At 39.0% G+C, this 72,089-nt stretch overlaps 2 protein-coding genes across 2 annotated transcripts; both read right to left on the reverse strand.

Annotated features, from left to right (window-relative positions):
- Nucleotides 1-284: 284 nt before the first annotated feature.
- MCM6 (minichromosome maintenance complex component 6) lies at nt 285-14,025 on the reverse strand (the record flags this gene model as incomplete). Its single annotated transcript, XM_082311829.1, has 17 exons — nt 285-405; nt 1,041-1,180; nt 2,113-2,280; nt 2,552-2,687; nt 3,840-4,001; nt 5,114-5,242; nt 6,317-6,472; nt 7,076-7,183; nt 7,327-7,468; nt 8,472-8,613; nt 9,502-9,652; nt 10,518-10,663; nt 10,750-10,915; nt 11,609-11,858; nt 12,362-12,472; nt 13,036-13,182; nt 13,916-14,025. The coding sequence occupies 17 exons, from the start codon at nt 14,023-14,025 to the stop codon at nt 292-294; spliced, it is 2,478 nt and encodes an 825-aa protein (XP_082167955.1). The 3' UTR covers nt 285-291.
- Nucleotides 14,026-18,018: 3,993 nt separating this feature from the next.
- DARS1 (aspartyl-tRNA synthetase 1) lies at nt 18,019-57,924 on the reverse strand. Its single transcript, XM_082312816.1, has 16 exons — nt 57,788-57,924; nt 56,408-56,465; nt 50,225-50,317; nt 45,254-45,356; nt 36,514-36,616; nt 35,174-35,254; nt 34,638-34,697; nt 28,091-28,202; nt 25,961-26,095; nt 24,639-24,786; nt 23,518-23,664; nt 22,925-22,967; nt 22,207-22,287; nt 21,448-21,559; nt 20,423-20,494; nt 18,019-18,630 (listed from the first exon to the last, which is right to left on the reverse strand). Exons 1-16 carry the CDS (start codon nt 57,857-57,859, stop codon nt 18,539-18,541), a joined length of 1,512 nt encoding a protein of 503 aa, XP_082168942.1. The 5' UTR covers nt 57,860-57,924; the 3' UTR covers nt 18,019-18,538.
- Nucleotides 57,925-72,089: the final 14,165 nt, after the last annotated feature.

A 72,089-nucleotide genomic window follows, 5' to 3' on the forward strand; every position in this document is an offset into this window, starting at 1 on the left:
CATAGCTTGATGCTGAAAAGAGCTATTGAATAATTCTCCTCTGCATCTGGATGATGGCATTGAAACCCAGAATTAATAATGAAACTAATATGTAAGTGTGTCATTTCTTTAAAAGCTTTCCAGGTATGCTCAGTGTAAATGAGCAGTCATATATTACTAACCACACATTGGCGCATTCCACAGTAAAGCATTCATAGGAATTTAAGATGTTAGCTATACAGCCACTCTTGCAAGAAAAGAATGCATTCTCCAACACGTAACTAGTCAGCCCTGCAATCCAGGTCTCAGTCCTTAATCTTCCAGCAGATAGTTTGGGTTGACAACCAGGTATGGGTCTTCATCAAAAGTCTCCTCTTCTCTGGATCCTCTCAGTCCTGACTGGGACAATTCTATCAGAATGTGGTCCTGCAACAGACAAAAATTTGTATTCAACCAAGAACAGAAAGGTTTGTTTGTACTTTTTCAAAGGCATCTCCTTTTTATACTGATAGCGCCTCTTATTGATGAATTATTTAACCCTTTTAATTGTGAACTCCCTCTTTAACGGGTTCCTAATCTTAACAATTATGTTCAGTGGAAATCTCTTATATCTTGTATGCTTTCTAGGAACACTTCAACCTAGTGGTTTTGTACCTTTAAAAGTGAGAAGTATTTTATATTGTCATACTTTCTCCTCCAAACTGCCCTAGTGCCCCTGTGACTTAAAGCTATCCATTGAATAAAGCGTTGTTTGTATTTCTGTATCCTAATGTATAACTAACACTACAGAAATGCAGAAAAATATCACTTACGCTTCTATAGGGACATAATATGGCACTTCAAACTTTTACTTATACACATCTCTAATTTATTTCAGTGTTGTCTCTATAATTATTTTTAACAGGTATTAAACAAAGAAGGCATTTATGCTGCATCAGTCAATAACACGGAAGGACAAAACATTTTTCTCAAATTAGGAATGTGTTCTATTAAAAATGAATCGTTGCACCATGTAAGTTAAAACCCTTTTTCACTATCCACACATCTCTCTCTATACGTACATAATGCGTAAGTCGGTGAATGACTCTCTCTATGATCTTCTTTTTATTTATTAGTTCTTCTTCAGATTCTATTTCAGATTCAATTTCCTTTAGATACCAATTAATAAGTTCGCTCTTCTTTAATGATGAATCGTCCTCTTCTGCAAAGAAAATAATTTGCATAAACACAGCAGCAGTAAGATACCATTCAAACCGTAAGAGAAAAGGATTTACATGTTAACATTGACAATGCTGAAGAGAGAAATATGCTTTTTAAGATGTTTAAGAAACATGAGACTTTCTTCTGCTTCTTAAATCATCATGTTTTGTACAGGAAGCTGCTGTATCATGGTTTAATTGGAGATACTTAGATTGAGAATTGAAGCTTTCATTTCTATGCATCCAAGCAGCTTACAGATTAAATGAGCAGCCTAGCAAACACATCAGCCTTCAGCTTCAAGGAAAAGCAGTCATAATGACTCGTACAACTTTCCTCTAAGTAAGGGCAAAAGAAAATCACTGTCACACAAAGCCAAAGAAGTCATCCTTCTACACGTACTCAGCATTTCGAACAGATATTGTAGTCTCCACACCCTTCTAAAAACTTCGTTGCATTGGTATATGCTATGAGACAACTGCTGCATTTTATTACAGGAGTAGCCTCATTGCAACTGAAATATTTCATCTCCCCAAGAAACGATGCAGCCGTTGTTTGGCATATACTGGTTAAGTACATACTTTAGGCTGTGGTTGCTGGCGTACATTAAAGCTCTTGCTACAGTTTTCATTGCTATTGACTCTTCTAGCTAGGTTAAACCAGCATATGCTAGAAATCCTTTTCTGGATCTGTTGTTGACATGCGTCTCAACTTACTGGGTTTTGATAAATGACAAAGACACCACAGCTAGAAAGTCCAAGAAGTCATATTTGTATCATCAGATGTAGTATAGCCACATGTGTACAGGTTCACACCTGACCTAACGAGTTTGGTGTCTCAGCAGGAGTGAAAATCCCTAATGCAAGAGCATGAGACATAGTAACAGTTGCTCCCTGAACTCAGGGTCTGCCATCTCTTTAATAAACAAATTCTTACCTTCCTCTGCTTTCCTGAGGTGCAGCACCAGGAGATTAGAAATTCGTCGATACTCAGAGAAGCCCAGTCTAAGAGAAGCTTTGGGTGCAGCATCCTTGTTCATGTCCTCAGAATGGCCGTTGATCCCATTCACAAGACCATTGACCCCAGCTGGAGCTTCTGCCTCACCTGTTTGGACACATGCCCAGGTTTAAATCTGTAACATCTTTTAACTCTTTAATACTCTAAGCCACTGAAAAGTGTTGCATTGACCCACCAGGTGAGCGGACCCGCAAGGAGGCTGAAGAAGTAAGAGAGTTAAGAACAGGAGTCAAGATTCCTAGACCTTATTAGATGAAAAATGGGTGAGAAACTGAAGAGAAGCATATACTCAAACAAGGTAAGCTGTAAAGGCTGCAAGCTCTTTCCCCTTTGAAAAAATTCTCTACAAGTAATTTACCATTGACTCCATCTTGGTCCTCTTGATCCTCCATTTGCTGTTCATCATCTTGGTCTAAATTGATGTCGGGAGTCTCAACTCTAATGATGGACTTATTTAAAAGCCTGAAAGCTTCCTTCACATGTTTCGGGTGAACCTAGGGAAGATTTGAAAAAACACATATTAAATAGGCATGGTGGGTCTTCCAGTGTTAAAAGCTTTTTTTCCCCAATAGCTCCAGAAACTCACCTCTGACTCTGACAAAGGGTCTTTCTTTCTACCCATCTCACCTGACTAATCCTAAGCAGTAAAGACTTTGCAAGTCAAATTATATCCCACTACAAGTACTCTGAGTTCACACAAGGTTACAGAGGGAATAAGCAGCGTCATGAAGCTTTCAGGCTTTAGCGATCATGTGGAGTTGATAAAACTTTTACTTAAGACAATAACATTTTGAAGAAAGATCAATGGAGCAAGAAACATGAAAGAAATGGGTCTGAACAGAAACAATATGAAAAAAAAATGTAATTAATGAGACTGTCCTCTAGAACTGAAAAGGAAAAACTGGAAAAATCATCTCTGGCTGAGCCATAAGCTAAAAGCTATCTGTTTCTTTATAAGCTGAATTTAATTAAAAATAATGCAATGGGTGTCCTTACACAAGCAGTGAGCAAGTTTGTATCACTGCATGTGTCACATAACCCCTAATCAACATTTCAAAAGGCTTGCTGAGTTTTAAAGCAGGGACTAGATGGATAGTAGTCATGCTACAGTTAATAGCCATAACACAATATACATTTCAACACTGGTTGATAACAGGAGCTCAGATCACAAATACAGGTACTTTTAGGGAGGTTCAGATACTGTGATGAACTTTAGCTTTTTAGATTGCAGAGAGATTTTTTTTTTTAGATTGCAGTGAGAGATTACAAACTACTCAAGATTAGGAGAGACACTACCAACAGCCTGGCTGATACTAATAGATGATTGTCCCTCCTATTTGTCATGATTTGACAGGTAACAGGCTGAGAGTGCTGATACAACTGTAATGCAAAAACACGTATATTCTCAGTCTGGACCAGCTGATCTGGTCCGTACCTTAAAAACAGTAAGACATACCTTAAAAACAGTATTTCTGGCATAAAAATTCAGACTGAGTATGACCACATCACAAGTGAAAACATGATCCAAGCTCTCTTCCTCACCCACAGGATTTAAATATGTACAATACCATAGTCAAATAGCAAAGCCAGAACTCCCACAACATTTCTATAAACATTTATACAGTCTTTCATCAAAAACCTGTTACCTCATCACAGCAGTGCATACGGGCCATAGCTTCAGACAGCCGAATCATGCTTTCCAACTGTCGCACTGTGATTCTCCAGGACGACTTTGTCACTCCAGAGCCATCACGCTGCCGTAGTCGTTTATACTGCTCCACTATAAAGTCCTCAGACTCCTTAGATATCTTTGTGACACAAGACAGTATGACAGTTTGCCATGTTAAAAGTATTAAAGTTTATTCTTCTTGCATTAGACTGGTGGTTCCCAGACTTTTCTGTACTACCTACTGCTTTTCTCTGAAATACTCTATGCTATACACACACACTATATATAAATATAATGACAATCATATTATGTTAAAATTATATTGTAATAATGATTACAACAACAATGATATTACAAGAAGTACATTGACGCATTAATTATTTTACAGCAGTTCTTTGATCATTTCTATTTTTCTGTTCCACTGACTTGCTTCTGGGCATAATTCATGTCTGTCTCTACTAGATTGTTCTATGTTTATTTACCTTTCATTCTGCATGCAAACATGCACACAAGCATACACTTGATATACTAACACTGAGGACAGCTTTGCGTACACGCTTTTTAGCCTGAGTCTATCTGCACATACACAGATCCAGCCAGAAAACAAACTCCCCACCACATGGAAATGAAACAGGAGTTTTCAAAACTCTGTAAGGGAGGGTGTCCTCTCTTTCCATTTGAGAAGAACTACATTAGACGAATTTCTGAAAAACTTAACATGCAGCCCATCCAAGCTGCTATTTGGACAGACCACCAAAATTTGTACTTAGAGCAGTTTCCCATGTTCTGTATTTTATTACAAAGAAAGCAAAGAAATATCAAGGAACAATACCCTTTTAAAATAAAGACAGACAAACTGTTTGATTAAGCAATAAGTCAGTAAAATACAAAAATCTCTGCAGCAGCTGTGTTAAATAACGCATGCCCTTGAGGTATGAGAATGCTGTGAAATGACCCCTCCATTGTTCTAGACAGAGGTTAAGAACTGCCACCAAAGCAGTTCAGACTACTGATTATAACAGTCTCAGCTGCGCTGGCTGTGTTTCTGGAGCTAAAAAAAAAAAAAAAAAAAGGAGTACATGGCTCCAAACTATGCTATGTTTCTAGATAATAACTGACTTTATGTCTCCTTTCTTGAAAGAACAATGCCCTAAGTGTCTTTGCATTTGCCAGAAAAAAAGGCATGCTACAGAGTGACTGTTCCTTTGGACCTCTTCATACAGAACAACTTATACAGGAAAGCAGAATTACCTTTGGTTTAAACTGTCTTGCAAACAGCAGATACCTTCTGATATCATCTAATGAATAGACACGATCAACAGATTCTTCTACTCTGGAATGCAAATCCACTATGCGTCTGGCAATGGCGTAATCTGTAACCTGGGATATTATTGCTCTGTCAGATCACATTCACAACATCAGTCAAATATCAAAACAGCAGCTGTATTCTTCCTTCCCATTCCCCTCCCTCATTTGCACCCCTCATGGCAGAGCTAGTCTTTCCAGAAGCCAGACTCTCTGCCAGAAGATCGAGAAGAATGCCCTGGAGGTTTTTAATACAAGGAAACACAGCAGAGAAGGGATAAAAGGCAGTTTTAGGATTTATAACCCCTTGGAACTCTCCTGGGTGACAAGCGAGCCATAGAACAGGCAGAAAGCAGCACTTTGCAGCGTGGGAACTGCTTTCTTCCTTTTCAGCCTACTCTGTCTCTTTCATCAGTCCCTTCTCAATTAGATAATCACTCTGAGCAAAACAGTGGAGAGAACAGTGCTGAACCAACATTAATCTCTGTATCTCATGCGTTCCCAAGGCAAATGCCACATAGACAGGTGGTAGCAGTCTTAGCCTTAGTGACCAGCGATTTGTAAAAATGACTAATGGTGTTAAGTTTGCAGGTCAAATCACTACAAGATGAAAAGGCAGTATCCTTGTATTCAGCAGAGCATGTTCAAATTCGCACTGCCAGCTTTTAACTTCGCAGACAGGGAAGAAAAGCAGAAGAAAGACACTCTGATGAGATCAGCTTCACCTAAAATTGCAGAGGGCCACCAAGATGGTCAGAGGGCAGGAGCACATGATGTATGAGGAGAGGCTGAAAGAGCTGGGTCTGTTCAGCTTGAAAAGAAAGCAAGCACCTCATTGGCAAGTATAGGTGTGATGGAGCCAGGTTGTTCTTAGAAGTACAGATTGACAAAAGGCAACCGACACAAACCGAACCATGAGAAATTCTGATTAGATATAAAAGTTATTATTTTTTAAACACATGAGAGTTGTCAGACATTGCAGTAGGGGCCTAGAGAGGCTGCAAAATCTCTGTCCTTGGAGATACTCAAAACTCACCAAGTCGAGGTCTTGGCAACCTGTTGTCAATGATCTGCTTTGAGCATGAGGTTACACTAGAGACCTCCAGAGGTCTTTTCGACATAAATTATTCTACAGTTCCTTAAAATTACCTCATTACATTCATCCACAAGGATGAAGAAGAGATCAAAGCGAGACATGATGGGAGCTGACAGGTTTATATTCTGTTTCAGTGATTTGGATCTGTCATAGCGCCCGCCAACTGGGTTTGCTGCAGCCAAAATGGAGGTCCTGGCATTCAGGGTAGCCTGACAATGGAAAAAAAAAAGAAAAAAAAAATTTAAAAAACAGAAGAATGATATCTGTGACCACTTGCTAAACCAACTCATTGCAATTCGAATGGGTCAGCATAACATCTTTTAGATGGAGTTTCAGTGGAGGTATTACAAGAACCACTCCTCAAAAGAGCCCAAACTCTTCTAACCAGCCCTTTCTAACCAGGACTCTGCCTCAAGACACAGGTTGCTGAATCAATATTTTAACATTGTCACACTCTGGCCAACAACACTGAAAAAAGCCCTTGAAACTGCTTTTCACAACATTCTGTTTTTAACAGTGCAAATACACACTTTATTTCTACAAACACACACAAATCTATATCCTCTTTTGGGGTTACTTTAAGGTTAGGATTTTCCAATTTCCTGTTTCCTGTCCCCTACTATCTCTTTTGTCCTTTCCGTTACATTTCTGATCTTTTTTGTGTATGTGGCACAAAAACTTTGCAGGCAAGTGATCTCTGTCCTGCCACAGTGACTGGCAGGAAAATCTGACAGATGATGCTAGATCAGTACATGTAACAAACAGTCAGGCGATCGTACAGACTACACAACCAGAGGAATAGCGCGAGCTACCTTTACTCCTGCTTTAGTAATGGATATAGTCTGCTGCTCCATTGCTTCATGAATGGCTACTTGATCCCGCATGTCCATTTTGTCAAATTCATCAATGCAACAAACCCCCTGCAGCAGAAAAATAAAAAATAATAAGTCACCCAAATTCAATCACTTTGGGGAAAAAAGCATCATTAAGACAATTCGGGGCTCTTTGTCATTAATCAAAACCATTCCAGGGATGCAGAAACCTCTCTAGTTCCTGGACTCACATTATCTGCCAGCATCAGTGCTCCAGCTTCAATGACAAATTCATGAGACTCTTCATCTTTTACAACAGCCGCTGTTAGACCAGCAGCACTGGAGGCTTTTCCACTGGTGTATACAGCACGAGGACTAAACTCGTCCACATGCCTACGGAGAGAAATAACAGTGGGGAACAAACTTAAACACTCAGATTAAAACCTGTAGAAACAAGATAACTGTAATGCCGTGCTGCTTTCAACCTCTCAAGCCAGGACTTGTTCCTTCCTTCAGGAAGCAATTAATATTTAGGTAGGCCCTCCCACCTCTAATGACGTTTGAGCAAGCCTTGGAAACTAATCCTTTTCTAACTGCAGTCTGTCACAGGTCTGTTATTCACCCATGGTTACACCAGCAGAAAATATAATCCAGACCTTCTCACACAAGTTTTCTGCTGACTTCGCAAGCTAACACAGCTCCTTATGTGTCAGGTAAATGTCAGCACGAGGGAACAAATGGCTTCATAGCAGGAAGCAGCGAGACTGACCACAGCCAGCCTAAGGCAGCTTTTGTGGTGCCTCTAGGTTTCTGAGTTGCAGCGTATGCTGCAAGGACCTCAGCTTCATGGAGAACGATGCAGAGGTAAATGAACAGCATGATAAAATAAAAGCATATTAAATAGAATTTCCAAGAAGAAAGCATTGTAATATAAGATGTAGCATAAAACATAATTATTTCATAATTATTTTTCAGGGCTAATAGTTGTCTATTTGTCCAAAGTATTGGGACCTACCAATTTAGACTAAGCTAAAAATAGGGGGGGGGGGGGGGGGAAATCATTATTTCATCTGTCTCTGATATTTTAAGATGTACAATAAATTTTGTTTTTTTAATATTCAATGTCTTTTGAAAATATTTGAAAATTCATACTTTCGTAACTACCTAAAGAACAAAAAAAAGGTCTTAATTCATTCTTTGTTATTAGCACAGGGGCTCGTTGAGTTTGCTTCAGCCCTGTTCAAATACTTTAACCACATCCAAACAGTTCCTGGAAAATATTCTTCAATATTTTACTTCCCTTTCCTCTGTTTAACATAGAAAAGGCACAGTACACATTTATAGCTCTAGTCACACTGGACAATATTTAAGTACTGAGTTTTAATTAGATGCTTACTTTAGAAATTGACTCTTGGCTGTACTTGGATCACCAACAACACAAACATTGATGTCCCCACGCAATGAAGTGCCTTCTGAAGTGGTCTTAGGAACTCCTCCAAAAAGCATCAGCAGGACCCCACGTTTCACTTCATCGTTACCTGCCCCAGAAAAGATACTTAACTAAAAATCCAAAGAAAACACCCCATTTTTCCTATTTAAAAAAAAACTTCAGCCCACTAGAATTTTAGAGCATTTGGGCACATCCGCTCAGAATTTACCTATTTGCTAAACATCCACTAAAACTGCATTTATGTGCTTGATACAGTTTCAGGGAAGAATGACAGCACCTGAATTCCTTTATGCTAGAGTACATAAATTCAGCTGACCAAATTCAGCTGATCAAACTTTTCAGACATAGCCAACAGAAGTCCTCAAACCAGCTCTGAGCCAGAAACAACTACAAGCATATACACACGCGTGCATGAACAACAGCATAGAAATATTTGGAACCCTTAAATCTTTTGAAGGAAACCCATATAAATCTGTGCTTATATCCAACTGTCAGCTGGAGGGTTTAGTAGCAGATCACCCAGTAGCAAAACCAAGCATTTTGAGTAGTCTTGCAGGCCTTAATGATTAAACACAGCAAGTACTCAGGGAACAGATTCTCCTTTTCTAGCATAACCAGTGCTGGAGGGGAGAGTTTGCGGTAGTTGGCATAGGACAGCAAAAAGAATTAACATTTTCACAAGTGAAGTCTTCCCTCTCTGAATCATAGAATCACAGAATCGTTAAGGTTGGAAAATACCCTTAAGATCATCAAGTCCAACCGTTAACCCAGCACTGCCAAGTCCACCACTAAACCATGTCCCTAAGCACCACATCTACATGGCTTTTCAATACCTCCAGGGATGGGGACTCCACCACTTCCCTGGGCAGCCTGTGCCAGTGCCTGACTGCCCTTTTGGTGAAGAAGTTTTTCCTAATATCTAACCTAAACTTCCCCGGCACAGCTTGAGGCTGTGAAGCAACAACTGGACTCTTACCATGGATAGTGGGGAAGAGGCTGGTGCACAGATTATGGTAAAGGTTCTTATCCTGGCTCATTTCAAAAACCTTTTCCCATTCTTTCACAGACATTTGGTTTTTAATGCTTTCTGCAGTCTGTTCTTCATCTCGGAGCTCTTTTCCACCAAACTAAACAAAGGAAATAAAAAAAAAAAAAAAAAGTAATGAAAGTAATAACATGAATGTGAGCACTGCAGACAGGAGGTTACAAAAACTTGCTCTGTGACCTTAGGCTAAGGAAGCTCATCACCTTATACCTTTAAAAACCAACAGACAGTTTCCTAGGGGGCAAAAATCAATGGAGTGTAACTTAACAATGGAGTTAGTGAGAAAAACCCAGAAAAGATGCTTGTCCACAGTTTAAAAAGAGAGTAAACCAGTACGGCTTCCTTTGGCTAAAATTTGCCTTTGTAAACATTCTTCACTATCTGGAAGTTACAAGGTCCTTCATTACTCTGGAATGAGGCAGGAAACTTCTACACCCAGAAAATAACAGGTGCTATTTTTCTCTTATGTGACAGTGAAGCTGCTAGCAGAATTATAGACTAAAATATCATATCATGCTAAAACCCAGCCATAGTTGGTATTACTGATTATGTTGTAGTAACATTCCAAGATGTTATGTGATAAACCAGAGGGAACAAGAAGGATCGCTCTTTTCCCTGCGACAAAATGAAGCAATAGGATTTCCTGGAGGAAAAGGAAATGCTGCAGAAATGGATGTTGAATGGAAATAAATGGACCTGTTAGCTCTTTAGAATAAATTGATAACACTGGCAAATAATCACATCTGTGAAAACTGCTATGAACAATAAAGACAAGAAAAAAAACTTGCTATATAAATCCAATCAGAATATAAAGACAGTCAAATACACAGGAAGGTGGTACACGTACATATTTAAAGCTTTACCCATTCCCGCTCCCTAATCTGAGGTAAAACCATACAGAGCAGAAATCATCAATACCTTTACATCTATTTTCTTTCCAGACTCACCCGTGGATTTGTTGGTGCAACATAACAAGCTAGAAAGACTAGCTTATACGACAGCTCTCTGACTCCAAGGGCACGAAGTCCTCGGATGCCTTCGGTTTCATAGCCCTCTGTCCCGCTCACCCGGGAGCCGGTTTCTGCGCGCACCCCTGCCATTAGAGTGGGAGTCAGAACAGCAGTTCCCCGAACGAGCAGGAGGGACATGTCATCGAGGCCATGACTGGCAGCAACAAACCTGGTGTTGAGAGCTGGGACACATCAGGCACGACAATCAGGGACCCTGTGAAGTCACATTTGTCACCTGCCTGAGCAGACTCCACTGCTTCTGCACGCAAGATCACTTCCACACTGCGAGGAATGCTACCACGCGGCAGCTCGGCCTGCGTCTCCTGAATGCGAACCTGGGGATGGAGAGAATATTAAGCGCTTAGCAGATGTTATCAAATTTGAAACTGCTTCAAAAGCAAAGCTGCTCAAAAATATAGTAAATAGCATCTGATTGCTGCCATCCATATCAATCATGAAATTGCTCTTACAGTAAGACAAACAACTTCATAATCAGTATCTAAGGAGTCTCGGAGAAACTTAAGAGGATACACAGGGGCCACAATGACAATTCTGAGGGCTAGGAAAAGCAACTTGAAGAGTCCAGTTAGCATGACTGACACAAAATATTATTGCAGGATGTGAAGTGCTGAGGATTTTGGCAGGATAAATCAATCTGGAAGAGCAAAACACTGCAGACACTAAAGACACATTTTCATACTTGTATAAAACAACTACACGTGATGTACCTGCAACACAAGACTAACAATGGCTCAAATATGTGGGTTTTCAGTGGCTTGCTTAGACAACAAACGTCATGCAACAAAACTGCTTTGATACTGTTCATAATTTCCCATGCTTAAACATAAGCCTTCCATAGACAGAAAGAAACTATTTGGAGGAATTCCAGTGCCTTTTCTTGAGGTCTTTTCTTGATGTTGACAGAACCAAAATTAACCATCTTCAATGTGTAGCAGTACAAACAACACCTTTCAACTACCACAGGAACATCGCAGTTTTGTCATCGTCCCCCAACCTCACCACTATACCTTTTGGAAATCAACGAATCTTGATTTGTTTGTGTCCAGCAGGAATCTCCTTCTGTTGGCACAGACTGGGTTTCTGCAGATGTTTGGCTGCGTGTACTTAAATTGCTGTTCCACATCTTTGATCACTGTCTGGCAGTCGAGGCACAGGAAGGTTCCACTTACAAGCTCGGGATGGACTGGGTGGGTACGTACCACCTGTCCACTGATACGCATCAGTGAGCCAATTTTTGCTGATGTCAGTTCTCGAATTCTGTTTAAAACAGAAATTCCTAAGGATTAAATTCTGAAGTTGGGTTGACATTTTTAGGCTCAGGGTACTACTCAAATACTAAGATGCAACATAGTTTCATTCAGTCTGTGACTAAAGAACAGTTGTAACAAACAAAAGAAACAAAGTTACTAGAACATAGTCTCATTTTATGATTTTACATAAACTTTTAGATTCATACTAAAGGTGAAACCAATGTAAAAGTTACTTCACTGGTACTTCAAAAGCAACATACTCTAAATCATTTTTTTAAATTAGAGAAGTTACATTTGTTTGTGGAATATGATGAATGTAAGTATCTGAGTACAATTCACAAATGAAAAACTGTTTCAAAAAACATCCTGCACAAGACCAGGGAACTTCTTCACAATTGTATTGGTCAACTGTACATTTCATGCTATATAGCCAAAACATCTTCAGTATGCTTTGACACTTTTTTCCACAGTAGTAAATGCACAAGTTTCTGGAATGAATAATCATCTTACTTGTGTCTGGTAGGTAGATCTTGGAATGCAACATAAAAGTCCTTGTTTGAAGGAACATTTCCGTGGTCTCTGGCAAAAGTCTTTACTGCTCGGCAGAGGTAAGGGTAAACCCTGAAATACAGAAAATAAGTTCAAATTTTATAGAAGCTATCAAAATGCCTTTTTGCTTTAGACTACATCAGAGGCTTGTATCATACATTTCCAGGTTCTGGCTTTCACTGCCACATTACGTAGGAACACTCAAAAGCTAATCTAAATACGCTAAATATGAGATTACTGCATAATAATGCTATTTGCTTTATTGTCTGAAAATGGACTTTCTTAAGTCTCATTTTATGACACTTTTATCCTTATATTAAGAAGTAGCTCCTCAAAATAAGCCACTGGTTCAATAAAATATTTTCAGAGCAAGAAGTTCTAGAGTTTATTCTGTATTCCCATGCTGATCATCTACTTCTTTACCAGAGTAAATGTAATTGCCCAGTTAACTAATGGTTTCCAGAGAGGAATCCATCAAGAAATAAGTTTTGATCCAGTTGAAAACAAAAATAATCTTAAGTGTGTTTTCAGGATACAGAAAGCAGATAAACCTCTCGCTTTGTACATAACACGTAAGACGTTATGGGCCTGAGACTGCAGCATTGCTCAGCTCTCAGGTAATCTCTATAATTTACCTGTAAAATTCCTCCTGAATAGTGGTAGAGAGCTGCTGATTGAACTGCTCCAAATCCGCAAAGCTTACAATCAACGTGTTCCGCTCTGGCCGAATCAGTTCTTCAGCATCACGCAAGTATTTGACCTCCCCATCGCTGTTCTGGTACCTGAAAGTGATTCAGGAAAACATTTCACAGTTACGTATCGGGCTGCAGTCGAATACTTCTGAATTCAGGAGAGAAAGAGAAGAAAAGGACGGCACGCGTTAAGGGGTGTGCGAGGGAACGACGGCATCCCACAGTCCCTTGCAAACGCCTTGTCCAACAATATTTCTCCTTCCGCCCCCCCGCCGCACCCGTTCTGTGAACAGCAGCGGATCTGCAATTCATACAGCGGGTTTGCCACACAGAAGTTTATTTACGGTTTAACAACGACTCTGCACCAGCAAAACGGGTTTTGCTTCGTGTTCCTCAGGGTGATGTTAAAGGTTTCCTTGTTTGCTGCTGAAGGGCTCCTCGGGAGACCAAACGTGGGGAGTCAGGCGTATTAAGGTGTAACAACCAAGCCGCAAACGGGATTTTCAACCTGGCTGTCACTAAACTTTGTTAAAAGGGGCCACACGCACCCAGCAAAGTCCCGTCGAGAGCCGCCTGGGAAGGATTTTGCCACCCTCCCTCCCTCGGGCCCGGCGAGGCAGGCGCCTCACGGCAGAGCCGTGCCTCAGCGGCGGGCCCAGGCGACGGGAGCGCTTTTCTGACTGAAACCCGAGGGGTCGGGGCGACAGGCCGTGACGGGACCTCACCCTCGCCAAATGGCGGCCCCCTCCGTGAGGCGCTTGCGGCCCGCCGCCTCCTGACGGCCCTGCCCGCCCCGCCGCCAGGCCCGGCCCCTCTCACTCACTCCTCTAAGAAGTCCTGGAACAACTTCTGGCACTTCTCGGCCACCTCATCGCGGAGCTGCTGGTGCTGCTGCGCCGCTCCCGCGTCCCCCGCCGCCGCCGCCAGGTCCATCCCGCCCGCTGCCGCCGCCCCGGCCCCCAACCCGGCCCCGCCGCCGTTCGCGCCACAGCGCGCCCCACGTGCGCCGCCGCTCCGCCGCGCCGGCCAATCGGGAGCCGCCGTCCCGCGGAGCCCCGCCCCCACCGCCCCTCCTCTCCCTTCCCTCACGGACGTTTTCGCGCCAAAGGCGAGGGGGGCCGGGCCCGGGGCGGCGAGGGGGGCCGGGCCCGGGGCGGCGAGGGGGGCCGGGCCCGGGGCGGCGAGGGGGGCCGGGCCCGGGGCGGCGAGGGGGGCCGGGCCCGGGGCGGCGAGGGGGGCCGGGCCCGGGGCGGCGAGGGGGGCCGGGCCCGGGGCGGCGAGGGCTGAGCGAGGGTGAATTCCGGTACCGGCGGGGCTCTGTGAGGGGAGGCGGGACGGCCCGGCCCGGCCTGGCCTGCAGGCAGCCGGGAAGCATCGGGTGGCCTGGGCGCCGGCCGCTGCCGTCAGCACCCCGCTCCCCAGCCTTCTGCTTGGCGTTCTCTAACTGCTGTGGGGTTGCTTTGTGTCAGTAAACTTATAAACGCGGTGGAGGACTTAAACCTGTGATAGAGGAACGCGTCCCATAAGCACGTAGTCCCCATCCCTGGAGGTATTTAAAGGACGTGCAGATGTGGTGCTTAGGGATGTGGTTTAGCGGTGGGCCTGGCAGCATTGGGTTAACAGGCTCGATGACCTTAAAGGTCTTTTCCAACCTAAACGATTGTACGATTCTATGTAGGTGTCTGCTATGGGTGGCTTCAGCATAGTCTTCAGGCGCAGTGAACTTGTGCAGGCCACCAGTTTCCCGGAGCAGCAGCCCAGCTACGATACCTGGGGCTAAAGCTCCACTGGCAGAGCCAGGCGCTGCTGAGGAAGCCTGGAGCCCTGGAAGCCCCTACGGCCTCCGTGGGAGCCATCTCCGGCAGCTTCTGGCTGACAAGACCCCTAGGTAGGCTGTGCCTCTGGCTTCTGAAGGACTAGCCTCGGGTGAAAAGGGTGTAACTTAAACCAGGCGAGGGTCAGGCCTTAGTTTGGGCGCTTGGCTCCTGGTTTGTCACGTTGCGTTTACAGGTAGGATGGCAGAAGGCAGCATTTGCCAAGCGATGCCATCGGTGGCTGACGGCCGTGACTGAATGGCAGCTGGTGGCACACGATGCCAGCCAGCAGAAGCTGTTTCAATATCTATGAAAAATTGCTTAGAATTGCTCGGCCACCTGCAAAGTCGTTAATCTCTGCCTAAACTGTGAATTTTGCCGTAATTAAGGCAGCTAAGGGCTGACTCTTTTTCAGTTCTGAAACCCTTTAAAAAGCGCTAGCAGCGCAAGCTTCCTGCAGCAGTGTTATTTCATGTTACGGTGCGCTTACCATGTAGTGAACAGAGACTTGTCTTAATTGCAAAATGGTAAAGGCTGCCTGGCAATTTGGTGTTTTGGGGGTAATAAGATTCAACTCTGCACAGTTTGCTCACTTTTCACTGCAGAGGTCAGGGCAGAGGTTCTGGCTGGGTTAGTCTTTTTGGAAAGTTGGTATTATTTTAATGCAGATTGTTGTGCTTTGGTACATAATTACAGCTTTTTGAGGGTTGCGTTTTTTTGTTGTTTTTTCTTTTTGAAGATGGCTAAGGGCTAAAGAGGTGGCAAAGTAGAAGAAAAACTGCCCAGCTGTTTACGATTTATCCTATGCTTACATGCTCTTCTAAATCCAAAGAAAATGTTGCAGGGAACAAACAGCTGTGCGGTGCTTAACTGGTCGGTTAACCCCCAACAGGTGTGTGCAGCCATGGGGAACCAGTCCTGCACTTTGCTTCCAAAAGAGCAGCCCAAGCCTGCTTTCCTGCTGGGCAGATTCAGAGAGCTCAGTGAACACAGATGGGTTTTCACAGGAAAATGTTTCAGTTAGACTGCAGAGGCAAATTTGTGCTGTTTGTTTTGAGCAGATGACTCCCTGGCTATTCCTCACCAATATCCTTTTTAGTTTCTTAGTTTAAAAAATTGCACGATTGTAATTACCATCTGTATACCATGAAAGAAAAAAAACCCCCAATGTTTTAACTGGTGGAGAAGCAGCAGCAATGTGGACTCCATGTAAAATGCTAAACTTCCTGCAAGTTACTGGAAATAAAGGACTATAAACTTGACTTTTCCAGAACTACCAAACCAGAGTTGCTACCTATCAAAGCAACCAAGTTCTGAAATCACTGTTTGCAGGGTTTCAAACTAAGTTCTATCAATGTGCAGCTCCCACTAACGTATCCTGTTAAGATTACATTCAGGACAAATGCATTTTGTGTTTTGATTTATGACCATAATTATTTTCAGTTAGCTAAGAAAAACTGCATGAAAGGATTTTGCATACAAAGGAACCGGAGTCTCCATCCGAATTCTTGTTCTTGTGCAGCTACTGTGAATAAATCAAACCACAACATGAGCTCGAACAACTCTTAACAGAATTGAGGTAAGCACAGTTGTTACAGGAACGTAGGCACAAAGCTTGCTGCCAAATCTAGAGCAAGAAACCTAGTTCTCAGAATAATTCTCTTTTTTTTGTTGGCATGAAATGTAAGTCAGTAATTTTGCTCCTTATTAGAAGGATGCTCTTCCAATGTGGAATACGTTACCAGTTCCACATGAACAAAAGTAATTAAATTAAATTCATTCCAGTTGGCTTAGCTGAATAAACAAATGTTTAGAAACTTGGTTTCATCAGTAGTAAGTCTGTGATGATAAGCTGTGTTTATAATCCACTTAGCTTTGTAAAGTACAGCTGGGTACACTGTAAGATTTTGAAGTTAATAATTTGGGGAAGATTCCATGGTAAATTAATGACAACAGACTCATAAGCAAAGCTGCAAAGTGTGTTATTCCTTGAATTGCATGACTTCTAAACAAAGTTTAACTTTTACACTTCCAGTACTTTACCTAACTGACCTTTAGTATGATTGTTTTATAATGGAGAACTCTCATCACAAAACATTAAAATTAAGTCTTGTTCAATGGCAGCTGCAAAAGATGATTTGCCCTTTTGTGAAATTCTACACAATTTATATACACAGCCTCACTGACCTTTCTGTAGCATAACCAATATGTGACTTCTCTGACATTTAAAAATCAAGGTAGCAACAATAACAGACTGTCTAAACCATACCTCCTCCTGAAAGCTCTTTATCATGTAAAATGTTAAGGAAAAATTAAGTCAGGAATTACAAATATGGATGAATATTAGAGTAACTCTATTGCAATGTCCAAGTAAGGAATTTAATCCTTTGCTATTTGGCATCCACACTTAAAATGTTTTAAATTTGAGAAAAATCAGATGCAATCCATAAACAGAAGTTTCAAATACATTGGTTCCTCTCCAATGCCGGGCACATCCTTTGGGTTGGGAGGATGAGGAAGAGAAGTAGCTTTGCGCATCACAGCAAACTGAGGTTCAAGTCAGTGATTCATTTGAGAAAAAGGATGTCTAGAAAGAATTTTAGAAGTACTCTGACTTACAGAAACACCCAGTTTCTCTAAATGTACAACAGCTGGGCTGTTCACAACATTTGTAAGTGAAAAAAACCCTGAAATAGGTTGGCTTACATTATTTGCTTTTCTTTCACTGGCAATAAATACATGAAATCCTTGCTGATTTGTTTTTGTTTGTTATCCTAGAGGCTGGGTCAGGCAGGAAAACACATGACCTGCTCTCAAACTCACCGTCCATTTATTGTCCGAGAATATTGTATATCCCCTGTGTATTCCATGAGCGTGTGTAACCTTCTATCCGTTCTCAAACAGTAACATAAAATAAAGAACAGACCTATTGCTCGTACACAACTTTCAAAAAAAAAAAAAGGGTAGAAAGGAAATAAATTTAAACTTCAGGCAGTTATTGCATCATTTAAAAAAACCCCAACCCTTATCAATTCATGATTATCGATCAACAAAGTAAAAACCAGAAAGACAGAGATTGTATCTAATTTACTTTGAGAGATTTATTGCAATCTATTTTCACAATCTCATATGAAGACTTTTTGTTAAGAATGTTCTCACCTGCTTCTCTACCTGCCACTCATGTAAATTAACAACTGGCTGGTTTCCTCCTGATTTTTAAATTGCAAGCATCCAGTTATTTCAGCTTTGAGCCAATTCTGTACTTCAGAATATCCAATCTTGCTGACATAAGTTAAAAATGCAGAATTTTTATTGCATAATTTATTAAAATGTTTAGAAACATGATACAATTTCATGTGACACTAGAATACTAACTCAAAGTATCACATTTTCATTAAAAATGTGCACAGTTGCCAATACAAAGAGTCTTGATCCGTTAAAATATTTTCTTTTAAATAAACAGCTAAGGATAAAAAAAAAATTATTGTGGCACTTTAGTAAATCAGATTTTTTTTTTTTATTGCATATTATAATGCTCAAATCGATACAGGTTCATCAGTAGCAGGGGATATGCTTGCAATCACATCATATCTGCAGGGCAAATCATCTCAAACTTTCAAAAGCCACTCCTGTTAGGGTGTCAGTCGTTTGGGATCCCGTGGGAACATGGAGGTCTGACGAACATTATGCAGCCCTAGGTACAGCATGGTTACTCTCTCCAGCCCTACAGCAAATGATAAAAAAAAAAACCATCAGTATAGTCAGTCTTTTGTTTGAAACTCTTAAGAAGCTGAGGGTACTTTATACCCACAGCAGCCTCAGACAGTAGTGTGACCAAAGACAGATGTACGCATTAGCACGTCCGACTACAGAAAGGAGCTAGATCCAAAAATCAGGGATTTTGCACACAGCGCCTTCTGCCACGATACAGACGTCATTTGGAACGTGTATCAAGACCCAATGGTACCAGAGACTCAACCCTGCTCCGAATCACTTCGGACTTTCAAGAGAGGTGGTGTAGAAAATTGAAATGGGAGGTGGGTAATCGGGAGAGCTGTATCTTGAATACAGTAACAGCAGTATAGTCCAAACCAGTCTTAACAGCTTCAGAGTAAGAGACATTAAGTGCCATAAGCAACTACAGTAAAAACCTCGCAGTTGGGGAAGTTTATCCCAAACCCTCTCCAGTACAAAAATGTAGATTCAGCAATACGTACCCATATAACTATCTGCTGCTATCTTTATGATAATAAATTATTTCACTGGTCATTGTGTTCTTTCTTCCTGAAATCTTAGAGGTTATGTGTGTACTGTCCCCATGTGCTGCAAGTCGAGCAGGCCGGGGAGAAGACCGGCCTGGCTGAACAGAGAGCTTTGGCTGGAACTCAGGAAAAAAAGGAGAGCTGACCGCCTTTGGAAGAAGGGGCAGGTGACTCAGGAGGACTACAAGGATGTTGTGAGGTTATGCAGGGAGAAGATTAGAAAGGCAAAGTGTTCATTCTCACAGCATCTCCTGTTTGGCTGACACTTGGCCTGGCCTCTGGGATGTGCCATGAGGAGCATTTACTCTGCAGAAGAGATGGTAGCTTCAGCTTCCTTTATGTCAGTTCTGACTGGTCTAAATGATTTTGGATCATCTGCAAATGCTGCATCTCCTCTGCTCACAAGTACTGCGTGATCACTGATGCTTACATCTTGTAGGTATTTCAGAACAGCTGTCTCAATAGCGTACTGCAGATCTAATGCATTTACTGAAGGCATAGTTAGGAAGTTGTTCTGAGAACATGCTGGGAATGTACTAAATATACTTTACAAAAGTAAGGCAAATGCAGAAAGACTGAATCAAAGAAATCACTGTGTTTATTGATCAGGACCTACAAAGTGTCCTATTTCAATATGCATGAACAGATTTCATCCTGCTAATGAAAGCAGTGTGCACAACTGTGAATTGTTATCATTAAGATGTCTAAAACCTATCTTTTTTTTCATTTTAATATGTAAAATACTCACACTCAAGACACGAAGCCTCAGTATCTTTGCTGAAACAATTGGTGTCAGCCAAACTGATCAGTGACATTCAGTCAAATCACTAAGACAGAAGCAATCACTGATTTCTCCCCACTGCAGAACAGCTTCATCAAATGCGCTAAGAGACTGGTCGCTTCTGGTTTTAGTAGGCTATGATAAATCCATCCATACATAATACAGTATTTTCTTGCTTCCTTAAATTTTCCTTATTGGTCAAATTTGAAAGTGATACGCCTGGCTAATAAATCAGCATTTTTTCTTGTGATCACCTACTTTTTAAACTTGCCAGACTGTGCCATTAATATTTTGCCTATTTATTTTATGATGATCCTTACATTTTAGCTTCTCTCCTTAAATTCTCCAGGATAGAACAGCCCCACACATTTACCTAACAGGGTTACTATTCTGAATTTTATATTGAACCCTGCTTGAGACTGAGCAGTTTAAATTAAGCCCAGGCTAACACAAAATAAAATACCAATACTTACCTATTCCACCACCTGCGTGTGGAGGTGCACCAAAACGAAAGGAATCGATATAAGCCTTTATTTTCTCCAAATCTAGGGAGGAAAAAGATATGTTTCTCACCTGCTTAATGAACCCCAAGCCAAACATACAAGTGACCAGAGGACTGCAAACACAACAAAAAATTTACCAATTTAACTTACAAACTAACAGCGAGGTTTTACTCATTAAACATATAAATTATCCAGGACTATCTGGAAATTATGACTATAACAGTTTTGTTTTACAATTTTGTTAATAACTTAATCAGGGAAGGAATTCTAGAATTAAGTAAGGGCTAGGCCCAACTGTTCACTGTAACTTATGGAAAATGGTGACTTCTTGAATAACCTGCAGTGAGGAAGTGAAGATTTAGCAACTACTTCTCCATCTTGCTACAGTGGGAGCTACTCCTTTTTTGCTACTGCCTACCTGCCACTTCACTTTGCCATTCACTGAAAGCATAATTTTAATCTGCATTTTACTCTCCCGATCTCCACCTAGTTTACTCTTTTACCCTTCTACTATTAGCCAGCCTTGTCCCTGTTGAGTCTTTTTCTTTTTTTTAAATTTCACCAATGGACGCTTCTTGCTTATTTGCTCTCAGTTCAAGATTTAAAAAGGACAGCCAACCCCACAAGACTCTGCTGGAGTACTCTGTAAGAAGTTTTTGAGATTACAGAGAAGCACGACTGAATGAGACTTGTTTGTCTACCCTTGTTCTATCGAAGGTATTTCCTGCATTATGTTCTCTCTAAAGTCCTCGGAAACAATTCCTTTTCATCAAGGTGTTGCTGGGAAACTAACTAGTTTCTTAATACCACCACTCTAGATTAAAATGGTTCAACAGAATTAGATGGATTAACATTAAGGATGAAACAGTACTGTGATTGTAGCACTACTGCCATATAACAAATTCTGCCCCAAGTTCTCCCTCTAAAGAAGACAAATGCAATCATGATTTATTTATATTCTTTTAAATTGAGCTTCATATTGTTTGACTTGTTACCAATGCCATGATGCTGGGCTCTTTCCGTCAGCAGCTGAGGATCGTGAATTCTCTGAGCTCCGGACAAAATCTCTTCCCCTCTCATGAACATATCGTAAGAGTTAGAGTTTTTCTGGAAAGACAAAGATGAGTTTATTTCCTACCTACAGCTGCTCCATTCTTAGGTGGCAAATCTGCACCTCTTAATAACTTCACTTATGCTATCCAAAGCTGTGCAGTAAGACTGCAATGTATTTGGAGTCTGCCTGGGAATTACAGCCCTTTGTCTCCTCTCATTAAACTGAAGTTGATTTAAAAAACTGAAGTTCATCTGCACACCCTTTGAAAAAACATTACACTTGCATGTAGCCATCCCAGCAAAAGATGCTCTAAAGATAGTGATCCTGGATTCAGGAATAAACTGGGGCATTTCTAACAATGTAAAAAAGCATCTTTTCTGTTAAAGTGTCTGTTGCCCGGGAAGAATGTTTTTGCCTCTTTTCAGTGATGGCAGCAGTGCTCGCTCTGAGCATGGAGATCTCTTCATAAAACTCTCCCAGTTTTAGCTAGATTCCTTCTGGTATATTTTCACCCGTGAAGATTGACTGTAAGCATTTTACAAGTCATGTAACACTGACCTAATCTTGTTATTGGAATTTTAGTTATAACAGCAGATCATATAAATATACTTTATCTATTTTGTCAAGTTATCCCTACATAGAATAATTTAAACTACAACAAAAAAAAAAACCATTGACAACAACAAAGAATTTTACTTACAGGGTTTACTGGGTCTGGCATTGTATAAAAAGGCCTCACAGCAAGGGGATATTTGTCAAGAATATAGAAGTCTGTGTCATACTGAAAGAAGATAATTTAAAACAGTTAGTACAAGAGAAAATGATGTATAGAACAAATTACAAGAGGAAGACACAACCAGTGAATCTTTGAAAAAAAAAAATAGTTATCAATAGAAGTGGTGTATTATTTTTCAGTTTTCCAATACTACTTCTAGTGTAAAATTAGGAATGTTTAGCAGTAACATGTCTTGCTGTAGTAATATGTTTTTTGGTTTTTTTTTCCCCAAAGATCTCACCTTCTCCTATAGATTTAGTTAGAATCTGGTTTGTTTTTTTTTTTAATTATTGTAAGAACTGGTTTTGGAACGTACTATCCTGTTTGGTGTACTCAGTATAACAGATGACAGAAATAAATATAAAAGATTGAAAATGGTTTGAAACAGCTTATTAATGATAAAGACAAAACTGTCAGTACATTAAATAAGCAGCAGCAAAATGGGAATGCAGTCAGACAATTAAAAAATGCTTATGCTAATCACAAACTCTTCACCACTTCTGCATGTTCTGAGACACTGTATTCTCAATCAGTGTGTAAAAAGTTGTTTTACATGAAGTACGCACTTACACCAACCCAATGACTCCATGACACCAAGTTTCAGATTCAATGACAAATTTATTTATTCTAAAATAATTGTTACCTTTTCCTTTACCAGGCGTCCCAGGAGCTTTTCATTAGGTGTGCTGAAAAAGATTATCACTATTAAAATTAAGTGATTTAAACTTGTACTGATTATATACTTCATAAAGCTGAAAAGGTTTCAAGCTACAGATCTGCTGCACCCTGCTGTTTAAAAAATCTAGTACTTGTTTCTGAATGTTTTGTATTGTGCAGACAGAAATTTCAGAAATACAGTATATTTATTTCTGTTCCTAAATATTTTGTGTTGGTCCTAGAAATCCCTTAAATTAACTGATACCTAAAGATACTCTTGCTCTTAATATAACTACTTCCTAGTCATCATATTCTGATTGCTGAAGAATTGTGTACTCTATTTCCTATTGGTATATACCTTGTGCAGCCATTTCTTCTTAGGCACACTAAGTGAGAAACACCATAAGCAGTTGCTGAGGAAATTATTTTGTTCTATCACTATCTTACGACTGAAACTTCTATTGACGCACAGATCGTTTAACTGTAAAATCACACATTTACTACACTGTCGGTGTACTTTACAGACACTTTACTACCACTGTCACAAGATTCTGACTCATTTGTGTACTGCCAAAGTACCTCAGATCTTCTTCATCACCCATCTCAACGCCAGCTTCTCTAAGCATGGCCACGGCTTCACGGTATTCCAGCCTCAGAGTTGGCTCCAAAAACTTAAATGGCTCACAGGGGAACTGTTTGTTCACTGTCTGAATTTCAGTTTGGAATCTATATAGGAGGAAACAAGAACAGAAGCAAAATACAAAACAATCAAGAAATGTATGCTTCTTGCATCTAATAATGATTTTGCAATGGCAATACAATTTTTGCCACAAGAGGTCCCTCTTGCAACGTAAAAAACTTTTAAAGCCACTTCTGGAGAAATTCTGTACAATTCTAATGAAATGTTTCATGTAAGTTAATGCATCTACTTCAATGATATACATGTTAATATTTTACTATTACTTCTGTTTTATTCCTTTTGTAAGGAATAATTGACTAGGTCAAATTGCCACAGTAAAGACATCGAGAAATCATCTCTTTGATTTGTAATATTTACCTGGGTTCTCCTTTGATTTGAGTAATATCCTATTTCAAGTATAAAAGAGAAATTTCCTTCTGGACAGATGAAAAGATCTGCATTTCTGCTGGCAAGATAGTCTAATTTGTGAGCAAATGAAAATGAGTTCCTAAACTTCTGGCCTGGCTTTTTAATGAGTTAGACTGTGAAAAATGGAAAATAATCTTTGCTGCTTTCATGGCAGAGATGCAGGCTGTTACAATAAATTTGATTCAGAAAAACTTTCTTAGAGAGTAAATATTGAGATTAATTTCAAAATAGAACAATCAATCTACCTGTAGTGGCACAAAAAGAAGGACGTTTTAAATTAATGATGGATCACTTCTGCTAGGAAGTCCATTCAACAGTAAACAAGTTTTCTTAGTGCTAGCTAGCGTACTCTAGGAGATGCAACTCAGGCTAAAAATAGACAGTTTACTGGCCTATGGCTTGAGTGAACTTTAAAAGTCAGGCACAAAGAAACAGTTAAGAACAAAGCAAAAATGTTTGAAGTTCTGTTGTAAATCAGATTACTAATGATTATCTGACAAGCTGAGGATAAAATGCTCACCCATATCATAAGACAGTGCAAGAGATCTCAAACAAATGAAGTTGCTCATGAAATGGACAATGCTCTCATTACCTTTCCTGAAGTCCCTTGAATATCTGCACCAAGGTATCTGCAATCTCATCTACCACTTCATGATAGTGATAGTTAAAAGCCATTTCAATATCCAGACCAACAAACTCAGTCAGGTGTCTGTGTGTATTGGAGTCCTCAGCTCTAAATACTGTAAAATCAAACAACAGAAATTCTAACTGACCTGAAATTATCATTCCATTTTGAAAAATAACAGTGACAATCAATCACATCAGTATTTGGATCAGGCAGACAATGCTGTCTTTAAACATGAGAATTCTCACTGAAAAACAAAGAGAACTAGCTGCCTCCGAGCATCATTTATAACAACAGTGACAGCATTATTGTAGCTGTGGTGCTCAAAGGATACAAGACAGACAAGACTTGTAGAGAGGCAGTATCTCTTGTTAGACCAACAGACAGAAGTGGAAAAAACAGACAAGCTTTCAGGCACACAAGAACTTTCAGATTTGAAAACTGCCTTTTTCAGAGGAAATGGACTTGTGCACGTGTGTGTGTTCAGTTTTTTTTTTTTTTTCAGGTATATGGAGTCTAATATAAACATGTCTTCCTAGAAACCATGACTCATTTGTTAGTAACTAACAAGAAATTTAAGATCTTCTGAATGACTTGCATCTTTTTTTTTTTTATTTTATAAGCTGCTATTGACTTGTCTTCCAGCATTTCCAGCTTACATATCTTTAAACTTGTTTTTGAGGTCTTAGAAAAAAAAATGCTGTATTACCACCTAAAGAGGTCATATCCTATCAGCTTTTGAGAGAGCATGAGACTAGAAATTATTAATTTTTTATTATTTACTGACAGCCCAGTTAAAAATATGCATTTTCTAAATAAAGTTGTTCGGTACACATACAAAAGCAAGGGATAAGTATATGTTAATATGCAGTCAGAAGTACATAAAACCTAACTTGCCTATTTTAACTGCTTACTACTGGGCAACTAAAGGCTACTGGGCATGGTTAATAGGAAACTATGGCTTCAGTAATCACAGTGTTGTTCCATGTTTTACTAATTTCTTCATATTATCAATTTCCAATACATTGCTGCTCTTTCTCCTCACAGAACAGTAGGCACTGGAGAGGAGTACTCCACCCTTATTTCAGCATTTTAGTTTTGTTCCAGCAACTTCTCTGTCAGCTTTACTCTCATTAGTCACCCCAACTGAAATTTGTGTTTGGTGAGTGAAACTATATTAAGTGAAACCATTCAAAGCTTTCAGTGTGCGTGTTATCTTATTTGTACCACAGCTGCTAAAAGCCATCACTGCACACTTCACACTTTGGATAAAGCAACACTTTTCTTACCTGGCCCAACGCAAAAAACCTTTTCAAAGTCAGCACATATACACATCTGCTTGTACAGCTGTGGGGACTGAGCCAGGTAGGCACTGCTTTTGAAGTATGATACGGTAAACACATTGGCTCCTCCTTCACTGGCAGCTGAAAAGCAAACGCTTGCAGTAATTATTAAAATAAAAATGTAAAAAAATAAATCAGAAGTAGAATTTCTAGCCTATTGGTCTTACATTTAGAGATCAGAAGGAGATTTTTCTTTGAAACATACGGGAGGAAAAAGATATATTTGCATCCATTAATGCTAAGGGAAGTTTTGCAGCTCAGGACTGTCACACATTGACTTGCAAATGTGCAAATTTAGTTGGGGTAGTTTAACATGTTACCATGCCCAGCTATCCCTCACCTTGGAGTGAGAACAGCAGAGAACACATGCTTGTACCACCATATCTACTTGCAGCCCAACGTTTCTGTGGAAACCAATCTTTATCGGTGACGTAGGCTTCCAGGGCTTAACTGCAGAGGCTGAGATAAAAGCACATATCCTGTTTTGCCAGGACCATCCTCTCTAACTGAAGGCATAAATATCTCTCAGAGCCAAAACTAGATTTACCAGAGGACATCTGCCAAAGGTATAAAGCTTTTTCTCAGTTTGAGGCAGTTTTCATAGAAGGTTACCTTGAGAGAATAGGAACCAAGAACACATGCATGTGAATCCCTTACTGCAAACTGCCTACCAAAATTATCAGCCGAGTCACTTTACCTGCCCATTTCCCAGTGTGTGATACGAGAGTTATAGTTGCCTAAGTTGCTAACAAAAGCATGTCAGATTGAAAGACTAGTTAATAACCTTTGAAAGTTCTAATGTTAAGATAACTCTAGGTAAAGTACTAACTATTATTATTCCTAACCATTCCACTGAGACTAATGTTTCTTTCCTTTCATTACCACTACTCCTACTGAAATGGTTTCAGTGAATATTTACAGTTATTTTTGAATATAGGTAACTTTTAAAATCTCAAACAGCTGTGATATTTAAATTTGAAGTTTAGTAAGGATTGCATCGACTTAACTTAGTTATTTTTACATAATATGATCTCATTCAAACAATAGGATGCTTGCTTGCTTGCTTTCAATGGTACACTGCACAGTAAGAATAGCACACTTCCTCAAAGGTCCTACGTAAATAAACTACTTGGGAGTCTTTAGCACTTCATGCTGTTTCAACTCTCTCTGTAGGAAAGAAGTTATCCAATCTTATAGCTCAATGATACTTTCCGTGTTGCAAGAACAGTTGCTTACATGTATTTTGTTAAAAAGCCCTTTTTTATCTCAATCAAGAGCTATTTTCAAAAATACAAATGCAGAAGTATAAAATTCAGTAGGCAAACTGTATGCATATAATGAATGCACATACAATGAGAATAATACAAATATTCTGCCCTACATTTTCCATGCCATATGTCTTAGCGACATCAACAAAGCCTCAAAGAACACCAATAAGATGGAAGAAAAACATCCATGAGTAAATCAAGTAATTTGACTTTTGAAAACAATACAGCAGATCAACAACAGAACTAGAAGCAAAATCTACATTCCCAGACTTTTAGTCAGGCTGAAGCTGTTACGCCACATTTTCAGAAAAATGATCTACCACCTTCTATTCAGGCATACGCTCATTGCTAAAGAAGTGACATATTGTATATGATGGCATCATCTTTTATACCGCGATATGTTTGTTGTAAGTGCTTTATGATGGAAGCTGCTTTTAATCTAAATTAGAGTAGGGGTTTTTTTGATACTGGGAATGGAACTGGCAGTGCTCAACACTGAGAACACTGACTTGAAGAACAATGCATATGATCAGACATCTGTATTTAAGCAAATTAAAACTTTAAATGCGCTGCAGAGTACATAAATCAGGTATATATAACATTTGTCTTGTCATTCTTTTAACATTCAAAGTCAGGAGAAAAGTAAAGAACAACTTTGACACCTGCTAGAAGTTTGCTATGTTGCATCTAAATTAGAAATAGAACTTTATCTTTTTTAAATAAAAACTTAATAAATTTTTGGCAGATAGGTACACTGAGCAACTGTAAAAGAAGCAGACCTGTAGCTGCTGGATCACATATACAATACCTGAAATGATTTTGGGAGTCTGAATTTCCACAAATCCCTTGCGAATAAGAGTTTCTCGGAAAAGCTGACAAATACCAGACTGAAGGCAGAAGATTGCCTGACTAGTGGAGGTCTATAAGAAGAAGATAAAATAATGAATCCTAAGTTAGTTTTTCCTGACTCTGTTACTTTTTCTGTACAGCTGGAAGGATGAATCTCTTCTCTTAGGAACACCTGATTATTGTATTTCCCTAAACAGAGAAAAGTGCAAATTGGTAATTGTTTATTACACAAAAAGAAACAGCAAAGGAAACAAGAGAAACTCCTCATTTCAATTTATGGCATATTCAGTTATAAAGGAGGCACTACGGTCAATTCTACATTTAAAGAATCACTGATTTATGAGATGTGCTTCTGCGAATAAAGGTTTTCCAGAAATAAATTGAATAAAAACACTAAACCTATTAAAAAGCTTTCAGCACACTGAACTAGAACAGCTGCCGTAATACACAGCACATGATAAAAGCAAAGCCCTCAATAACTTACATAAGGTAGAAAAGTTTGTGTCTAAAAGGCTACGAAATACAATGTTTTTCATGTGAAAACACAGCCACATGTTAACCATGTACAAAACTGCCACAAAAACATCCCAAAACCAAGGTCTAAACTCCCAGCATTTAAAACAGTCCACCTAACACCTGATCATATGAACTGCAGTTCCTCTGTCTTTTCAAAATTTACTCCATAAGTACATTTAGCTGAAAACAAAAGTAGATTTAGCTGAATTGATCATCTTTTTGTTTATGCATGTGATGCAGTTAAGCTACTTATCTGGTTAGCAAATACCTACGCTAGATGTTCCTGTAACACTCTTAGGCTTTAGCACGAAGAAAAAAAAAAAAACCCTTAGTGAACGCTGAAAACACTGCAATACGTCAACACCGAACCCATATCTGATTTTGCGCTTGCAGCGTTTAAGACCTGACAGTTAGCACCCTAGAAGCATATATAAAACCTAACGAATTCTTGCAAACTAAGAGAGCAGTTCTTTATGACAATCTGCGTCATAGCGCTGTTTACTTCTTCTTTCTGAAAGGTACCCAACTTTTCAGTTAGGGTAAGAGCAGCCTTGTGGGCTCTTTCACATGACTCCTACCAAACCACAAAACAAAAAACCCCCAACCAAAACAAATTATATAAGCACCCAAACTTAGACAGTCTGTCAGTAGATACGTTGAAATAAAGCTGCACGTATCACCTCTGCAAGATAAAGATATCGCTTCACTGAAAAACCAAAACAGAAAACAGTAATAATACTGGAGATATGCAGTAATTCGGAGGTATTTGCAATTTTAGCTGACCGATAAAATATCTCAGGAGTTTAAGTGGTTGAGACTAGTAAATAATAGCTAGCAGCTCTCACTGTCTGAGAGCATTAACCACAGCCGCTACTCCCACCACTTTCAAAATGAAGGAAATGAGGTTTTGAGCAACAGTTACAAAAGTACCCTCAAACTGTTTCACCTTTTTTACATGGGTCTCCCAGAATCAGACACATGCTAAGACTTAGCCTGAGTTCTGGGCATAATTTGGCATTGTTACATCAAAGCACTGGGATGATTCAAAGGGATATTTTATTTTATTTTTTCTTTTCTTTTCTTTTTTTTCCCCTTAACCATCTCCTTCTTAGAAGCTGAAAGACGTTTTCCAAGAGATGACAACTTAAACAGTCACATTTGGGTTTACCACTACAGTTTTTGATGAACTAGACAAATTTCTAAAAATGCTAAGAGACAAAATGCGTAACATTTATTTAAAGTGGGATAGTAACAATGCCTCCTCTACCCTTCCAATGAACCAACACCAGTTTCACACCAGAGCAGGTAAGAATGCAGTCCTAAGTCATACAGTCCTAGGAAATAGAAAAATGGTTGCTAAACCCAATCTGAAGGCAATTACTTGGTCTGACACCTAAAGTGTGCACAGAAACACAGCCAGTCCATAGCTAACACAGTTTTCCACTACCAATAGTTCATCAGGTGGTAACTCTTCCTGGCTTTAGTAAGGATGCAGAGCAAACACTGTATTCCTAATCCCATCTGTAATGATAAATTATACTTAAAAAATAGTATTTATGAAAGCAGCCAAATTCACCAATCTGGACACTGAAGCTTTTATTTAACTACAGACCAAGGAAAGAACAAGCAGCAATTCTCCATACCTCAAATTAGATCTGACAAGACCACTCTTCTTTCTACCAAAGGTGGCTGAGTTTCAGTGCCCATTCATTCAAAGGCTGCCAACAAGGATAACTGTTGAGAATTTGTGATACTGCAGGCCCGTTGTGAGAATTAAACAGGCCAACAAGACATTTGAGATAAGCTCCTAAAGAACTGCAACTTGTCAACGTGCAGTGGAGTCAGATGGATGACCTCAAAAGTTTTCTGTGCCACTACAACTTTCCAAATATTTTAAAGATGATTCTGTAACACATGGAGCAAAACTCTTGAGATTTAATTACTTTGCACTGGTACAATGTTTAGGACAAAAACAGAGTGAATTTATCTGAAGAAAATAATTCAAGCTCTTGTCCTGTCTTTAACCGAGATGCTGGTATGTATATTACCATGTTTGGTGCAATGGTAGGTAACACAACTACCATTTGAGCCACCACACTCAGGTACAACACAGCAAACTAAAGACAGAGACAGCTGTCAAAATGAATTGATTTTTACCTTTGCCTTAAAAAAGATTTTGCCATGGCATTCTTTTCCTGTAGTGTTTACTCTAATATGAGCTCTTCCACATACATACTGACAAACTATCTTATCTGAGACTATAGCAGACAGTAAATATTCCTTCAAGACCTAAGCAGAATCAGAAACAAACTTATGCCACTTAAATACTGTTGCAGTTAACAGTGCTAATGTTTTAACTTGGCCTGCAGAGTTGATTTTACAGGAAAACCCATTATTTTTAATAATCACCTTTGTTACAGACAGCAGAAAAAATGTTCAGCTAACAATGCTGAAATATGAGTTTCAGTCATAACCTCACTCTAATTTCACCTGTGTGTTTATTATTTAAATGCCACAAAGGAAAATATTAATAACAGAACAGAGCATATTTTAACACTATAAGCAAGATTATAAAAACAATTATCATGTTTCATTCAGCACAAGCTGCAGTGCTAGAATAATCACGGCCACGTAAGTTGCCAGAGACCAATGAACGTGTTTCAATAGAATTGAGGGCAGTTAGCACCTTCTGTGATCATATCTCAAAGAGGTGCGACTGAGGCACAGACACGTACAAGTTGTGAACTTTTCTTTTTACTCTCATGTCAGCTGTAGAATTTGTTCCACTCTCGCCTCAGTTTTGCTTTTCTGTTTGCCTGCTGTAACTACCTATGAACAATCATTAAATACATAAAGTAGGCTAAATAAAAAGGGAAAATAATGCAATCTATATTCTTTTAAGTAATATACATTATTTAAAATAATGTAAATAATTTTGCAATTCCTCTACTATATATATGAGCAATGAACTTTTTCTAGGAAATAGGATTTACGTTAAGTAACATTTTTTTAACCCCAAAGTGACTGAAGTCAACTTTTATTCAAATGTCAATATTAGTTACAGTACAAGAAGATGATATGAACATGAAGTTTGTTGTCTAAATGACTGGGACTGTGTTATGTCTTCACCATCAAATCACTACACACAACAAATCAAACTATACATCTGCTTGTTCATTACAGCTTGAATTCAGTCAGGGACAACACAGCTTTTGCAATGAGTAAATTGAATTCAACGCAATGAAATCAAGCTTGAAGTAATCAAGTATTTTGAAAAAAAATGCATTAAAATCAGTGTACAGTTGCATTATCATATAACATAGTCTGACATCCATAAACTACTAGAGATACAGTTTAATGTTTATGCTCTACCCTGAGCAGTTTAAACAGGATAATATTGACCGTAAAGACTATGCTTTGGTCTCAATGAACTGTGCATTAGCAGACACAATTATAACATCAGGACTGCAAAATGCATATAATTCAAGTCAAATTTGGACAGATACTGTTAAGATAAAAACCCTGCTGGACATCAAAAATAAGCCAGAGCAAGGACATCAGTCAGGGCCATTGTTAAAACTTGATGAACCTGAATTGATCTTTTTTTTCACAGGAAGACATACTAAGAAGCAAAACCCCCAAATCACTGTTTCACCTGTTGTCTTTTCTTCATTGCTTTTCATCTACCACAAGTCTTCATGAAGTATGGTTTCTGTAGGTGTTTTTACAGACATGGAAAGTCTACACATCACTGAATATTTCAGTTAAACTTAAGAACAGCAGAAAAGTAAAGATTTAAGAACACAATCAGTGCTCCAATTTGCCTTTTTTAATTGTTCTGATAAAGGACCAGTAAATCAAACATCCCTAGAATCAACTGTTTTGACTTTCATTAAGCTACCGCGAAAAACAGATACCTAGGTCAACAGCGGTTTCCTCACGGTCACTTGTGGTTATGTGAAAGAAAATTTGGTCTATACAAGGACTCTTCTTTCTGCTTACCAGCTCTCTTGTCTCTACACCCCCAATTTTTCTGCTCCACAAGTATGTGATCTGTATTTTATAAGTTAACCCATCAGGAACAGGTTCATTCTTCTTCAGTCATCATTCCTTGGAAAGGATTTTTAAAGCCCCTCCACCCTAAATAATCACCATTTTCCCTCCAAACATCAGAATAACAACTACAGCAATAGCTTGGGATCTTGGCATTTAAGTACTTCCCATCCCTAACGTCAAAAAAACTACCAGACACCTCTGGAAGGTCTTTGTCAACAACCAAAATGCAAGACTGTTAAAAATACAGCGCACTACGCAGTCTATTTTCACACGTACACAAGAAGTGGCAGTCTTGCAATCTTTGTAGAATACCTTGCATATGACATCCTCACTAATGCAACTCCCTTATTATTAATCACAGCCTTTCTACTGCATCATAATCAAATTCTCCTTGGTATACATCATAGCTGGATGGAGTGATGCCGTTTTTGGAAATCCAGTCCTTTTCATTCATGCAATAACTGAGTTTCAAGGCTCCGCTTTATCATGTTTTGGCCCTATCCAATGAACTCATTGGTTAATCACTACTTAAAATTAGTTGAACTACTTAACTACTTTGAAGACTGTATTTAAATGGACAAAAAGAATTTTAATTCCATACTAAGGACTTTTTTTTTAGTCTGAGTCTAGCCAAGATCTATGCATTTAGTTTGTTAAATCTTTCTCCAAAAAACAGTATCTCTCTTTTTGATGTTTGATGACCTCCTTCTTCCTTAAAAAACTGGGGCACTGAGGAAACCAGAACTAGATGGTACATGTATCTGCGGTTGGACTTCCTCCTGCACTTGTAGGAACAGATCATCACAGCATCTCTGTTAGAACTATCCTGTTAACATTTCTTCCCTGCTGCCCATGATTTGGTTTTCCTAGAAAGAAGAGGTATGGGAGAGCAGTGGCTAACAATGGTTTCAGATATCTCTCTGAGCTTTTAACACATCATGTCTTCTAATCCTGCTTAGAACATGCCTACTTATGCAGTGCTCAAATACTTTGAGCATCTCAGTGCCAGAACTCTTCCAAATTTTCCAATAAATAACTGACTTTTTTGTTTTATTTCCCAGGTCCATAGATTGATTTACCAAGAAACTGCCATTATCAGAACTTCGAAGGCAGTACTAGATACACCATAAAAATGAGCTAAGCACACTCTTCATTCAATGAAAAGCTAATGAAAATTTTATTGTGAAGAGCTAAATATGGGAAAAGAGCAGAAACCTCAGGTCAATATGAATGGTTAGTTACCTACACACTTAAGTGCTAGTTCTTGTTTCATTAAAAAAAGAAGAAAAGTTCTGTAAGTGATTTAGTAGATAGTTTTTTGCTGCTGATCAGGCAGAGTAAATATTTGGGAGGTATATGAAATCACAGAAGGCTGTGTCTCTATGACCTGGATGAAGAAAGGTGTTTCATTAGAAAAAAGGAAAAGATATGAATGTTGTGGAAGAAGTAAAGAGAATGAGATTGGTATCATGGCCTGGTACAATTTCACTTGCAAGGCATGCATTACAGCACCTCAATTACACATCACATTCAAAATTTCCATCTTACACTTCAAAACTGAGCTCTTACTACAGTTTTTGGGTATCAAAGACAACATTTGAGATGAAATGCTGTCTCTAAATTGTCCCTATTCAGTCACCTTTGACTTTTGTAAATAAAAAAGCCCACATGTATGCGGCCACATGCCAAATCCTAAATGTTCACCTTTAAACTATTAATACGTGTTCTTTTATTAATGTCAGGAAAGGTGAACATTTAGGATTAAAAACCCCCGTGTTTTCACAATGTCACTCACAAATAAAGAAATACGTTGTTTAGTTTTCCTGTGGCCAGCAATACACTTCCATCAAATCCATGACTTTTATTGCTTCATGGATTAGAAATGTGAAGAATAAACACTTGCAGGCAAGCATGCAACACAGCACGTTCCTTACCCTCAGATCAATGACTCTGTTGTCCAGTCTTGTATCTTGGTTTACAGTAGCTCTTCCATCCTAAACAGTTGTGCAAAAATACATAATGAATACATACACCTCCAAAAAAGAAAAAAAAAAAAAACCCACCCAAGAAAACAAAATCAATGGAGAAAAACATCCTTTGGCTAAAAGCCAAGGGCTACTTCTAAGTTCAGTAGAATTTCTAGATCATTCTAGAAAGAACATACAGCAAATGGCCAGCATAGCAAAGCTTAAGGTGTAACTTCTCCCAGAGTTCACAGGCAGAACCCAACTATGAGGATCCAGAAGACACACACACAAAACTGCAAACCCTCTGGTTCTGACCTTCTACTGCAGTTCCGAAGACATCAAAGCTATAGAGATTTCTAACACAGTTCTACATAACATAAAGGAAGTAAAATGCAAGCCTAACAAACCCCTCAAAATCACTGCATTAAGGAAGTTGACCGGCTTTCATGCTTTTGTTCAATTACAAAGACAATAAAAAGTATTCGAGGATGCAAAGTTTTCACCTCCTCGCCTTCCACTTCTGGCCGAACAGCATCATCCAGCTGTAAGGGTAGTCGGGGTTCAGCTAAACTGATCACATAGATCTGAAATTGAGACAGGAACAGAAATAGCATGAGACTCAGCTCAAAAGGAGGTGTGATTTACGAAAGGGTATTTCTGGCATAGACTTGAAACAGCGTTTGCATAGGCTGTTAGCTGTAAGACTGTGATTTTATTCAAATACTTGAGATACGTGGGTGCATTCTCAGGACAATACTGGAAGTGCTTAGTTCTTATTTTCCTTTTGAAAGATTAAAAATATCTTTTCTTCTTCTGGGAAGCATTGAGTTGAGCAAGTACATGCTGCCTGAGGGACAAGCCTATTGGCACGAATGCCAGGTCTGTGCTAGATTTCACAGAGTTTTAGGTTCCGATTCCAGCAAGATCATCCTGTTGTTCTCGTTGTTAGTGTACGACTTTACTTATCATCTGATTATATCTGAAAGGGCCATTCCAGATCAAATTTATGAGATACCTAAAGTACAATCACAGAAGGAAAACCACCTTGCCTTGCCTTACAGGCTAGTCATAGGTGCAGTGAATTGGATATTCTTTCAGAAAAATCAAGCCTATGATAATCTGCACATATATTAAAACATGTTTCTTCAAAATCTGCAGATTTTCCCCAATGCTGCTAGCTAAAATTTACCTTACTGCTCTAACTATAATAGCCATTGTACTCTACCCTTGAGGTGACTCTGTTTCAGCTGTATTGTAGGCATACAGTTTGGCTGAAAACCTTTAGAAGGAAAGGATATTACATAAAGGTTTAAATACGGTTTCTATTTAAACAAATTATAAAGTTGCACTTCCTCCAGCCCTACAGCACAAGCTACAGGAATTTTAGATTTCAAGAGCTTGCATACTGTTAAGCCAGTGCTTTACTTTTGCTGAGAGTTATGTATTCCATTCCATTGTACTAAGGGGAAGATTGTAACTTTCTGATAAAGAAGAAACTTCTGACTTGCACTTAAAAAGAAGCAGACTTTTTATTACAGTACCAGCTGCAGTTAAGAATCAAAAACTAGAATTGCAAGGATTCCTAGCCAAATTATTCTAGTGAGATACTTTACTTGATACTGTAATTCAAATGGCAGATAAAAATAGGAAATTCTAAAAATCACATCTCTTAAAACCAGAAATGTTTCATGGTTACGTATGATACACTGACATTTATAGTTTAAAGCAGTTAATTTCTCTGGTATGGGACTGCTTACTGACAAAGTTTATATATGTAGCTAGACAGACAGCCTAGACAGGTAATCCCTCAATTAACCAGTGCTCCATTTGCTCTAAAACTTACCCTTTGAACGTGAAGCTCAACATCTTGCTGAGTACAACCTCCGATTTTCTGATGTGCTTTCCTCACAACGCCTTCCACATCCACAATGCTCTCTTTGTTGATGCTGTCAATAAAGATAGGACAGGAGGCTTACTGAATTTCATTGCACACTGCACCAGACTCAGTACTGAGCACTAGGATGTTCATGTACTGCATGGACTGCTAGAACAACAAAACAGAGTTAAGGATTTAGGTAAAGTTACTTATTATATACATATAACTGAGTAGTGAAGGACTTTGCTAAAATATTCCCAGTCACAACAAATTCAAACTGGGATGAAAGACCTAGGAGGGAAAGTATTATGATTAAGCTTAGTGCTCGCTTGTTCTTTGTGTGTGTGTATACATAAACTGACAAGTTGCATAGTTCTTTTTCTAGGCCACATACACTCTTGTATGTGTCAGCTGATGCAATTATCTGAAAGATGTGTCTTAACCAGCAGAACAACAAACTGAAAGGAAGTCCTAGATCTGGAGGGGAAAATCAAAACTGACTGAGCTTGTTTAAACTACATGACTTGTTACTGAAAGATGCAAGATGCTTGTAAGTCATTTCTCTATGACAGGGGACATCTTCATTGCTCTCCACTAACAGTCACTAATAGTACATTAAAATACCATATAACATCTTGAAAGCCTTCCAAAAATATGATATGAAGTATGTGTGCTATAAGCAAACAATAACAAAAGCCTCAAGAGTCATAGGTGAGAAAATAATTTGTATGAACAATTTTTATTTAGGTATTTAAGGTACTGGACTTTAGATCAGTAATTTTCTACAGATAATCTCACCCCCACTGGAAATATATTTTCACTCTGTCTCTTTGCTAGCCTGCTTATGAAAGGCCAAATATCAGAAAATATTTCTTTCTTTTTTATGAAAAATAACTGTTACAATTAACTTTATCTTTCACTTCTCAGGCCTTCTTGAGAAGACTGGAAAGCACTTTATGTACATCACTTGACCACATAAGCCCTTAGAAAGCAGGAAAGTAGCAGGCCCACAATTTAACTGCAAATAATAAGAGGTGAGCAAGGATGTCATCGGACAAGCTGCCCACTACTGATCTCGGTAAAGCAAAGAGCAATTAACAATCTTCAATTTTACAAGGTTGGCTTTTTTTTTTTTTTTTGTAAGACCCCTCTCCATGCCCCAAAAAACCCAACCCACAAAACCCATACACAGATAAGTTGGAGGGTGGCGAGATAAATATTTATATGCACAGGAGGTGTTACTGAGGGGCACTAACCCCCAGTTAAAGGAGGTATGGACAGAGTACAAGCAACTACAAGCTACTGCTGATGGTAACTATAGCCCTAATTGCTTGTGTCTGCATCAGTTTCTCTAGCACTGCCTGGAGTAAGTCAGGCTAAGAGCTGTGAACAAAATCTACGTATTCTAGCCCTACAGTCTTTTTGTACAGCTACAGTAAAACCACATGAGAAACTTACTAGGATTGAGAAGTTGCTCTTTAGAAATATCTATGTTTGGAATTAGTCATTCTCTGACATTTTCAAAAGGAGGATTTACCTGGCTAAACAATTAAGTTTATCTCTTTAGTTGATGAGGGAAACTTAGCTTTCTTCTCTGATAAAGCCCGAGTGGTGTGACCCAGAAGCAGCAGAGATACAAATCACCAAGTGTTGCCAACTATGACTACTTGCTTGCCCTGCTTTCTACTGTTCCTGAAGCATTCACATCAGCCCTAAGAAAAGCTACATGCATCTTTGGTCTAACCTGGGACAAACTTTTTAAAGTTATAAAGATGAGTTCAAATTTAAGTTATCCAACAGAATTTTTGAATAAAAATGATCAAAGTTTTGAAAAATCTGATGATATTAAAGTAATGGTGGAAAATTCAAGCATCAAAATTCTCAAAACCTAACAGCATCACTGTAAGTAAATTACAAGTAACAAAAAAAAAGCCAAATTTGAGCATTTTGGTTGATTACACTATTTCTTTGATGGTAATACTTTCAGGTGATGGAATTCATTCGCAGCTGCTCTAGAAGTTATATAGACCATGGTGCTTCATATGCTTGACTTGCTTAACCATTCGGTGATTCCCATACTGCATAAAATTTGTGAATAGTATGTTTTTCTGGTACATTTACACTTTGAAAGAGGCTACAGTTGCTCAAATCAGCATAATGAACAAATGACTAAATTTGTACAAAGCAGAGGTCGACAGTAGGCTTTAAATCAGAATTCATTTAGTTAAGGGTGAGCCTCCATTCATCTCCATTATTTAAGCAGAGGCAATAAATTCAAGACAGGGAGAAATGACACTAAGTGCTTAGGAGTACACCCTCTTACAAAATTATTCCGTTTAAAACTCCTTAAAAAGACCAAGGCACCAATACAACGCTTTGGATGCAAGAGAACGTGATGATAAGAAATGCAGAGAATATATCATGCTAAAATAGTATTAGGCATAACTATAAATTCCCTTTGCTTTTCAAATAAGTGAGTGTTTAAAAGAAAAAACATTTTACTCTTGAGCTAACTTTTTTCTCCCTAACCAGTTCTCCGCTAGTTTTTGTGCTTCCTTTTTTATGTCAACATTTTGGCAAATTCCCAGAAAACACTAATGACACAAATAGCAGTGTCTTCATTGAAAATATAAGTTTCTAAGCTGCTGAATAAAAGCCCCCTCACTTATTGAAGTGAACTTCAATAAGTGAAACTTATTGAAGCAAATTCTCTGTGCTGTGAAAAAGAAAACAATAGTTAAATGTAAAAATGTGTTGTATGATGGATTCATAATCAGATTACTGATCCCATGGCTGAGAACTGGTGTTAATGAAGTTATTACAGAGCTTTGATCAGAACATGCACGGAATCCAAGACGTGCAAAATGGTAGCAGTTTAAAAATACAGGAGGAAACTGACTTTTACATCATTGTAACTGTAATATTGCTTTGCAAACTTGCATAACAGAACTTTAAAACTTTGCACTTGTGATTAAATGTGCTTTTTTTCTCTCTCTCTCAACGGGAGTTGCAATTAAAATGGTATGTTTCTTGGTCCGGTACACACTTTAAAACTGTAACATCCCTTAGTCATTAAATTTGCCACAATTTTAAGATGTATTTCAGCTCGGTTCCTACCTAAGTAGATCCCTGTATCCAAATATGCATATAACTGCCTGGGCACACAAAAGCACTACCAAGTTTTCTACTGCATATGACCATCTCTGTAATTACAAACATTCATCATCCGCTCTAAATTTTCATTTAATAATTAGAAAATACGCTTTTGCTCATTCAAACTACGTATCTAATCTGGTAGGGAAGTAAATCTTGTGTTTTGGGTTCTGTTTGAACCGTGCTCAGCAAGATGTAGTCCTGGAAAAATCTGAAGTCCCTAACATAGTGCATCAAATGTAAACTACAGAAACCTAGAAGGTGCTGCTTTGATCCCAACAGGTAATTCCAAGAATGTTACTGAAATGGTAATTTCAGTTCAAGTTACAACAAGAAACAACATGCTTTATTTAAATGCCATTAACCACAGCAAAGTGTTCTCCACGGCAGCAAAGCTAAGTCATCTAGGTAATTTTTTGATAAAATTCCCCGGGGTAACAAAAAAAACCCAAACAGACCAAAAAAAAGTGAACAAATAGCAGAAGAGCATGCCAAAGCTATCACCATTTCCATTAAAGTAAACAACATTTCTATCTGTAATTAATATTACAAAGGACTAGAAACTAAATTAGGATGCATAATGCATTAAGAAAAGACAGATGACATCTTCGTATTATTTAATCCTTAAAGAAGCTATTTTAGTAATAGATTCATAATGCTAAAAAATTCCTCTGTATAGCAAACTGCTTCTTTATATGTAATGTTCCTTCCAAAAATCAAGACTATAATTACTAAAATGTCCACTAGATGCCTTATGTCCCTCTTAATTATCTGCATGTCTATTAGCCAAGACTTTCTCTTTTAACCACAGGATTGCATTATTGCAGTCTGTAGGACAACATCTTTCATCAACAGCTTCATGTTGCAAGCTGAACCCCATGCAGGCCTCCCTAAGTGAATCACAATCAACATTTTCTTAATCAAAAGTCTGAAGAATTGGAAGAAATTTGGTTATTTACAGACTTCAAATAGAAAATGTTTTACTTAATGGAAGCATCTATACTTGTTCAGACATTTTCTTGTTTTTTCTTCAACACTTTTCTGTAAGCAGACTGCACAAATTATTATATTAATACATTATTAAATCTAAAAATATTAAATAATTGTCATAAAACATAATAATCAATGATCCTTTATCTGAGTGTCAGTGAAAGCTGAAGGCAATAGAGTTTAGTTTGAAAAAATGAGTTCACTTTGTAAATAGTCGAAAGTACAAACATTTTATACTCAACTCAATAAGAGCAACTGTAATACTGTCTGCACAAATACAATAAGTATCCATTAAGCCCTCTGAAAGGAGAGTTAACTGACATTGTATACATAAAAGCCAGGTAAACACCTATTCTTATTCTCTTCATTCTAAAAATATAATAATCTGTTTCCTATACCAACATTCTAACACCTGGATGAACCTGAATATCTTCTGGGGAGAAAAAAAAAAAAAAAGCCTATCTTCTTTTAAAGATTTTAAGTAATGAAATCCACTACATATTTTTAATCATTTTCACTGAAAAAAAATTCCACTTTATTTCCCTTCCAAATTTACCTAGCTTCACCATCTGTTCATTGCATCTTGTCATACCTTTGCATCTGCAAAGGAAAGAACTCTCCATAGGCAGAAAATCTTCTTGCATAGGTACCATCAGACTGGGATTTAAATTCCTTACTAGTTTCTCTTGGATAGAATAGAAGGCAGATTTGCCTGACCTCATATCATTTAATCTTGCAGCTTCACCATCAACCTTTTCCAGTTTGACATGTATTCAGACACAAAGGCAACAAAAGTGGACAAAATATTGCAGAAATGGTCTAATGACTGGCATATATTACATTTTATTCCTCTTTTCAAAACTCAAGAGATCTCCTAGCATAGTAGGTAAGAGAACTGCATGGACTCCCGTTAAGTCAGTTATCTATCATGATCTCACATTTCTCATCATTTACTTTCCTACATAATTATCCTGAACATATACAAAATCTGAACTAATGATCACAAAGGTACAAATTCACACTGAAGAGCACCAAAGTGATTATTCTAAATCAACCCTGGTTACTATATATTCCTAGCACCTAGCTTACCATTCCAATTTCTGCATCACCAGCAAACTTAACAGTTGCTATTTGACATTTTCTTCCAGATCACGGATATAAAAATTAAACAGAAATGGATAAAGAAAATACTTCTGCAATATCCAGCGGTTTTCCTGGTATTACCAATTTACCTAGCTGATGAACTTATGTGTATTTTTCTACATTGTGAAGTATTTTCATACCAGTTTACCCATCTTTTTTTTTTTTTTTTTGTCTTTCCATTTTTAATCTCTTTTCTGGATTTTCATTTTCTAACCTACTATAAAGAGCCATCAAGTTACTTCCTGAGTGAGGGCACATTGTTTGCGCAGCTAAATTAGAATCTCTTAACCACCTCTCCCAACTGCTATATCATATCATGTGGCTATGGTAGCAGGGGGAAAAGGCTCAATGCTGATATAAAAAAAAAAGAGAGAGAGAAAGAAAACCAAACCCGACCTCACCCAATACTTCATGGAAAAAAAGCAGGTTGATATATTACTAATTGCACCACTTGGCACCTCTGCTGGCTGAAAGAGACAATTAACTCTCTTATACAGCAGCCCTTGCAGGACTGGGCTGATATTTTTTTTTTTTTTTTCTGATGAAAGCCATAAGAAGAACGCCACAGCTGCTAATCCAGTATCTCGACTGGCTCTATGTTGTTGGCTATGTATGTTTTGAAAGTTCAACTAGAAACTTTTCATAGTTCAACTCACAGAAATTTGTTTGTAAAACTGAGTTAAACCAGTATTAAGTATCTTTCACTAAAAAGAACTCACATTCTTATGATAATGGAGACAATTAGTATATGAATGTTGCTAGACCACAGAAGGTTATGAAAGTTTTTGGTTTCCATGTGCCAATATCTAAAAGAGGAACTGGTTCCTTTATTATTTACAAAAATTTGTACAAAAAATGCTCATGATTTAATCAGTTCTCATTAAAAATTTGAGATCCAAAATTTCACAAACTATTTTAAAGAAAGTTTTGGACCCAGTATCAAAATATGGGAAAGTAGTACATGAAAAATACATTTTATGTACTACCAGTGAAAAAGTTTAGTTTAAAAGTGTAATTGAAATGTAAGGCATTTAAGTTAAATGTTTTCTTCAATAAATCTGTATTTCCTCATTTAATTTGTAGGAAACAAGAGGAGATGATGAAAAAAGACACCGAGGAAGGCAGAGAAACAGTATAGTTATTTTTAGACATCTAAGACCAGCCTCATCTGTTAGTAATAATGGCATCATGCCACAGCAGGTGAAAATTAGCAGGAAAGTGACTGAAGACACGGCACGTACTGTTTGTTGCTGTGCTTCAGGTGTTACTGACACAGTGACCACAAGTGCACTTAGAAGGCAGGGAACAGCAGCAGCCTCTGAAGGACAAGAGGCAACTGCAATGGTGCTATCAGACATTTATTGTAGAAGAAGATAAAACATTGGCAAAAGTGAGAGCATGGCAGGATATTAATAAAATAGCTTTGTTGGTGGGAAGGAATCATGAGAAGATGATTGCACTAATGGTGTTAAAAAATCAAAAGCAAATCCCCAAAAGAAAACCCAGAAGGCTGGAGCAGAGGAAGTTCTATCATTCAAAGAACATGATGATAAGTATGTAAGCATTTCAGAAGCACAAGTAATGAGTAAAACATGCATACTACAAATTAGAGAGGCTGAAGTATCAGGATTTAGCTAGCAAATGCTATCACAAAAAGGAGCAGAATGAAAAGTCAAAACATGGTACAAACATCATGAGTATGTCCGCTCAGAGGAAATCGGGTCTGTCACATCAAGAAAAGCAGGGAGATGACAAAGTTGGAAAGAACCTAAGGATGAGGTTCCATCTAATTTAACAGCTCACTGCTGCCAGAGGAGAAAGGAGCTTTTCCCTCTACTCTTTCCAGGTACCCTTTTCCACCATTTACCACTCCTTGTTAGGTCTGGACCTCCATGATCTAGTTTAAATCATTAACCTGACAGGAAACCAACTGAGTAAAAAAAGATTAGTAAATAAAAAAAAAAAGTCACGGAAGGCCTACAAGTGGCAGAGTCAGCACATGGAAGAAAAGAGCAAGGACCAACTTCCCTCTCATGAGCTCCTAAGCACTGAACTCTGCCACTCGTGAAACAGAAGAAATTCAGTTGTGGAGGAAAGAACCACAAAGAAAACTGAAAAAGAGAGATATTGGAGAGAACTGAAGAATAGGAGAGTGAGCATCACAACTCTGAGAGTTGTTTCGCTGTTCTGTAGCGCAAGTTTGTCGAGAGCGTACAGGCAGACCGTTGGTAGGTTAGAGGGAGATGAATTGGGGAACAAGTAGATTATACACTCAATTCTTTTCAAAGATTCTAAGCGCTGGAGAGAAGAAACTATTTCATGAAGAAACAGAACACTTCACTTTGGCTCATAAACACCTGTAAACAGCATGCCTCACACTGGCACTGCCAACACTGAGCACCGCCAAACAACAAACACTGCTGGTTCTGTTTTCCCGTTGCCTTGAACCTCATCAGCAGAAGCATTATCCTAACCTTCTTAACTTGGCTTCTGGAAGTCTATACTATAATGAATCCCTCCTCTCCCTGACATATTGAAAGTTGAAGGCTGTAGCACTTTTGCAGCTAATTAGCAGGGGCTCCCTTCCCAGGCATGAAAGTAGTGCCAAGAACTACACAGAAGCAACTCAAGTGCCACATGTTAAACGTATTATTGCACCAAATTGATCCACATTTCTATTTGCGAACAAGTAGATGTACATGATTAAAAGCTCTACTATAAAAACACCTTGGTCATGCAAGCATATTTAGTACTGGACAACCTGAATCTTGAGGCAAGTAGCAGGGGAAGTTAATTTTTTTTTATCTTTAAGAACAAACCAAGTAATTGAATTTAAATTGCTGCAACACTGTTTAATTGGCAAGTCTAGCCATTATCTCCCAAAAAATATTTTAAAAAGTAACTTAAATCCCTCATTAAACATTCTAGTGCCAAAAATAAGGTGTAAATAAGATTAATTCAGTGAACAGAAGCTACTCTTAATTTCTTCAACTCAGTAAGCCACTTGCAATATGGAATTTCTTCACATGAGTTCTAGCTACAAAACGTATTACTACACTGCACATCTCGTAGAAGAAAAACCCTGAACATGTGCAGACACACACAAACACCACACACAAAATGAAGTGGCCCACTAAGCTCAGCTTGCCAGACTTTTTTGTTAGCCAGCTTGAAAGTAAATGTAGGTTGTCTATGGCGAGAGAATGCTGCTTCAGCAGTTCAGAATGAATTTCAAGCCTGTTCTCTATTTTATCTTTTGTCAGTGTAATGTATTCAACGCAGTAGTGAGCTGACAATTTAAATAACTACATTTTAAAACAAACGAAGCATTGATGTTAATGTGTGAAAATGGTCCCAACCCCTGGGAGTCCTGGTTCCCACCATTGTTTACTCTGACAACAGGATATAATTGCTTACTTACTTGGCAGCAAACTTTACCATCTGCTTGCTTGCATGCTGTCCCACAGCCACAAGAGCCTGGATATTAAACTGCTGCTGACGCAGGACTAAGAAACACTGCTTCCCTGAATACAAAGAAAAACAACGCAGGTGTATTAAGGACAAGTTACTCGAGGTCTTTGTGAATGAGAAAAAATGCTTTACTACTTTAATATTAAGCTGAGCTTTTAAGGGAGGGAGTGGGGGGTGTGTCTCTCTCCCTTGCCGCTGCCACCCCCCCAAATAGCTACATGAAACTGGTCAGCTCTGCATGCACACACACCAACATTAAAATAAATCAAATAATTCTGCCTTACGTCTATAAACATGCGAATGGACATTTTCTAAAAATAACAATAAGCTTTCCAAGATAAATAATATCTAAACAAAAAATACCAGAAATCGTAACTTTTAAAATATCTATTGTTCTTCAACTGCAAGAAGTAAATCATACTTTTCCGTGTTGCTTTGCTCACAACTATTTCAACTCTACATTATTTTAAAAGAATTTTTTTCTCATCTTCTCAAACTAAAGCTGTAGAGTTCACTTTACAAAGCTGCTCTGAGAGAAATAAGCTTGATTTTGCACCACAGGGACTAAATCAACAATGTTCATTCTATAATACACCACACATTCAGAATGAAGGGGAACAAAAGGAGTATTGATTCTGGTGAATGACAAGAACCTAAAAGACCCAAGTAAAAATTCCTGTAAGAGCAATTTATTCATGAACAGCTTAGGGAAAAAGAAGTTAATAGGAATTAATAATAACTTACAAAGAACATAATGCACTTTGTTGACTTTTAAAATGGGTATTTCCAAGTCAACAAAGCTCTTTCTAATCTGTTTAGCTGACAGTTACAACCATTTCATATTTCTCCTCACATCTTTAATAATCATTTATTCCTTAACTTAGATTTAAGGAAATATGATTTTAAATGCTTCTTCCTCAGAGAGAGAAATTAACAACAAACACTTCACTGTTGTACCTGTATCTGATAAAATGCATCAACATAATTTTAATTCCAAGTTCTGACTCATAACATTACAACATTTCCATTTAAATGGTGAGAATAGGAAGAAGCCAGAAGCTTTGTTATAGACAGCTATTTCCCAGTTATTGTTGACTTACACTATAAAACATTAAAATCAACATATATCTAACTTGAACGCTGACACTAAAAAGCCAGTTGCAGTTTTCATTTGTGATTATGTAGATTACCTTTCCTGACACATAGCTACAGCTAATTTAAACAGTATCAGAAGATAAATGCAGAACATTTGACACACAATCTGATGAAAATAAAAGCAAACATATAAAACTAGTACAAAACATTATTAAAAATTGACATTATAATTAGTGGAAATAACTAACCTTATCCTATGATGGTGATTTCAGAAATGCAACAAAATTAATTCTATATTTTCAGAAAACAGAGTACAACTATTTCCGTATTCCAGAGGCTGCAATATCTAAGTAAAGAAGCCAATATGGTATGGATGTACGTATTTCTTGCAGGCAAACATTGAGACACAGATATAAATTGGAAAAGTACAGGCTTCAGAAACTAAATAGAGCCTTCGGTTGTATACATGCTTGTGTTTCAGATCCAGCAAGTCAACAAATGAAGTAAAATTTTTCTATAGGACACAATATGCTAAGTTTCTTTGGATAAGCTAGGCGTATCTCACATCTGTGACACCTCAGTATTTCTTACTTACATTGTGGTTTGATGCAATATTTCCTAGAAAATAGTATTTGTCTCCATGATTACAGTCACAAATAATTTAGCAAAATATGATCAATGTTTCAGCAATGATGTATTAGGTATTCAAACAAAAAATACACAGCTGGAGACAGCTACAACGTCACTCAACTAGTAAATATTTAAGGAGAAGATAGTGAAATAAGTGGAGGGACCTGCTCTCATACTAATCAGAAGCAAAAGTTTGTCAGTTGTACTTAATCCCAAACACTAGAAATCTGAACAGTATCTGCATTATAAAAGGACTCATATCTTTTTGTCGTGAGTAACAGTAGTTGTTTTCATGAGGAAAGAGGATGTTTTGTAGAATACAACCATTTCTAATCACACAGAAGATAAGTGATCAAACAAACCTCACTGACAGGAATAGTTAAAATACCACAGTTACAAAGACTGTAGGAGGAAACAACTTTTCCCAAAAGAGCTGAAGGCGTGCAAACTGAAGTATCAAAAAGACAAGTCATAATCAAATCTAGTTCATGATTAGATGCCTTTCCAGATCAAGAGACGGAAAAAAGGAAGCATCAGTGAGAAAAAAATTGGGATTATGGCATGTTCTCCGTGTGTTTCAAAATATTTACATGGTATTTACCTGAAAAGTGTAAGACCAACTTTACTCACATTCAACAGTAAACTACTCTATAGTTTCTATAAAACAAACCAATACTGTGTCCCACATGAATGCCTAAAAAGATGAAAAGTTGCAAAAGGAATTTGTATAAAAGGCATTTGTATAAAAAGTGAAAAATGTTTGGTCATATAAATTAATACATTGCTAGTTACAGACTTCTGCCAGCAAAGAGAAAACTTTATATAGTTTGCTATAAAATTTGGTCCAGTATTTAAACTGCTCTTGGTGGTACTCTTATTTTCAGACATACTATTTTGATGTTTTATAAACCTTTGCTTTCATAAACCAAAACCAAGTTCAGGTCTAACATACTGTGCAAGTCCCAGCTGTCTCGCAGAACCCAGACTGATTTCCCAACTGCTTTTCAATGATAAATGTGATCAGTAGCTTAGGTTGGCTTTAAAATAAGGCCAGAAATAGCATTTATTCAATCTACAATAAAAAAGCACAGGGCCCCAAGCACTTTAATTTTAGTACAACCCACAGAACATCCCAACACCCCATTCTTTACACATCCTTCAGTTAATTTCCATCAGACTTCATGAGTGGCTTGCTATACGAGACAGCTGGATTCTGCAATTGTTCATGTTCTTTTTTTTTTGGTTTATTGGTCAGAACGAGACAGGGTTAACTAAAGGATATGTTGGTTATTTAGGAGTCAAATTCAAGCTTCTGAGAAAAACTAAAGCTATTTCTGTGTAAGATTTTCCTGTTTCCTGCAAGACTTTCCACAACGGTAGGAATGGCACCACGATGTGTGTGGGAAAGGCTAACATTACTTTTTACTCTTAAACATTTGCTTTTCTTGTAAGATTCTTTCCCCCAAAGCTTAAGTAAACAAGCATATGGCACTCCCTAGCAGCATTCCCTGAATGTTAGAATTGTTCTGTGTTGTCAGACCAAGAGGGAACAAGAAGCACCATCAATAAATTGAGAACACTTCATGCCCATAATCAACTCCTTTTGCTTTCATTCTTCAGGTTGTGTTAAAGAGTTTTGAAAATTAGCATTGTTATTTCATGAAAAAATGTAGTCTTCCCTGAGGTGAAAGGTGGAGGATGACAAACAGCTTGTTGTACATTAATATTGCCATGTTACATATATGTTACTCTGATTGAAGTAAATGCATATATCATGCAAAATATCATATATAAATGCAATAGAGACCATAATAAACAACCACTGAACTTTACGTTATTTTAAGGGTCTGCATAGACACCTGTCTTTAATATACTAAATTCTGTTAGTAGTCTGAACTCTTCCTACAATTGCAAAAGAAAAAGCCATAAGGATACTCCTATTTGTATACTGATAGTAACATTTAAATTAGATAGAGTGTCTCCTGTCTGAACAACTTCAAGTTGTAATGACCAAGACTTTCACAGCTTTTGGGTTTGACAATTTCTATACATAGCAAAGAGAGACTTCCATGTAAGACCACACTACAGAACTGTTGAGGAAATCACAGAGGACTCCCTAAATTTAAAGATTCCAATACAAATTAAAATGTGCATTATATGTATATATTTACATGCAGTTCCTTATTTTAACTGACTGCAGCACAGACACTCATTAGGAAGGACATTTTTTTAAGAAAATGAAGCCTCAAAAAGAGAAATGAATCCGGTATCTGTGACAATATTCTGCACTGGATTCTTGCCCCTAATTTGCATTATTCCCAAATCTAAGACTACTGCTAAGTTTCATTCGTGAAGATAATTTCTTTACGCTCTTTTCTTTCAGCTCTTGGGAAGACAAGGTATTTATATCTCACTACAAAGCTGCCAAACATAACTGAAACCAGTACAACAGTTGTCAGCATCTGATGTCAACTGAAAAGGCCAAAGCCTATTTAAGTTTGCATATGGCAAACTGATCTCCAGAGAGAACTTCTGATTCCAGGGAAGAAATATGGCTGTCAGACAGCCAACTATGACAGCCCACACTACTATAAAAGGATTTTCCCTTTGTCCTGTTAAAGAAAGCTGATGTTTCTTATTTTAAGTTCAAATTGATATAATCAGATACTGGTAACTGAAAGTAAAAATTCTGAAATCTTAACACAGATTTTTGTTTCCTGTCAAAGAAAAGATATAGTGAAAATATTCATACGCAGCAGAATAGACGTGGCCTGTCTGACAACTGATACATTTGTAATAAAAGTATGTTTTACAGTAGAAGCTTGTAACTGTTTTATCTCACAATTGTTAACACCCAAAGGAGAATGACTGTAATATTTTAAAATTCCTATTATTTACAATTGTCCACACATTATGTAGTAATATGATAAAACCAAAATTCACTTTTACTACAATGTAATAGTACCCTATTTTCACTCAGCTGAAAACAAAATTTCCTTTTCCCCTCTTGGGAAAAGACAGGTGGAAAAAAGAGAAAATAACCAGTCAACGTGAACACTGAGTGAACACTGAGTAATTGGGTGGCAAAGTTTTCTTGTATGCAAGACATAACTAACAAGTCATGAAGCCAAAATAAACATTCAAGTTATACTAACAAGACGATGAAATAAAACCAAAATTGCTGGACGCATCTCACCTTTAGCTCTGCTTGTATGAATTCTGCCACGAACCCAAACCACTTCATCAGCCTTCTCCACTGTCAAGTCTTTTATTCGAATCAAAACTCTATCTGAATTACAGAAAAAAAATGTATTTTAAAACTATTTTCTTTAAGCAAGACATTTTTCACTTTAAACTCCAAATACATTTTCTATCATTGCTAAAACTTATCATAAATCCAAAACATTATTTTTTGTATCTACAGCATAACAGATGTACTGAAAACGCCCAAGATCCCATTTTCTTTCTCAGTGAATTGTACTTGATCAAGTAGTTTTAAATTGGTTCAAACTTATTGTTTGACTTACATAGCAGGATCAAACTGCACTAAAACAAAAGCAAGACTTACTGTAGTTTACGGATGGCAGAACCCAGCATGACTACACTGTTTTTGATAGGACTTCACTGTGCTGCACTGTACTACCTGCACTTATTAGTCTGAATTTCTGCTAGCTAAGGGATGTCTGCCCCACTCCACTGTGTGATGTGAAAGTTGGTATGTTGAACACAGCAAAACAAAGGCTCAGAGGTGATGGGACTATTCTCTGTATCTACATAGGTAGGGTGAACATCACCATAAAATAATTACTATTTAAAATAAAGAAAAAAATCACAAATAAATGTGCATTATAAATTAAAAGAAGATTTATTTTGATAAAAACAATAGCATTTTGGAGCAACAGTAAAAATTATTTTAAGAGAGAATCTCTTTGACAACCTGATCAATCCCTACTAGCACTGCAGGAGCCAGGATTTATCAGAAAGAACCCTTCAAATTCTATTTACCCAAGAAAGCTAAATAACAATAGGAACGCATGGTTCGCAAAGGACAGATTTTGGATAGTAAAGGAAAAACTAAAAATTATCAAGAAAAATATTTTTAAATAAGTCAGGACTTTAAAAACTGTATACAACCATTATGAACTGCCAATATGCTGGCTGCATGCCACTATTCCTTGAAATGTACTTGCTTAATTTTATTTTTCTGTAGATTTTTGGCCAAATGTATTTTTGCATGGTCTCAAGCACTTATTTCTTAGAGTATCTACAAATCAGTTAGAGGATATACATAGCATTACATAGAACCTCAACAGTTCTAACAGCTACACTTACTCATTTACAGTTCGTATGTGGTTAAAAACACCGCTTATTTGACCAAAAAGTCTTCAAAGGAGATACTGATCCTTATGGGTCTCTTCCAACTCGAGATATTCTATGATTCTATGATATGTAACACAAGCAAATTCACTCTCTCTGCCTTTCATCACAGACTTCTCCCTTGTTTCAAAATAACATTAATTTTACTAAGACACTTCCACTCTAGACTTTTCCCGCCAGAACTTTTCCAAAGTTTGCCTACCGCAGGGTACCATCTGCTGTTCTGGACTCCTTCCCTCTGTCTCTGAATACCAGTCACAGCTTGCCCTGCAAGCCTATTATTCTGCACTGGGAATTTTAGGGGGTTGAAAATGTTTATTAGCTTATGCTCAGGGCAATCTAGGTTTTTTTTCACAGACACACATCAAAACCAGAACAGAATGAAAGCACACAGAGAAGTGTGATAGGAAATTGACTCAAATATATTAATAGTGTGTGTGCGTGCACGTGTGCACTGGGGAAGGGAGAAAGGGGAATAAAGATATTATCACTTGCCAGCAACTTCTGATGTTCAAACTTTATCAGTATAGTACTATAGGAAACATGCAACCAGCACAACCCATGAGCTTTAGTATTTCCAAGAGTTTGATATTCAGACAGTTAAAATTACCTCAGTCAACTTAAAACTGTATTGTTAGAAACTTAAAACATTTTCCAGGCACAAGCATAAAGACAGAATGAGGTGTTACCCTTTTTATGGATCCTTAGTGTTTCAGGAACCATCTGTATTAGATAAATATTTTAAAAAGTCTTTTGGATACATAATGGTTCATGTTTCATCACGACTAAACAAGACACCTTTAACACAAAAATGTTTATATGGTATGAATTATTAAAAACTCTTTCACCTTTCATAAAAAGGGTAATAAAACAATATCCAAAAAGAGACAGCATAAAGTCATTTTTTCCAACAGCAGATCACAGAATCACACAATGGCTGAGGCTGGAAGGCACCTCTGGAGGTCATCTGGTCCAACCCCTGGCTCAAGGAGGGCCACCTAGAGCCATTCATCCAAAACTGCATTCTGACGGTTTTTTGGCATCTCCAAGGATGGAGACTCCACAACCTCCCTGGGCAACCTGTGCAGTGCCTGGTCACCCTCACAGTAAAACAGTGTTTCCTGATCTTCAGAGGGAACCTCCTGTGTTTGTTTGTGCCCATTGCCTCTGGCCCTGTCAATGTGCTTCACTGAAGAGAGCTAGATGTAGCAACTGTTATGTCACTTTGCCTCCTTCAACACTTCCCAAATCTAGTCATCTTTTCCTCTCATTTCTAAAATGCCAGTAGTTCATGATGATGTCTGCATTTGTTAGTGTAAGCAATCCTTTGCCTTTGTCACTCATTTTCTCTCGTCCAAACAACATATTGTAGCTCAAATCTTCCCTCTGTACTCTCACATATCATTTCACCTGGAATTCTTTTCAGTTCATTTCTCTCTCTTCCATGACAAAAATGAAGCTTCTTGCTCTCACCTTTAAGGTCCTCCCACCATACTCTTCAGACTACCACCTACTTGCTCTTTCACAAAAGCGAGCTATACTCACATTTTCTGTCTTCTTGCCACATAAACACTTACAGACAATTAAATAATGCAAAAATAAAAGATGTTTTAAACCGTGCTACAGTTGCAGTGAAGACAAGGGAACAAAGATTTTAAATGAAGTTCAAACAAAACACTCCCTAAGTCTGAAATTACACTTCCAGCCCCATTCAATATTCATGCTATCTCACCTTCATTGCCATTTTGAATCATGTTTAAGGGGAAACTATATTTTTTCATTTCCTTCATGTATAGCACAGTCTCTTCTCTTCAACACATTAAATATGCTTATCTTTCTCTCAGAACTCTAACCTCTTCTAAACATGGGACGAGTGGATAAAAGCCCAAAAAACTGTGTAAGTTATACAAGACAAAATCACTTTTCCACCCTGAGACTCCCATTCCCTGCCTGTCACATCAGCCTGTTTACTAAGTTCATTTATCTTGCATCATGGAGTTTTGAACAGTATGATCAATTACTGCCCCTGTGAAGTGCCAGCATCTTTACAATGTTGGATAAATTTGAAAAAGAGACAATAATTTTAATAAAAAAATCTGAAAGCCAAAAGCAGTATAAGATGAAAGCAGCTTCCAGGGAAGGGAGATGAAAGCAATGGGGCTGAAGGGAGAAAAAGGGAAAGGCAAATGGAGTTTTACTAGAAATCATAGCCTCAAGCAGGCAAGAGGGACTTAAAGACATGACGTAACAGGAAGCGAGAGCATCAGATAGCCAGGGCAGCCAACATTAGCAGAAGGAAGACTGAAGTGGGCCAAGAATGAAGGCACAGGTGTGTGTGAGACCAGTGGAGCAGGGTGGAGCATCTATGCATCTTTGTGAACATGTGAAAAGAGTTTTAATTTGCCTGCAGAGGAACAAGAATCTACGAGTAAGGCAAAAATAAGCCTATGCCTTGGAAACGGAGAATAATTCGCTCTGATCACTCTAAGCTTTTTAACTTGCCATGTCCAGCCAGCATCTTCAGGACAGCACAGCTACTACAGCAAGCCTACAGATGCCCAGCTGAGCTCCTACCCACGTCTGCGCTGCCTCTATTGTCTGTTGGCTCCAGTTACCAGATGGTATGTGGATCTGCACAGGTCATACCACAATTCGTTGTTCTGACTTAGAAATGGCACATATCCACACAGACTTCAGAAACAAACAAGATTAATACAGTACAGACGGGAACACTCGCATTGGTGCTTCCCCGCCACCCCCTGCCCCAAGCAGCAGCTCCTCCAAGACATTCAATGCAAGCAGAATACTTTGGGGACAAGCATACGTACACTACCGATGCTGAGTGATGACTTCACCCTCCCGTGAGCCCTTTGATAAGAGCTCTCCCTGGCAGAAACTACTGAATCTTTAAATAAGAGGGCATTAGGCTCAAGGAAGGGACTAGGCTGATCTTGAACTTCTTTATTATAGGCATTTTGGTTTTTACTGTTACCTAATTTTGGTGTTCTGGATAACCATCTTCTAAAAAAAAAGAACAGCAGGAGTGTTGTAGGTTGTATTTTAAGCCCAATGGAAAACCTACTCAATCCTTTCCATACACTGGCTGAGACTTTTTTTTTAAACAAGGATCAAGGGGACAACATATTTAAATACAGCATCCAGCCTTTTTCATATAGTTTCCTGTAGCTTTCGCCATTTTCCTTCTCAACATATTTTTTTCTGGACAGTATTTTTGAGTGTTTCTTTTGAATATGAGACGGTTGGCAGGGTAGACTTTCTCCATGAGAGTAGGATTTGATCCACCATCTCAATCTGCCAGCTTGGGTCTCCCACACAGTTGTTTGCTATGGGGTGTGAAACTGGCAGAGGAAACACAGCTTGCAGAAACTCCAGTGAGCCAAATGCCATCACGTAAGAGCACAGAGAGAGGAGATCCAACAGGGCAATCTTTCAGCCTACAGTCAGCAGTGCAGGCTAACCAGTCAGATGCTAATTTGAAGTTACCTTTTTCTTAATATTATACCTTTTAGGTTGTGACTGCACACCAATTTATGGATTGTTACGTGGTTATGCATAAATATGGATGGCTCCCATCAGACCTCTAGCCAACTTCTTTGACTTTGCTAAGCTGGCTATGCAAGTTATTATTAACATGTTGAAATGGATCAGCAGAAGATGCAGCATCAGGAAGAGGGAGACCACAGCAGCCAGCAGTTGGGCTGGCTTACCATGCGATTTCAACTTTAGTTCCCTTTATTTGACACCTAGTATGTATTTTATTCAATAATGACTGTTACTATAGCCCCTAGTGATTTTCTCATCCCATTACATTCTTCACATAATGTTCCCCTTCAGCTGGTTTTAACCTGTGATTGCTTTTGTGGCTCCTCCTCTTCCGTACATTCTGCACTTCCCTTCCTAAGGGAGGTCAACCAAAACAACCATTCAGAGGAAAAAAATCACCTAATCACAGATGATGTTCCTTTTTTAGATTTCACTATGAAGAAGTTACAAGAAGCCAGTCTATTACCTTCCCTCGTTCCTGTTTCATGCACTGAATAATATGAAGATTAGTATTTCTTGGGATGTTGGTCTGGGAGATTGTTCTCTAGCTGACAAGTCTTTCTGAATCCCAATTCCCCAACAGTATAAAATGAGCAATTCCTGAATTCACAGTGGTGTGAATAATGATAAAACCCATAAATATTAATATATAATATTAATGGATTTGGTGGGTATATGCAGGAATAATGAAAGCTGCATAAGCAGACAGATATCCTACTCAGAGAGAGAGCACTGTTGCAGCAAGCCATAGCAGAACTTACTGCAAACAAAGAAAAAACCTGACTTCTCAGGACTCAGTACATTATAAATAATAATTTAATAATTAATAAAAAAAAAAAGCCTGCAGTCATGGACGGAGACAAAAAACGACAAGCTCTGTAGGGCGTGGTCCAGGCAAGGGCAAAGATTGAGATTCCATAACCTCTCTGGACCCAGCTCCAATATCCAATCACACTTATGATTTTTTTTCCTTGTATCTAATCAGAATTTCCTTTGTTCTGACTCCTGTCCATGACCTCCTGTCCAATCACCACACACCTTCAAGACTCCGGCTTTATCTTCCCTACACCCTCCCATCAACTAGCTTTAAACAGTAATAAGATCACCACAGCTTCCTCTTCTCCAGGCTGAACAAGCCCAGCTGCCTCAGCCTCTCCTCAGAGATCCTGTGCTCCAGTCCCCCAAACAATTTCAAAGCTCTTTGTTGGACTACCTCCAAAACGTTAATGTCTTCCTTGCACTGGAGAGCCCCAAACTGGACACACTACTCCAAATGCAGCCTCGCAAGTGCCAAATGTATTCAAATAAAGGGAAAGAATGGCAGCAGGATTTGAATGAAAAAGTTTGGTAAATGATTTCTCAGACAAGTACTATAGATATATAGTATCTTTTCTTCCCCCCTCTCTTTTTAGAAAACTTTTTTCATTTTTTAACTGACCTGGTTTCTCTTGGGATTGTATCATTGATGACACTCCATATCTTTCCTTAGCATAATCCTAAAATGGAGGTGAGAAACATACATCAAAGAAGCATACACAAAAAGATGAACAAAATCATTACAGATTTAACTGAGGTAATACAAAACAATTCACTATAATATTAAAGTCAAGAAATTGTGTTTCATACTCTTTGACATATGCAAGTGAGAGAAGATAATTGTGTCCTGTAAGAAAAAAAAATTCCAACAACAGCAAACACACATTAGGATCATTATTTACTACACACATTAGTATGAATGCTTCTGTAAAGAGCCTACTCCTGAAAAAATATTTGAGTCCTACAAAAGTAGATCCATGGCTAAGTATTTCCTTCCAATATTCAGGCACACTAAGAAATCGTGCAGATCGCATGTCATTATGACAGCCAAAGCAAGCTTGACTGACTACTAACAAAATCTGTTAGGTAAGACCCAGGGGAATGGGGCCTCTTCATCATAAAGATCACAATTCTAGTTTCCCAACTAAGCCCACTCATTTCCAAATAAAAAAAGTCTTAGTTTATTTGTTTTATTCTATTCAATATATGAACCTAAGTTCATTCGAAATACTTTACTTGGGGGGGGTGGGGTGGGGTGTCTCCGTTTCTCCGCTTCTAATGAATTGTGGCCCACGTATAGTTTTACAGAAGCCACCTATACTCAGAATTCCTTACTGCTGACGCATTCTCGGCTTTTCAACAGCAAGCAGAACTCAATTTATAACAAAATGAACTGATGCTAGTTATTAATACTTTTTTTTTTTCCTTCTTGAAGAAATACTAGCCTGCGACTTTTCAGCAGTGATCTGTGATCTTCAAGTAAAAGACAGAAACATCTGCCAGGCCAGCAGAGGCCACCGGTGCCCCCGCAGAAGTGCCCTGCTATGGAGCAGCAGCCCAGGTGTTTCTGCAGGGGACTGCAACGGGGAAAGGGCACAGGGACAGGGCAGGGCTGTGCTGCTCCTCATGGCTCCCTCATGGCTCCCGCAGGGCCTCCTCCACCCGCACAGGCGGAGATGGGGCTCCAGCGGGTCTCAGGAGCCGCTGTGTGACCGGAGCGGGGCAGAGCATTTCAGTGAGGCACGAACCGACCGGGCCCGGCCAAGGGGGAGGCGGACAGGCAGGGCAAAAGCGAAAGGCAGCTCTGACCTCGGGCCCGGCCAAACCCCGCCTCGGGCCCGGCCTCCCCACCCCGCAGGGGACGCTGCCGCCAGCCCCCTCAGCGCCGGCCCCTCGGGCGGCTTCAGCGCCTGGCTAGGCCGGACCCTGCCCCTTCCCCCGCTCGGGACAGGCAGCCTCGACGCCGCGCCCGCCCTCTCCCTCCCTCCCAGCGGAGACCCACATCGGCCGCCGACGACTCTTCGCTCTCCGGTCGGCGCTCCTGGCCCTGGCCGCGGCCGGCGGCGCTCGGCATCTTGCTGCGGCCGGCGCGACCCCTCACCGCCCGCCTCGGCTCGGCTCGGCCCTGCGCCCCACGCCGCTTCCGCGCTCCCACCTCTCGCGAGACCGCCGCGCCTGCCGTCCTATCGCGAGAGCTGAGCCCCAAGGGCGGGCGGCGGCGCCGCTTCCCGCCCTGCGGCGGGCGGGGCTGTGGGTCGCCGCCGCCTCCTCGCCTCAGGAGGCGAGCGGCAGCCCCAGCGGTCGTAGTCACGACAGTGCTACCGTGCTGACGAGACTCAGCGGCTGCGGCCTGCCCTGACGCTGAGGTGTGCTGGTGTGGGCCGCCACTCTGAGGCGGGGCAGCGGGTGGGTTTGGTTCTCGCTTGCCCTGCTTCGCAGTGTGGCACGGTAAGGCCTGAGGTAACGTGTTGGACTGTGAGGTGGCTAACTAACGTGCTCGGCTCAGCTTGGTAGCCAAACCAAAGTGCACTTTTGTTCTATCTCCCTGGCAAACTTGGCTTGCCAGTGCTTGCCCTGACAGCAGTTCAGTCACCTGTCTGCCCGCCAATCCTGCTGTTTGTTATTAGTCAGCTAAAACCCAAAGTAGGTCTGGTGATGTGGGGAGAATGAACGTCAGCGCAAATCCAGGTGTTTCCCTCCAGCTGGGTGCTTAAATCAATGCTACGGTATTGAGGCCGGAGCTCGCTGCAGGTGCCAACTTTCAAATGACAGAAATCAAAGTTGCAAGCAGCTGTTGAATCCTATGGCCATAGGTTGTTTATTTTGTGCAGGACGAGGAGGAGTTAGCTGTCCTGATTTAAATGGCAGTTTTGAATTTTCACATTTGACTAACTAATCCCTCTTGCGGTATCGATTAGAGTTCTTCACTTCCTGCCCTACCGTTGTTTATTTTACAGCACTTCGTGCTGCATTGGTTCAGCATGTCTTCTTGTGGGAATCCCCTTGCAAAGTTCCCCTTCTGACTCTGCCTCAGAGAATTATGCACTTCACCATGAGACCGCATAGCTTTCACAAAATCCTTTCTTCTCATGCAAAACAGTGTTGCAAAGAATTAAGATCCAGTAACTGAGAAGGCAAATCACAGTCAGTTTTCATACCTCCTCACCACAAGAAACAAAGTTCTGAGAGTAGGGTATCGTGTAGTGTACGTAAACGCTAATATAACAGTAACAAACTATGTGGATTTCTTACAGCGTGTCAGTTGTGTCTTTTCTATTACCTGTCACTTAGAACACAAGGCTGAGCAGAACCACTGCTGAACCTTAACTAACAGACAGGTGCAAATCTTGTGCCTCACCACGGAGTAGACGGTACCATCTGTACGACAGAGTGCCCTGTAATTCTCGGCATTTCACTGACTTTGCTGTGAAATTCAGTCAAAACAAACCAACCCTGTAACCCTTATTTTTATGCTGGTAGCCTTCCAATAGTGAATAGCATAATGAGTATTTCCTCTGGGGCAAATAACCTGAAGGTGGTTCTGAAGTAAAAACCCTTTTAATATAATGAGGGTGTTAACTGAAGACAAAATATGGCCATTTAAAGGGCACTGTAACTAATTATTCTATTGCCAAACTTTCAGAAGAAGCGTTTTCCAGAGTTCATGCTCTCAGGTCGTTTGTCCAGAATCCCTCGGTCTTGCAGTGCGGAAGCAGGTTTTTTGAACAAAATTCTACAATACACTGAAAATAGAAAAATAAATTCATTTTAGGAAGAATTACTGACAATAATTATTTCGTATTTGGTTAAATAAACCCCTCAAAATTCTCCATTTAATTTGGGTCTGCAGCAGAAATTTATTTTTCCATATCCATCTCACTAAATTTATTACCAATCTCCAACAAAATACTACGTGCAGATGATGTAGCTCATCTGCTGCACCTTCTGTTTCATTGCGCTATTATTGAAAATCATGTAATTGGGGCAGTACCTGCAGTGAACCTTAGAGTGATAAGCAGGAGCAAAGCCGGTGCTGGGCCCGGGTGGGAGGCGGAGGGGCTGGGGACCTGCCGGGCGGCCAGCGCTGTCCCCTGGGCCTTCCCCGAGGATTACCAAATGGAAATGACATCACCCGCAGCCAATCGGGGGGCCCCGGGGGTACAGCTGGATGGAAGCCATATTCCACTTAAGTAACAAGACATGACATACCATGTGCTAATGCTAAATAATTTATCCCTCAGGCATATAGTGAATTGCAAAGCCAAGCTGAGGCCTGGTCAACAGTTTGTAGTTTAAATTAAAACTGGCTTTTCTGTCTTAAAGGGAGGGAGGGGGTTGTCAACTGTTGTGATCAAAAGTGGAATGCAGAAATCTGGGTTTTTTTCTCTTCTCTTCTCTTCTCTTCTCTTCTCTTCTCTTCTCTTCTCTTCTCTTCTCTTCTCTTCTCTTCTCTTCTCTTCTCTTCTCTTCTCTTCTCTTCTCTTCTCTTCTCTTCTCTTCTCTTCTCTTCTCTTCTCTTCTCTTCTCTTCTCTTCCTCTTCCCTTCCTCTTCCCTTCCTCTTCCCTTCCTCTTCCCTTCCCTTCCCTTCCCTTCCCTTCCCTTCCCTTCCCTTCCCTTCCCTTCCCTTCCCTTCCCTTCCCTTCCCTTCCCTCTCCTGTTATAATTTGATCTGATCAAAACACTTTTTAGTGATTTTGGGGATGTACTCCACAGATCTCTATTAACATGTAGGAAAATCTTAGAGCAAGTTTTAAGTCACTGTGCATAATGATATTCAACATATCCTTGAAACTTAGGCATTAGCACCTGCAATCTTCTAAACTGAAGCTGTTCCAAAATTTGGTCATATGTGTATTCGTGTTACAAATGTTATATGGGCGTTTCCATAGCAGAGTCATAAATACGTCTCATTAGGAATCCAGAGGCATTTGTTTCTGCTTAGGCTGAAGATCACACCCAGTCAGCCTCTCTACTGGATAATTTGAGCTAGCAGTACACAGAGGCTGGATGTGGATGTGCAGGCATTTCCTTGCCTGCTGTTGGCTACTGGAACTCACAGCGTTGCCTTTCCAACTCAGTGGTCCAGCTAAGCTTGGCCAAACCTGTGACATATTTTGTTAAAATACAGTGCTGTTGTTACTTAAGAGCTGGGTGCCACAATATGCTAAACAACACTTCCACTGAAACCGTGAGAAGTTGAAAGTAGCCGGCACCTTCCATAATCTGTCCTTATGTAGCACTTTACAAAAATGGTGGCTCAAATATTCTTTAATCTTCCAGTCTACTATTGATCAAGAAACGAGCAGTTAAAATATACACCGTGTTGGTGGGCAGGAGATCGTAATTGCCTTTAAGTTATTTTAGGATAAGAAATTAAAAGGACCTCTGGCCTATGGAATAAGTGAGAATATATTTATGTAGTCTCTACATGTTTGGCTAGTTAAAACCTGGAGAGCATGAAGTGGTACAGAGTTAAAAGGAGGATGTGGAAAAAAATACAAAACAAATTGGTAGTGTCTCTGAAAGGTCTTCAGGGAATTCAGCTTTATTGCCACAATAGTACACTTTCCAGTGTGCAATTACTTGTTGTCATGGAAAGGGATTTTGAAGATTTTTCTTATTTTGGATGCTGCAAAGCATGTTTAATTTAAGTAAGAGGTTGCATTTGATTATTCCTTTCCATATTTGTTTACTTATCTAGGTTCTTGTATGATTGTCAGGCTGGTATCCAAGTTCCCTTTAGATAACAAAAAGAGAAAAAAACCGCCACTGAAAAAAATGCAGCAGCAGCTAAAAAATGCATATATTATTTATTTTTTAAGTTATGTAAGTTCATAGCGTACATTCTGTGATAGGGAAAGCTCTTCTATTAATAATTTTCAACCTTGGCAAAAATGCATTTTTGTAATTGATCATTCTTTTTTTACTCAAACATTTGTACAATGAGTAACAAAGCCTTTGCATCTAAATCCAAGTAGGAACAGAATTTAGCAAATCTAATTCCTTCCTGGATTTTCGCAGCTCTACTTCCTTTAGGAAGTTTTTAGTCAATGGGAAACAAAGGCTTATTGAAAGGATTAAAGTTACAACTATTCTCTTTGTTTTAGAGCTTCAATCACGGTTTTCCTCTAGTAAACAACATTTGCAATTAATAAAACTTCTAAAAAAACAGGAACTTTGGGGAAGTACGTGCTTATGATAAGCAGCAGGATTTCTTTTAACAGAACTCTATACAAAGGTGTAGTCTTTTTAAGTTAAGACAATGATAACAATTGAGTTTCTCAATGCATTTTAAAAGTGTTCCTTCTGATAAACACAAGACAACATGCTCTACAGTCAGGGATGGGCAATACGTTTATATAGGATATATCTTGTCAACAGTTTATTGTGTCCCAAAATGATTTTAAATAGCTGCAAACAACTCTCATATCATGCATAAACCTAGTAATCATGTCTTACACAATGAAATATCTATGCCCATTGGACATACAGCACTGCATATATTTATGAGCTATTACCCATAAATTGTTTATTGTTTCCTTTATATGATGCTTGAAAAAGGCATTTGGATAGCAGTTATCTGTGCATGAATAAGAACACATGGAATATTTAGTCTTTATAATTTATCTTTTACTGTTTTTATGTCATGAAATATCTTGCGAATATTTTCATGTTTATGTCAGCTATATTTTTCTTACTCGCTTTATGTGTTTACTCCCAAGGAATTATATCCCGTCAGAGGTAAACTGAGGGAAACGTCCTAACTTTGTTGACGGCACTCCCTGGAGGGCAGTGTGGAGCTGCGGGATGATTGGGACTGTTGCAGGAGACATTTCATGAACAGCTCGACTATTGTTCTCACCCAAGTGTCCAGTTCTTTTTCTGGGGTGGCTTATGTCCAAAGGGCGCTGAAAACAGCAATCTGGAGAATAAAGGAACTGCGGTTCTGACTGGCCCCTTAAGTGCAAGCGCATGGCTGTTTCTCACATGCCATCTCTCATTTACAAAAAGCATCTTAAGTCATTGTGTTTCTGATGATAATTTTTAGACTTTTGTTTCACATGTAGGCAGATTTTTTCTTTCAGATTTTTTCGAGTAAATGTTCCTGTGAAGTGATAGTATCTTTGCTAACCTCTAACCCAGAGTCAACTTCTGGTGAACTTACAAACCCTTAGAAACAGAACGTTTTAATGGGAATCCTGACTCAGACTTTATTTCAGCAGCAGGAACAGTGCTCTGTTATCAGTAGAGTGTGAATCAGGCACCAGTAAATCTGATCTTTGTGATCATCCATTAAGAGTAAACGTTCTTTGTTGCCATCTGAAACAAACAAGAAACAGAGATGAGTCATCTAAATGATTAAATGTGACACAGAGGATGTTAAATACTATTTTTCAGACATTTTCCTACAGCAATCATGAGCTATTTTGTAAACAAAGCATTACTGATTAAGGGTGCTGCACCAGATATTCTGCATGTATACATTAAATCAGACTGTGAAGACAGTCACATAGAAATTTGTAGGTTAGTGTAAATGGACAGACTGATTCCTAGAGGAAATAAGCGTTAGCATGAGAACAACAGCTGAACTAAAATCCCATAAGCCAGGAAAAACAGCTACACAATTACACTAACAGGTGGTTGGTTTCAAAACAAATTTCAAGGTCTGACAGCTCTGTGCACCTGCTTTGGGCTGATTTCTTTTAAGGACTTGGATTTGGCATGAACCATTGATAAAAACCATAATTCTTTGTGTCTGAGAAAAGTCATCATTACCATATAGTGATGATAAACTACTAAAGCTTGCTAAAAGTAGTACTTAGCCAAAAGGTAATATGGGTCATTCTGCACACTCTGTCATTATAGCTCAAGCTTTTCTCTACCAGAGAGCTTCAGGCAGACACTGTTAGGGTCAAACCTCTCCTTCTGTAAACTGAGATAATTCCTTTTCGCTAGAGTGGTGCGATTTGAATTAGGTGTGACTTCAGCCTTTGCCTTCACCATCATAAGAAAAATCAAATTTTATTTGACAGAGGATTTCGACAAAGATATTCAGCAAATTCTGTTATAAAAGTAGTACTATTTCTTCTAAATTTCTTTTAATTGTTAGCATTTCATTTGGGAAGGTTTTTTCTTTGCTTATGCTTGTTCTTAGTTTATAGGCATTTTTCCTGAATTTTGGACAAAAGAAGGATGGTCATTTTCATGTTGGGGAAAAAACGAAAACATGCTTTTATCATTTAAATGTCTGTACTGGTGGTCCTTTATGGATGGCTACCACATGTCAGTTAGAAGTAGTATAAATCTTAAATTTAATCAGAACAGATTGATAAATGTAGCATTTTGGGTTGAAGTTACTTAGTTTCTACAGGATTGAAATGAGATTTTCAGAACGGTCTGAATAGCTAGAAATCCAAGTTCCTGTAATTTTCAGGTAGTGGGATTACATACAGTGCCAAGTTTAGCACATCTCGGGAAGATCTGGGCCTTCATTTTGAACACCTCACTTTGCAAACCTAACACATCATATATGTATGTGATGCAATCCTGAGTTCTAGAAATGTGTTTTCTTGGTTTCTAGGAAGCAGGAAGAATATGACGCCAATTTTCAACTCTGAGCAACTAGTGTGATTAAATGATACGCATACCTACAGCCTAGTACTGTTCTGGGGACATTGGTATGACCTGCACACTATGCAAACTGTAGCTACTTTTCACTGCTGTACTTCCTCTCTTCTCTTGTCTGTTGAGCAAAACTTGTACGCGTTTATAAACTTTGTGGTGTTCAAGATTGTGGGGAGTGCATACAGAACTGCTAGCTTAGTTCTTTGTCCTACTGTGGGGGTTTCCCCTCTACATTTTCCTGTTTTTTTAAGACATAAAACGATGAGTATATGGCTCACGGCTGGTACCAGAGAAGCGAATAGACAGGGTGATTAACTTGGCATATCCTATTTCCTTTTCACAAATGAAAATGCAAATCTACATGATAACAGGTTTTTGTTTTAATTGTCTGTCCATTGAGAATGACTAAATGCATTACCTGACAGGAGGGGTTTTTTTTTTTGGCTGAAGATTCTGTTTCTCAGACCTCGATAGATTACTCCTTGTTTTGGATTGTTGAGGACATTCCTGTTAATTTTGCTTGGTTGCTGTATATGATTTAACTATGTGACTCTCAAGGTCTGTCTGTTAGTTTTTCATACTTTTGTAGTTACATTCCAGATTCCATGATCTGTAGACTTGAACCCATCTAACTGGAAAGTAAGATATGAAAGATACTAAGTTACACCTTGTGAAATATACTTAAAATGTACATCTTTCAATTTGCTGTATCAGTTATCTAGGTTTGCAGTGGTTTTGCCTTCATTGTAGTTATTCAGCTAATAAAGACTGGGGTGCCCTTTTTTTTGGTTGTCAATTTAAGACAGACACTACCACAAAACCAAAACCTCAGCTGCCTTCCTTCAGGAGGAAGAGTTAGCAAAGCTGAGCATTAGGTTCAGGAACTGGGTGCAAGGTTTTACCACTTGAAAGATCAAGCTACAGAAAAAAAAATTAGAGACGATAATGAGGATGAAGAATCTGAGGATCTGCAAATTTTCACTGGTGAATATCTAACAGCAAGACAGGGACAATAGTCTTTCCCACCAGTGAACTAGTAGAGACTGGCTGTCCACAGTACTCTCTTAAAGGTTAGCTTCTGTGGTAACCTGCGTTTACACCAAACTAAACTCAATGTGAAGCCACACCCTCAGACTGAACTATAAATATAAATGCACCCCTGTTCATTTCAGACAAAGTCATCAAGGTTAGCGAAGCTCTGCTATTTGTTTAATCTAACCTGGCTGGCCTTACTTGAAAACAGTGGGAAATGCTCTCATGAACAGACAGCATAGATAAGGGTTGGCGATTTCCATTGAAGTGGGATGAACAATTGAGAAAGAGCCAGTGGGCAGTAGCTTGTACCGCACAGCTGTTTGCAAAGGCATGTTTGTCTATAGCGTGAATCATTCTGAGAAGATGTGCATCTTGGGTTTTCTACATTTGGAGACTATCGCTATGCTTACTGCACTGCTGTGGCTAACCATTTCTTTATCCAGTATGAAGTCTGCTTACAGTTGAGTTGCATCCTAATATATCAGTAGATTTCAACCTGTTATGGAGTGATCCTTTGTCACTTTCTCAGAATGTGGCTCTAAGCTTTTCAGAAGGTCAGGACATCTTAGGACTTACCTGTGAATGCTTTTCTCAGAGACCTGACTGTTGAAGAGTGCTCAGACTTTAAATTGAAAGATTTGACCCACTTTGGAGAGGAAGAAGAACAAATAGAACTGGAAGTGGGAAGGTCATCTTTAATAGTACGTGAACTAGTCCTTAACAGGCTTTACAATTGCTTTGTTTCTTCCTCTCTCATAGTGCTGTAAACATGACTAGCCAAAGGAAGACCTTAGAAAACAACTCAAGGAAGCTATGAAGGCTGTTGAGAAAGCGAAGAAGCCAGCTGGACTGGTTAGTGTTAAACACAACATTTTCTAATAGTTGTAGTGGATTGATTTCTCCATGTGTCTCAGTAGCTGCACATCACATATTTTGAACCGGTACAGTGAAGCAAGTGAGGGCATTCTCATACAGAAAGCTCACTTTTTAATGCATAATAATAGGCTGGGTTCTATTTGTAGTCTTCCTAAATCCCTGGTAAATAGACAGCTGTTTAATCCAAGGTTGAACAGAAGAGGAAGATTTTAATATATCCTTTTTTCACTTAGAGTTTAGCTACTGGGCTTTCTGCTAGAAGAGACCCTCTCATTTTTCTTGATTTAGGCACAATTACTAGAGCAAGCACATTTGTCAAGGAATTGAGAAATACGTGGGTTTTTTACGTAATGTCAAAATTCTGAGCCTCATGCTTAGGAGGCTGTACCGTTTAGAGGGAATGTTGAATTGCTAGTGGTTTGTGATATTTTGTATTTGAAGAATCAAGGAGATGGGATAATATTGACAAGTCATAGGTTAAACCTCTTAGTGAGAGTAAGTTTGTAGATATCAAATCTAACTGTTCTTAGTTAGTGATGTCTAAAAAAGGTGTTGGGACTAGGAGGTACGGTTGATGAATGCAGGTGGTATATCTGTGTCTGTAATTTGAAGTAACCATCGTGTTTTCAGAGTACCTATTACCAAGGTCACTGTAAGGTTATGTGGCATCCACGATCCCTGTCCCTCCTTTCCTAATTGTGCATAAGTAGAAGGATGAGTTGCTCAAACAACATGCAGTGCCATTGTTGTCCAGGGTGGTCTGCACAAACATTTGCACTATGTGCAGTGCATAGTGGGAGGACTTGATATTTCCTGGCTCCCTGATCACTTTTGTTTCCCTTTTGTTCCTTCACTGGGCAGCCTGTGTCAGTCTCCACAGTGTATTAAGTCTTGCTTGCAGACACATATGGTCATTTGGTACCTGTTAAAGAACGGCAGCAGGGACAGGTGTTCCTCTATCACTCTTTTCTACCTCTTGCCACAGTATTTAATCTCTCTCCCTCAGTATTCCGCTGCCTCCCATTTGAAGTCTAAGAGACATCTCTGATCTAAATCAAAGGATGTTTTCTTTTCCTGTTATGTCTTCAAGACCCCAATTCTCCTTGCATACACTAACTCCCATTTGTAAATAGTAACTCTATCTCCGTGGTTGGTTAGGTTATTGAACTACATTTCTCATTCTGCACTTCATTTTTATTTTCAGAAAAGCAACCTATGGCTCTTTACATTAGGAATCAAGGGGAGGTTTTGCCGGAATATGTTTTGCAAGCTGAAATGTTTCTGGCAGTAAAAACAAAATTCTCATCTCTGTTGAGGGCTTGGATACATTTAGAATATAGTTTTATCCAGAATAATTTGTCTCAAATTGGAGGGAAATTTGAATTCTGAGGTGACATCAAGTGAAGTTTAAGCCATATGTATGCACGGCATGAACGAAAGGAAATGGTTCTTTATGATAGACAGCAAAACTGAGCAGGTAGGAAGAAAGAGAATGCAGATTTTGCAAAGGAAATACAAAAGAAAAACCTTTTATGTAATCAGTGTAGCAAACGAATAAGAATAACAGAGACATAAATGCGGCAAACAAGAAAGGATTAAAAAAATGTAGTTATACTTGCTGAGCTGATTGAGCTAGATTGCCTTTGTATCATCTACTGACTTGTACTTTGAAACTGAAGTACATTAAACAACAAAAATGAGAAAAATGCCTAATAAACTAGTTTTGACTTTGAATGTTTGAGCTGTGAAATGCCTTTGTTTCATGTATGTATTTGTTTGTGATGTTATCTACAAGTGGTGACTGATTTCTTCCTGTACAATATCCATTCATTACAACTAAAGAGGGATGGGACATTCAACCTTTGTCTTGGGAGTGAGAAAATAAGTTGTACATGCAAAGAGAACAGGTTATCTATGTTATTGATGTGTCTACCCCAATACTTCTATATGAAGCTCTCAGCCTTTATAAGTTATAAAAGTCATATAACTTTTTCTAGGGTAGGTTGAATAACATTTTAAATTATGGTCTAGTGATAAAAGTGAAAGCTGTAAACTGAGGTTGACATAGAATAGCAAAGGAAAATAATCTCATTTTAACTCACTCTGTAGGTGGTACAGTGTTCTACAGAATCACTGAGCCATTACTTGCTCTCTAATTGTCCTTCATTTTCCTCTGCTGAGAAGCTCTTAGTGCAGGATATAAATTGTGTTTGTACTATATTTCTGCAGCTAACTGGTAAGGAATCAAATTTTTAAATTGTCACATAATGCTCCTCAGACACCTCTACAACTTCAGACAATAAAACCTTCTAAAACTTAAGGTTTTTGGAATCACCCATCTCTTCTCAGATACAGTGTTGCTATTTTAAAGGCTTTTCGGTTGATTCCAACTCCAGGACATGTTTTCTGTGCAATATACTGCTTCAAGCTCGTGGACTTGTAATTAGTAGGAAAACCAAATTCATAAGGCTGTTCACCATTTAAAGTATCACGGCTCAAGCTTAAGTGACAGTTCATTACAGCAATAATACTTCCTCTTCGCTACAGTTACAAAAAGTGATTTTCACATGTTGTGCTTATTTGATTCAAGTGAAGCCATGGTCCGATCGTGAACTCTGTAGCTTTCTTCTGTTCTGCTTTATTTGTCACAAGCCACTTTCTGCTTAGGTGGTTAATTGTAGGTTTGCTTTGGAAGAGTGTTGATTCTGGCTTATTGTCTCAAAAGCAGTGTCGTTAAAGTGAACAAGGTATAGCCTGGAATCATTTGAAATCCTATTGCTTCCGGTAACCTTGAGAGGCTCATAAAAATATGACATGAGCTCTGAAGAGAGAAATGGAGAGATCTGATTATGAACAGGAAGAAAAACTTTCTGTCCAGAGCAAGTGATTAAGCTTCATATCTCCATTTCCAAAATCACTTCCGAACAAGATCAAAATGATCCCTAGGATTTGCTTTAGCTATTACAATCAGTGGTTTAGTTTGCTGTAATTTTCCATTGAATAGCAAAACCTGTATATGACATATTTATAAAATTATTCTTCATTTTTCCTTCCTTGTGATCTTCTCCTAGTCTCAGTTAGGTTTTCCCCCCTCTCTTTTCTCCTGTGTCTCTTTCTAGAAGTTCCTCTCTTGATTTTCTGACTTTGTTTCTCAGGAATGCTCTCAGGCAACAGTTCTCAATGGTACAAAGTCAAATAGATTATTTTTTTTTTAAATTATTATTTAATATTTCTTCTTTCCTTCACAGTCTTTATTTGTTTTAGCCAGCTTGGAGAGGTATTGCATTTAAATATATGCATTATGAGTGAAGATCTGTGTGTGTACAACTGAGAGCAGAATTGGCTTAAAGTCTACTTCAAAAGGAAATTGAGTAGGATCCTGCAATCCCGACCTGTTTCCCTTTCCAACAGCAATGAGCTGAATCAGAAGGGAACTAATGAATTCTGGTCGATTTCCTTCAGCGCACCAAAGCTCTTTAAACACATACTGAAGAAGGGAAATGAAGTAGGATTAGTCCATTTCCCTTTGAAGCCAGCTGTGTGTTCACAGTGCACATACTGGAACATTATTTCACTTGCCACTTTCTGGCTGTGGGCCAAACTGTAGTATCATCTTGATGCGAGATCTGAAAATACGTAGAGAAACACATAGACTGCCTCTGGACAGCGAGTAAGAAATTGGTATCCATGTGGTGAATTGGCTTGTGTTGTTATTCTTCAGTTCTTTACCTGTTTGGCAAAGGATCACTTTTTTTTTTTTTTTTTCATTAGCTTTGCCATGGCCATAAGCAGTTCTGGGGCCTTATTTTCCCTCTGAGGTTGACTTCAAGTGGGAGTATGAATTTTTAATGTAATGATGTTAATACACTTTGTTTCTTCTTTAGTGCTATTAAGTTGTGTTCTTGAGGGAGAGAAGTCCCATGTTTCATCTTAAACAGAGTGTGTTTGGGGAGGAAGGACATCATTGGAGGAGCTGGATAATACTGAAAGTTGTGTATGTGTGACTCATGCAAGTACTAACTATTGTTCTGCCTTTACATAGCAGCTTTCTTTCCAGAAGGTCTCAAAACATTTTCTAAATAATGTGGTGATTGCCTAGCATGTGAAGCTCTCAGGGACTGAAATATCCTTTTGCTCCAAAAGGTTGGGACTTCACCACTCCATTTGTGTTTAGTGTTGCAGAGCTATGGCTACACACAGTTGAACAGTTTTGCTCCTTTGTGTAGGAGATAAAGGAAAGATAAGAAAAAGATAGGCAGAATCTTATCCACAGCACTATACACATGAAGTACACTGGAACGAAAAGTGGCTGCAATCTCTTAAGTACTGTGCCACTGTGAAGAATCGGAACATTTGGGCTGGGACCTTTCTTCTACAGAGCCATCGGATCTCTGTGTCTCACAGTCTTTCTTGTAATGCGTCCGCAGACGCTGGCCCTGGTCTTACCTGTTACAGGGCATCTGTGATTTCCATGTTTTCCCATGCCACTGTGGTTTTTGCCTGTTTAATTACAGCACATTTCTGAAGGCACAAGCTAAGATGACAAATGTGCTGCCCTGATGGCATAAACGGGGCTGAACCAGGCGTTTACTGGTACAGCAGTGTCAGCTGGAGGTTATGGGTTTTTCACAGTTTGTGTTGATGTAGCTATGCTGGCAGAAATTTGTAGTGTAGTGCTGACTCTAGGGATCAGTGGATGAAGATACCTGGCTGCCCTTAAAGTAGATGCGCACTAACCAAATTAGGGATTTGTAGATTAGAACTGGGACTTCAGACTTGGTCCAGAAGTGAGAGAAGGATGGGAGGAATACCCAGAGCACCAGAGCAATATTAGACCCTGTCAGGCTGAATACAGTGCAGCTTCTCTCCAAGGTTCACGTTTACTTGCAGGTTGAGTGAGCTGCTGAGTTGGTACCAGAACTGACAAAAGGCAGCTAACATGAGCAACCTTCGTATTAAAAACATGCTAACAATAAGTTTAAGAAAGCTAGCAATAAATATAAGGAAGCTTGCTTCTTATTCTGACTGCCTTTTTTTACCTAATGATAATACTGTCTGTAATAGACAGTGAAGGATTGTGATTGCAGAGCTGAGTTCAAACCACAAAATCTGAATCTGTATGGGCCTGCCTTTTGAGAAGATTAGGCAGTCCAAAACTAAATCCATGGATAAAGCAGTGATCTTTCTTCAGGCTGTGGAAAAACCAAAGGAATTTCTTAGTTTGCTGTTCTTTGTTCTCCGGAAAGCACAGTGAAAGGAGGGAAAATAAGAAAGGCTATGCTTGCATTCCTAAAGAGGCCTTTAAAAAAACCAAAACACCCAGGCAATAAAGAGTCAGGTAGGAAAAGATGAATGGCCTTGAGAATTTGCATGCAAAATTGCCCTTATGGGAGAGCTACAGGAAAGCTTAACAGATCTCCATAAGTACTATTAACTCAGCCAAAAGCTAACAGAAAATTGTCAGTATTGTACAAAGCCCAGTGAAGAGTCCCAAACGCATGCATGCAGATTAGACATGCATGACTTCTGGGGGCCCTGGGATGGAAGGGGATGCACCCGATCAGGAGAGCAGGGGAAAAACCACCCAAAGGAAAAAAGTGCAGATAATTCAGTACTCCCTAGCCCTCTACTCTGGAGATGTTCCCTTTTGTGCCTGACACAACAGAGGTAGAAATTAGGCCACAGCATCCCTGGAGCAGACGGGCAGGCTCTGTCTGGGCAGCGGCAGCATGTGCTGCTTTTCAGGGAGTTGCCTGGCAACGGAATG

Source organism: Platalea leucorodia, assembly GCF_965183815.1.
Source record: "Platalea leucorodia genome assembly, chromosome: 5".
Lineage (NCBI taxonomy): Eukaryota > Metazoa > Chordata > Aves > Pelecaniformes > Threskiornithidae > Platalea > Platalea leucorodia.

What these genes read in the sequence shown, in the direction of transcription:
- DARS1 (XM_082312816.1), bottom strand. Translation starts at nt 57,859, where the DNA reads ATGCCGAGCGCCGCCGGCCGCGGCCAGGGCCAGGAGCGCCGACCGGAG. An exon ending in TTGAGCTTCACGTTCAAAGG is followed by an intron (nt 35,255 to 36,513) that starts GTAAGTTTTAGA and finishes TCTCAATTTCAG; the next exon opens with ATCTATGTGATCAGTTTAGC. An exon ending in ACAGAGTCATTGATCTGAGG is followed by an intron (nt 28,203 to 34,637) that starts GTAAGGAACGTG and finishes TTCTTCTTATAG; the next exon opens with ACCTCCACTAGTCAGGCAAT.